Source organism: Ursus arctos, unplaced genomic scaffold, assembly GCF_023065955.2.
Source record: "Ursus arctos isolate Adak ecotype North America unplaced genomic scaffold, UrsArc2.0 scaffold_20, whole genome shotgun sequence".
In the NCBI taxonomy this organism is placed as follows: domain Eukaryota; kingdom Metazoa; phylum Chordata; class Mammalia; order Carnivora; family Ursidae; genus Ursus; species Ursus arctos.
The window spans coordinates 6,824,769-6,888,056 of record NW_026622875.1 but is presented as its reverse complement, the minus strand read 5'-3'; the positions used below and the strand labels follow the sequence as shown (position 1 = coordinate 6,888,056).

At 38.0% G+C, this 63,288-nt stretch overlaps 1 protein-coding gene and 1 long non-coding RNA gene across 5 annotated transcripts; one reads left to right on the top strand and one right to left on the bottom strand.

The window, feature by feature from the left end:
* Nucleotides 1-11,667: 11,667 nt before the first annotated feature.
* LOC130544385 (uncharacterized) lies at nt 11,668-27,679 on the bottom strand. Its single transcript, XR_008960624.1, has 2 exons — nt 27,582-27,679; nt 11,668-15,101 (listed from the first exon to the last, which is right to left on the bottom strand). It is a non-coding gene; the product is annotated as an uncharacterized LOC130544385 (long non-coding RNA).
* Nucleotides 27,667-57,643, top strand: MFSD1 (major facilitator superfamily domain containing 1). 4 transcript variants are annotated; one of them, XM_026497378.4, is made up of 16 exons: nt 27,667-27,929; nt 29,753-29,805; nt 30,731-30,843; nt 32,942-32,984; nt 33,290-33,357; nt 35,049-35,157; nt 39,206-39,308; nt 41,206-41,304; nt 41,760-41,871; nt 49,395-49,451; nt 49,805-49,961; nt 51,256-51,353; nt 51,950-52,062; nt 53,532-53,579; nt 54,478-54,535; nt 55,810-57,643. In XM_026497378.4, the coding sequence occupies exons 1-16, from the start codon at nt 27,758-27,760 to the stop codon at nt 55,811-55,813; spliced, it is 1,407 nt and encodes a 468-aa protein (XP_026353163.2). In that variant the 5' UTR covers nt 27,667-27,757; the 3' UTR covers nt 55,814-57,643. The 4 variants fall into 4 exon arrangements, with proteins under 4 accessions (XP_026353163.2, XP_026353164.2, XP_057171911.1 ...); XM_057315929.1 differs by lacking the exon at nt 27,667-27,929 and adding an exon at nt 30,287-30,351; XM_026497379.4 differs by lacking the exon at nt 55,810-57,643 and having other exon boundaries at nt 27,758-27,929; nt 54,478-54,539.
* The last annotated feature ends 5,645 nt before the right edge of the window (nt 57,644-63,288 follow it).

The window sequence follows — 63,288 nt, the reverse complement described above, 5'->3', positions numbered from 1 at the left end:
TTTAATTTTTCTTTTCACTTTTTGGATTAATACATTTTATATTATTCCACTTTGCCCCTTCACTAACTTGTCATAGACATCTTCACTGACTGTTGTCATTTCTTCAGTGCTGGTCTCTGACAACATACTAAGGCTGTACCTTTGCTTCTGGATTCCACAGATTGGAGAGGGAAAGTAGCAGACTTTCCAAGTTCTAAAAGGTGAGCAATAGATGGTTTAAGCTTAAAAATTAATGGCTGCATGGATAAATAAAGATGGAGGGCTGACTCAGGTAATTCTTTGAAGGGATCCATGAGATACATGGTTTTATAATGGAAGGGACTGCGTTTACAACAACAGAAAACACCATCAATGGTGTTTACTAGTTGATTCCTTTTAATTTGTGTTTTGGTCTTGATCCATATAGCCAATTGTTATTGGAAACTGTCACCAAATTACCTACGAGTATCTCAAATTCAATGTATCCTCCCCATCCTCACTGCCCAGGCTCCCTTCTCTGTACTCTTCTCTCAGGTAACAGCACCACCAGCACCCAGTGGCCAAGCCAAGAACACAGACATCATCTCTGACTTCTCTCTCTCACCCGCTTTCATCACCAAGTCTGACTGCCTCTATATTTTAAAGGTTCCTCATATCCATTCACATCTCTCCATCTTCACTTCCTCACTGACTCTACCTCTTCTCCATTGCTTAACCACAGAACAATGCATAAAGTAGAGGAATAATTCAATTTGCTGAATGAATGAGCATCCTCTACTGGCAGAAACAAACGTTTAAAGATAAATGATGAATACCTTCTTGCTACATCAGTTAGCCTCTCTTCAGATGCTAAAGAGATGCCCGCAAGGGGCTTGGGTGCAGGGGTGGAGGTGAGGCCAGAATCAGCAAGATGGAATAACAGAAGAACACCTTAAAGGATATAATGTTTTAAGTCTGTGGGTCCTACACTAGCCTATGCTTCTCTCCTCATATTAGGAAACAGAACATGCTGTCTCTGGAGGTCATAATAACCAAAGTGAGTAAGACTCTGAAAGCCAATTTGCAATTCCCAAGTGTATTGGCTATCTGGAATTTTCAGTGGACTTGATGGATCAGAGTAATGCAAAAAAGCGGGACCTCCAGCCTCAGGATTTTATAGCACCTATAAAACATGTTTTACAGTTTCGGCTCAATTTTATGCTGTTAAGCTAAACATTTGATATCATATGGCACTTTAAGCACATTGATTTATGGTAAGTCAGCAATTGCACCTGTAATAAAAAGTCCAAAGTATGGGTTTTAAAAGTAATCTACTGTATTTATTATTGACATAAACAGTTACCTGCAGTCCATTTGAACATCATCTTAGATTTAACTCATGTATTAAAGATATTACGTTTCCCACCCAGCAAGGTCATCACCAAGGTGAAAACTATATATGGTTGGAAATGAAAAAGATCAAATGTGTAATGATAAATATTTTAAAAATAAGTGACATATAGGATTTCATCTTTCTACATTCCTGATTAATAATCATATTCTGCTTATCTTTTACACCCACCTCCTTCCCCCAGGTCCCAACTCCAGCAAATACTAATCTTTCCTTCATCTCCGTAATTTTATTATTTCAAGAATGCTGTATAAATAGAATCATACAGTTTGTAACCTTTTGATATTGGCTTTTTAAAAAAAAATTCGACATAATTCCTGTGAGTTCTGTTTAATTTTATGTGGATTGTCTCATGCTTATTTCACCAGCAAGGTTACAACTAAGGTGGCATAATTCAATTAACTTAAGAACTACTTCAATATATACCAAACTAAGAGAGTCTAAATACAAAGTAATTTCATAAAAGGGAGCATTATTTATAAATGAGTCCATATTAATGAGTGAGAGATGCTTATTTTTAGACAGCATTAGAGCAAGTCTGGACAAAAATGCGCCGAATTCATCTAAAGGATGGCTGGCAGCATGATTAAAAAGCATCCTATTTCCCTAATGCTAATTTAAGAGCTGTTTTAATTACATATTTGGAAAAATTATGAAAAATTTGGAAAATATTCCATTTTCATTTTACATTTGTAGAATGTAAGTTATTTAGTTTGTAAGCATTTATTGAATTCATCCTGTGTGTACACAGTAAGCTCAAAAGTCATGGAAAAACAAAACTTGCATGGGTACTATAATAGCACAGATTTGTATTATCTTATTTGAATATTGTTCTTAAGATACAGTACGTATCTTAAGAATGTGGCCTTATTTTTGTTTTCACAAATTAGAGTTTGACAAAGTCTCTCTCTCTCTCTCTCTCTCTCTTTTTTTTTTTTCAAATAACCCAACAAAGGGAGGTCTACAGTTTGGGGTAAGTTTATGTCAAGAACTGTTTCCAGGCCATGTCATGAGGTCCCCAAGACCACCCCAGTTTCAATTACTCTCTAGGAGGATCCATAGGACTCAGTGTGTCAGAGTCACGGTTTTTGGTTTATTACAGAGAAAGGATATACAGCACAATCAGCAAAGGGAAGAGGTGCATTGGGTGAAGTCTGGACGAAACCAGGCATAGGCTTCTAAAACTCCTCTCCCAGTATAGTCGTACAGGACACTCTGAATTCCCCCAACATCGAGTTGTGACAATACACGTATAATGTGGCCAACCAGGGAAGTCCATTAGAGAGTCAATGCCCAGAATTTTTCTTGAGGGCTGATCACATAACACTCTTTATCTAGCATATACCCAAATTCCAGACTCCCAGAAGGAAAGCAGATGTTCAACTAAACTACATAATTTGCACAAACAATTTGGCACAGTGAGCCACATTTATCAGCTAATAGTGGGAACTCTCCTGAAATCTAAGTTCCCATGTACCAGTCTAGGACCAACCTTGCAAGTGAGTGTTCTCAAGGACAGCAGCTTAGGCCTGCCGCTATTTTTTTTTTTAAAGATTTCATTTATTTATTTGACAGAGATAGAGACAGCCAGCGAGAGAGGGAACACAAGCAGGGGGAGTGGGAGAGGAAGAAGCAGGTTCATAGCAGAGGAGCCTGATGTGGGACTCGATCCCAGAACGCCGGGATCACACCCTGAGCCGAAGGCAGGCGCTTAACCGCTGTGCCACCCAGGCGCCCCAGGCCTGCTGCTATGTTAACTCTTTTCTGTACATAGGCCTGTTTGGTGTACGACTTATTTTGATCTCTATCTCTCTGACTACTTGTCTTAGAACATATTGGCTAAGAGACAAAGGTTATTTGTTGACTCTCAGCTAAATAATATAGCGAGACAATGAACATGGAAATGGCCAGGCAGACATGCTTCTTTCTCCTAGCACGAGAAAAAAGAAAACCCAACAACAAAAACCAACACACCAATCTTTAAAATCAAGAATACCACTTGAAAAATGGATTCACATTCACTATCCTTATTGACAGTCTATATTGTGACTTGAGATACTGATAATGATACATGAAGTATCCAATTAATCAGACATTTAAACTATTATTTATCTCATTTTAAAATCTCATCCTTTAAATTTTTCATATGTGTGTTCATTACTATAAGATATTAGTACTGAAACACATGTACATTTTGAAACGAAATAAGTACGCATATATTAGGGATGGGTGTGCAAACTGCGTTACTAATAGGGACTTACCACTCCTGCCTTCAGTCATAAAATTTTAGAACTAGAAGGAATCATATAGACTTAGTTAAATTTTCTCTTTTATATTGTAGCACTGTTCACAGTAGCCAAGATACGGAAACAACCTGAGTATCTGCATAGGAAAATGCAGTAAATATATGTATACACACACACACACACACACACACACAACGGGATATTATTCACCCTTAAAAAAAGAAGAAAATTCTGCCATTTGCAGCTACATGGATAAGCCTGGAGGACATTATGCTAAGTGAAAGAAGCTAGATACGGGAAGATAACTATCACATGATCTTACCTATATGTGGAATTAAGAAAAAGTGTAACTCATAGTAACAGAGTAGAAAGTTGGTTATCAGAGGCTGGTGTGGGGGTGGGAGAAAACAGGAGCTATTGACCAAAGGGTACGAACTTTCAGTTATAAGATGAGTAAGTGCCGAAGACCTAAGATACAGCATGGTGACTACAGTTAATAATAATGTATTGTATACTTCAGATTTGCTAAAAGAGTAGATCTCAAGTGTTGTCACTACACGCACACAAAATGAAAACTATATGAAGTGACAGATATATTAATTATCTTGATATCGTCATAATTTCACAATATATACATAATATAAAATACCACATTATATTCCTTAAATATATATAATTTTTACTTGTAAGCCACAACACAATTAAGATTGGAAAAAAAATAAGGAAATTGAAGCCCAAAGAGGTGAAACTGACTGGTCCAAGGTGACCCAGAAGTTAGTGGTAAGGACAGGCTAGAACCTGGATCATCCCTGAGCCATGTAGGAGTATTTGACAAGATCTGGAAAGCTTGGGAACCACAGTTCTTTTGGGGGAAGGAATGAATGAGCTACATTTCCCCTTGTCTCTATTTCCCTTCTATCATCTTGCCTTGACATCTTCTTTTTCATATTCTTCTTCCCAAAGGGGACTGACCTGCCATGGTTTGCCTTATCTGGAGAGAGTGGAGGGACATTTATGCCTTTTTGTTTATCTGGTGAGTGATTTCACACCTTACAGTGTCCGTGGGATCTGGGCCAGTGTACATTGGGCAGGAATACAATAGCTCAGAACTGTGTCATGACTGGATTGTTAGACATTATTTTACTCCTTTCTAATAGGCTAGAATTAGAAAAAAATTAAATTAGCCTGGAACATCAGTAGTAATAATCTCTTATGTTTTCACAAGGCTTCCCCAGTTACAAAGTTATTTACCCCTGTAGTATAAATTGGTGATTGCTTAAACTATGAAATTTTGAGGTAGTTTATATAACCAGAAAGGAATGGATAAATTATTAATTCTGTCCAGGAGAAATAAAAACTCAGGGATTTTAAATGATAAATGTGGCAGACCTGAGTTCCAAACAAGGACTTCGGATTCCCCCCACCCCATTACACCACAATACTATGATCTGCAGTTTTACTTACATCTTTATACAGAACTTTACAGAAAGGGTGAAGGATTGATTCCAGGTTAATGATTTTATATCTCTCCCATCTATAATTTTGGTTTGAATGCAACGGTATTCTTACACCATAGCCTCCTTTGTATAATTAAATGAGCTGATTCTAAAACGTATGTGGACATTTGTGCTTTCTCCATAGTTTGGCTATTGTTGATAATGCTGTTATATCAACTTTTGAATGGATAAAGAAGACGTGGTACACACACACACACACACACACACACACACACACAAGAATATTATTCAGGCATCAAAAAGAAAGAAATCTTGCCATTGCAATGACATGGATGCAGCTAGAGTGTAATATGCTAAGTGAAATGAGTCAGAAAGAGACAGATGAACGTATGGGAAGGGAGAAGAGAAAAAAAGGAGAGAGGGAAACAAGCCGTAAGTGACTAATGATAGAGACCAAACTGAGGGTTGATGAGGATGTGGGCGTGGGGCATGGGCTAGATGGGTGACGGGTATTAAAGAGGGCACTGTTGTGATGAGCACTGGGTGTTGTATGGAAGTGATGAATCACTGAATTCTACTCCAGAAACCAATATTGCGCTGTATGTTAACGAACAAAATTTAAATCTAAAAAAAGTAAAAAGAAATTCTCTTAGAATCTAAAAAATAAAATAAAATAAAAAAATAAAATGTATATGGAATATCAAAGGATGCAGAATAGTCAAAATGGTTTCGAAAAAGTAGAATAAAGTTGTAGAATTTATATTCTTAATTTTAAGATTTATAACAAAGCTACATTAGTCAAGACAGAATGGTTTTAGCATAAGGATAGACATATAGATAACTGGAATACAACAGAGAGTCCAGATGTAGACCCATACACATATGTTTAATTAATTTTTTTACAAATGTACTAGGGTAATTCAATGGGGAAAGGGTTATATTTCTAATAAATAATACTGCAGCAACTGGATGTATAAAAAGAAAAAAATTAACTTGGACTCTTACCTCAAACCATATACAAAAGTTAACTAGAAATAATGCAGATCAGTCTAAATATAGAGGCTAAAATGGTAAAACTTACAAAACAAAGAAGAAGAGAAAATTTTTTGTGATCTTGAGAAAGGAAAAGATGTCTTAGATAAGATACAAAAAGCAGAAAGCATTAAAGAAAAAATAGGTTAAATGGTCTTTATCAAAATTAAAAGTATATACACTCTTCAAAAGACAGATGATGAGACTTCTGGAAAGGCCATGTGATAAGGGGAGAAATAAAAGTTCAATAATTATAGTTGGAGACTTTAATGCCCTACTTTCAATAATGGATAGAAAGACTAGGCAGGAAATCAAGAATGACATGAAAGACTTGAACAACATTATAAATCAACTAGATCTAACAGATATCTCTAAAACAGTCCACTCGAGAACAGCAGAACACACTTTCTTCTCAAGTGCATATGGAACATTCCCCAGGATAGACTATATAGTAGGCCATAAAGAAACTGTCAGTAAATTTAAAAAGATGTAAGTCAAACAAAGCATGTTTTCAACCACAATGGAATAAATTAGAAAGTAATAACAGAAGGGAATTCACAAATATGTGGAAATTAAAAACATACTCCTAAATAACTAGTAGGTCAAAGAAGAAATCACAAAGGAAATTAGAAAGTACTTTGAAATAAATGAAAACAAAATACAACATACTAAAACTTATATTAAATCAGTTAATGTGATACATCACATCAACAAGAAAAAGGACAAAAACCATATGATCATTTCAATAGATGCAGAAAAAGCAGCTGACAAAGTACAGCATCCATTCATTATAAAAACCCTCAAAAAAGTAGGTTTAGAGGAAACATACTCAACATAATAAAGGCCTTATATGAAAAACCCACAGGGAATATCATACTCAAACTGAGAGCTTTCACCCAAAGGTCAGGAACATGTCCACTTTTGCCACTTTTATTCAACATAGTACTGGAAATTCTAGCTACAGCAATCAGACAACAAAAAGAAATAACAGGCATCTAAATTGTTAAGAGAGAAGTAAAACTTCCACTATTTGCAGATGACATGATACTATATATAGAAAATCCTAAAGACTCCACCAAAAAACCGCTAGAATTGATAAATAAATTCAGTAAAGTTGCAGGATACAAAATCAACGTACAGAAATCTGTTGCATTCAGGGGCCCCTGGTTGGCTCAGTAGGAGAAGCATGTGACTCTTGATCTTGGGGTTATGAGTTCAAGCCCCACGTTGGGCATAGAGATTACTTAAGAATAAAAAAATCTTACCAAAAAAAAAAAAAAAGAAATCTGTTGCATTCTTATACACTAATAATAATGAAGCAGCAGAAAGTGAAATTAAGAAGACAATCCCATTTACAACTGCACCCCAAACAATAAAATACTTAGAAATAAACCTAACCAAAGAGGTGAAAGACTTGTACTCTGAAAACTATTAAACACTGATGAAAGAAATTCAAGACAATGTAAAGAAATGGAAAGACATCACATGCTCATGGATTGGAAGAACAAATATCGTTAAAATGTCTATACCGCCCAAAGCAATCTACACATTCAATGCAACTGCTATCAAAATACCAACAGCATTGTTCACAGAACTAGAACAGAGAATTCTAAAATTTGTATGGAACCACAAAAGACCCCAAATAGCCAAAGCAATCTTGAAATAGAAAAACAAAACTGGAGGTATCACATAATTCCAGACTTCAGGGTATATTACAAAGCTGTAGGAATCACTTCCATAAATAAAATACAGTTATTAAACTGTGTAAATTTAACATTGACAATTCTATTATCTTCCATAGAGCTCATATGCAAATTACATGCTGAAAGATACTGGTGTGTATTTAAATGCTAAAACAAAACAAAACAAACCCCCCTCCCCACTCCCCCAAAACACAAGACTCAACTACCTGCTGTCCAAAGAAACACAAATTCCAGGTGTGACTATTTTTTCAATACAGGCCCCTCAATTTCTTAGGTTTTGAGTGCTTTGACTCTATAGGTTTTCAGACTATTGTGGCACATATAGTTTTCTTTCCAATCAAAGAAAATACATTTTGTTGATAAGATAACATTATGTTCTCAATAATAACTCTATCTTGATTAAAAAAAGAAGGCAATGTGAACCAAAAAGATTAAAATGATCTTTTTCTAATAGAAAAAATGTATTTCATCATGTTCTGTAGCAAATTTTCAAGGGCATAATATCCCACCAAAGACATATATATGTTATTTAAAAATAATTTAATAACAATTTTTCTAAAATTTTTGGTGACTGAATTTCCAAATTAAGCATTACTGTTCTGCTCAAAAAGATTACTTAAAATTGGGCCTCTTGTACTGTATGCTTGAAACAAAATATTAAAATATTTAACTTTTCAGCATACATTAGATATTCTGTATTTGTTGAATAAATTTGGAATATTTAAATTTTATTCATGTCATTCTTTTTATTTTAAAGTTTACTTGAAAAGATTACAGGTTGCAAAACATGTTTTTTTAAATTTGATATCTATATGACATAATGATTGGTCACAAAGGATTGAATTTTGTAAATAATGTGATTTTAAATATGCACTTCTTTCTTTAACACTAATAATTTAAGAACCTGGTTTTTGGGAATGGTGGCATTTGCTGAAAGATTAAATGATTACAAACTTTCCAAGTTTTAAAAAAACACAAAGCTGTAGTAATCAAAACAGTATGGTACTGACACAAAAACAGACACATAGATTAATAGAGCAGAATAGAAAACTCAGAAATAAACCCACAAGTATACAGTCAATTAATCTTTGACAAAGGAGGAAAGAATATCTAATGGGAAAAAGATAGTCTCTTCAACAAATGGTGCTGGAAAGCTGGCCAGCTACATGCAAAAGAAGGAAAGGGGACCACTTTCTTACACCATACACAAAAATAAACTCAAAATGTATTAAAGACCTAAATGTGAGCCCCGAAACTGTAAAAATTCTAGAAGGGAGCACAGTCAGTAATTTCTCTGATATTGGCTGTAGCAACAGTTTTCTAGACATCTCCCCTGAGGCAACAGAAATAAAAACAAAAATAAACTATTTGGACTACATCAAAATAAAAAGCTCCTCCACAGTGAAGGAAACAATCAACAAAACTAAAAGACAACCTACTGAATGATAGAAGATCTTTGCAAATGACACATAAAATAAAGGCTTAGTATCCAAAATATATAAAGAAGTTACACAACTCAACACCAAAAATCAAATAATCTAATTAAAAATGGACAGAAGTCATGAACAGACATTTCTCCAAAGAAGACATCCAGATGGCTAATGGACACATGAAAAGATGCTCAACGTCACTCATCATCAGGGAAATGCAAATCAAAGCTACAATGAGATACCACCTCACACCTGTCAGAATGGCTAAAATAAAAAACACAAGAAACAAGTGTTGGCGAGGATGTAAAGAAACAGGAAACCTGTGCACTCTTGGTGGGAATGTAAACTGGTGCAGCTGCTGTGGAAAACAGTATGGAGGTTCCTCAAAAGTTAAAAATAGAACTACTCTACGATCCAGTAATCATACTACTGGTATTTACCCCCCAAAATACAAAAACACTAATTCAAAGGGACACATGCACCCCTGTGTTTATTGCAGCATTATCTACAATAGCCAAACTATGGAAGCAGCCCATGTGTCCACTGATTGATGACAGTATAAAGAAGAAGCATATATATATATACATATATATATATATAGAGAGAGAGAGAGAGAGCGAGCGAGAGAGTATAAATGGAATATTCAGTCATAAAAAGAATGAAATCTTGCCATTTGCAATAACATGGATGGAACTAGAGAGTATAATGCTAAGTGATATAAGTCAGTCAAAGACAAATACCAGATGATTTCACTCATACATGAAATTTAAGAAACAAATGAGCAAAGGGAAAAAAAAGGTAAGAAAGAAAGACAAACCAAGGAATAGACTCTTAGTTATAGAGAACAAACTGATGGTTACCAGAGGGAAGGTGGGTTAAATAGGTGAAGGGGAGTAAAGGGTATACTTATTGTGATGAGCACTGAGAAATGTACAGAATTGCTGAATCATTATATTGTACACCTGAAATTAATATAACACTGTATGTTAACTATACTGGAATTAAAATAAAACACTTAATAAAAAATAAACTGTGAAATGTTAAGCAAAAAGAAAACATATGACACAGCTAAAGTAATGCTTATAGGGAAATTTATAGCTTTAAAGGCCGATATGAAAAAGGAAGAAAGGTATCAAGTCAAAAACCTAATTTTACATCAAGGGAACTGGAAAAAAGAAGAAACTAAATCCAAAGCAAGTAGAACAAAGGAAATAGTACAGTTTAGAGTGGAAAGAGCTAGAATAGAATATTTATAAACAATAGAATTAACAAAACCAATACTTGGTCTTTTGAGGAAAAAAACTGAAATACTATTACCTAGACTTATTAAGGAAAGAGGAGGGAGGACTTATGTTACAAAAATTAAGAGTAATAGAGGGCACACAACTACCAACTTTACAGAAATAGGAAGAAATATGAAAGGATAATTTAAAAAACTGTATGCCAACAAATTTGAGAGATAAAATGGAAAAATTCCTGGAAAGACATAAACTACCAAAACTGACTCAATAAAACAGACAAAATCTGAATAGAGTTATAACAAGTAAAAATATCAGCTTAGTAATTTTAAAACTTTCCACAAAGGAAAGCCCAGGCCCAGATGGTTTCACTGGTGAATTATACATTTAAACATTAAATATTAAACATTTAGAGTTAATACCTATCCCTCGCAAACTTTCAAAAATAAAAAAAGGATGGAATATTTTCCAATTCATTCTATGAGGCCAGGATTACCCTGATATCAAAACCAGGCAAAGACATCACTGGAAAGGAAAATACAGACCAGTATCTTTTATGATTCAAAGGCAAAAATCCTCAAGGAAAAACTAGTAACCCGAATCCATAAACATATACAAATGGTTATATATCATATACACGTGGGATTTATTCCAGGAATTCAAGGTTAATTTAACTTCTGAAATTTGACTAATGTAATGTACATTAAAAGGATGAAGGATAAAAATCACATGACCTTCTCAATAGAACACAGAAAAATTTGACAAAATTAATATCCTTTCATGATAAAAACACTCAAGCAGCCAGGAAAGGAAGGAAATTTCTTACCATGATAAAGCACATATACCAAAAAAATCCTACAGCTAACATGATAACTAAAGGTAAAACAAGACAAGGATGTCTGCTCTTCCCACTTCTATTCACCATGTTACTGGAGGTTCTCGCTAGGGCAATTAGGCATGAAAAATAAAAGGTATTCAGATTAGGAAGGAAGAGGTAAAATGATAAAATGATCTCTATTTGCAGATGACATGACCTTGTGTATAGTAAATCCTAAGGAATCTAGTAAAACACACTAGAACTAGCAAATGAGTTCAGCAAGGCTACAGGATAAAGGATCATTTCTATATACAACTCAATTATACTTGTATACATTAGAAACAATCTGAAAATGAAATTAAGAAAACAGTTCCATTTACAATATCATCAAAAAATATATTAGTAAGAAATACATTTAACAAGAGTACAAGATTTGTATACTAAAAGGTGCAAAACATTGTTGAAAAAATTAAATACAACCTAAATAAATAGAAAGACATCTCATAATCATGGGTCAGAAGACTATATTGTATTGTAATACATGGCTGATTACTTTGGACCTTTCTGAGTTGCTTCCTTTGTTTCCATTTGGCATATGCTATGTAAATAAAATACAATTCATCCCCCCACCAAAGAAGACAATGTTGTTAAGATGGCAATATTTCCCAAATTGATCTACAGATTCAATGAAACCACTACTAAAAATCCCAGCTGGCTGTTTTTTCTTCCTTAGAGAAACTGACAAGTTGATATTATAATTCATACAGAAATGCAAGGGACCCAGAATAGCTAAAATAATTTTGGAAAAGAACCAAACTGGAGGACTCACACTTCTTGATTTCAAATTTTACTATAAAGACAGTATAGTATTAGCATAAGGATTAAAATGCATATCGTTGGGGCGCCTGGGTGGCACAGTCGTTAAGCGTCTGCCTTCGGCTCAGGGCGTGATCCCGGCATTATGGGATCGAGCCCCACATCAGGCTCCTCCGCTATGAGCCTGCTTCTTCCTCTCCCACTCCCCCTGCTTGTGTTCCCTCTCTCGCTGGCTGTCTCTATCTCTGTCAAATAAATAAATAAAATCTTTAAAAAAATAAAAAAATAAAATAAAATGCATATTGTTGGAGTCCAAATATAAACCTTTACATTTACGATCAACTGATCTTTGACAGGGGTGCCAAGACAATTCAACGGGAGAAAAATAGCCTTCAACAAGTGGTACTAGATAAACTACATATACACATGCAAAAAAATTATCCTCCTTTCTTATATCACACACAAAAGTTAACTCAAAATAGATGAAACACACAAACGTAAGGAATAAAATTATAACTCAGAAGAAAACAGGAGTAAATTTTTGTGACCTCGCGTTAGGTAATGGTTTCTTAGATAAGAACTTTATTGTATGAACAAAACTTTAAGGGAAAAAAGAAAAGTTTATAAATCGAATTTCATCAAAACTTAAAACTTGTGTTCTAACAATATGAGTAAAACCTACAGAATGGGAGAAAATATTTGCAGATTATATATCTGATAGGGGTATTATGTCCAGAATAGATAAAGAATTTTTATATGTGATTTTATATATATATTAAGACAATTCAATTAAAAATGGGAAAAGGAGGGGCACCTGGGTTGCTCAGTCAGTTAAGGGTCAGACTCTTGATTTTGGCTCAAGTCATGATCTCAGGGTTGTAAGACTGAGCTCCACGTCAGGCTCTGTGCTAGGCATGGAGCCTGCTTAAGTTTCTCTCTTTCTTCCTCTCCCTCTTCCCCCCTTCCACCTCTCCCCCGCTCTTAAAAAAATGGGAAAAGATCAGAAAAGACATTTCTCCAAAGGAGATTTACAAAGTCTAATCAGCACACGAAAAGACGCTTAATTTCACTTGCCACTAGAAAATGTAAAGCAAAGAACTATGACTTCACAACCACTAAGATGGCTAAAGTAAAAAGACAAGATAATAACAAGAATTGGCAAGGATTTACATCGAAAACCGGGGATGTACTGTATGGTGACTAACATAATATAATAAAAAATCATTATTAAAAAAAAAAAAAAGAATTGGCAAGGATGTGGAGAAATTAGCACCCTTATACATTATTAGTGATAAGTGAAAACATATGTCCACAAAAACTCATATAAGAATGTTCATAGCAGGCTTTATTCATAATAGCCGAAAAGTGGAAACAATAAAATATCCATTAACTGATCAATGGACAAAAAAAATGTAGTATGTTCACACAATGGACTATTATTTGGCAATTAAAAGGAATGAAGTACTGATACATACTATAATATGGATGAAATGTGAAAACACTCTACAAAAAGAAAGGAGCTAATTATAATATATCCATATTATATGATTCCATTTGTATGAAATGTTCCAAACAGGCAAATCCAGAGATACAGAAAATAGTTTAGTGGTTACAGAGGCCTGGGTGGGTAATGAGGGGTCAGTAAGGGGATATCAGAGTGAATGCTAAAGAATACAAGGGATATTTTTGGAGTGTTGAAATGTTGTAAAATTAGATTGCACTGATGGTTGCACAACTCTGTGAATATACTAAAATCCATTGACCTGTATACTTACAATGGTGAATGGTAGGATTTGTGAGTTATATTTCAATAAAGCTATTTTTAAAGGACTTCATTAAGAAAATAAGAATGCAAGGTACAGATTGGCACACATTATTTACAAAATATAATCTGATGAAAGACTTGTATCTTAAATGAATAAAGAACTCTTACAATATTGGGAACACAGCTCAATTTTTAACAATGGGGAAAAGATTTGAACAGACACTTCACCAAAGAAGTTATATTACATGCATGTCAAATAAACATGAAAAGTTCTTCAATCAACATGGATAGTCATCAGAGAAATATAACGTAAAACTACCATGAGCTATTAGTACACACCCATTGGAAAGGCTAAAACTAAAAGAAAAACATCTGACAGTATACAGTGTCCATGAGGATGTGGAACAACTGGATTTCTCACACATTTCAGTTGGGAATGCAAAAGGCACAGCTGGTTTGCATAGCAGTCCTGCTGTTCTTAAAAAATTAAACTTACCACACTCGAACTTACCACACAACTCAGCAATCTTACTCATTGGTATTTACTCAAGAAAAATAAAAGCAGGTTTTACAAGGTTTTTTCCATTAATGTTCTTAGCAATTTTGTTCATAATAGCCCAAACTAGAAAAAACTGAAATGTTCATGAACCGGTGAATGGATAAACAGACTATTCTACATTCATTCAATGGAATACTGTTCAGTAACAAAAAGGGATGAACTACGGGTGCTCACAACAATATGGATGAATTTCAAGTGACTTATGCCAAGTGAAAGAAGATAGAAAAAAAAAAAGACTACATAGTCTATAATTCCTCCCACACGAAAATCTAGAAAAGGCCAACTACAATGAAGGAAAAACCAGATCATTAATGTCTAGTATTTGGGCTGGGGGTAGAGGAAAAGATTGAATGTAATGGGCCATGAAGAAACTTTTTGGGGTGACATCTATTTTGTCTAGATTGGGGTGGTGATTATATACTGGTATAAATTCATCATGAATCATTGATTTGCACAATGACAAGGGATAAATTTTACTGAATGTAAATCATACCTCAATAAAGGTGATTAAAGGGGCACCTGGGTAGCTCAGTCGTTAAGCGTCTGCCTTCGGCTCAGGGCGTGATCCTGGCATTCTGGGATCGAGCCCCACATCAGGCTCCTCCGCTGGGAGCCTGCTTCTTCCTCTCCCTCTCCCCCTGCTTGTGTTCCCTCTCTCGCTGGCTGTCTCTGTCAAATAAATAAATAAATAAAATCTTTAAAAAAAATAAAAAATAAAGGTGATTAAAGTTTTTGGAAATAAAGTCAAAGAAATATGGGGTTTATGGTGGTCAGGAATTGCTATAGATTGAATATTTGCTTTCCCCCTAAAATTCATATGTTGAAATCTAATCCCTAATGTGATAATGGTAGGAGGTAGAGCCTTTTACAACTCAGGTCATGAGGGCAGAACTCCCATAAATGGGAACAGTACTTTTACAAAAGATAACCAAGAGGGCTCCCTTGCCCCTTCTGTCATGTTAAGGACATAGTGAAAAGAACTAGGAAGAGGACTCCCACCAAATACTGAATCTGCTGGTACCTTGATCTTAGACTTCCCAGCTTCCAAAATTTTAAGAAATAAATTTATGTTATTTCTAAGCTATTCTGTCTATGGCATTTTGTTATAATAGCCCAAATGAATGAAAACAGAAATTTATAAAGGATTATTGGTAGCAACAAACTGAAATTCACTGATGTTAGCCAATCCTTACATGAGGCATAAAAGAACTGAAGTCAAGATCTCTAACTTCCAGAACAGAGATCTAGTCAATATACCACATTCTCAGTTCTTCTGGTGTGTGTTATATTATTATATATGAATCCAAAGCATTTTGAAAAAGAGTGAAACATTAGTAAGTTTTAAAATCAAATATATTGAGTTTCTGATATGATTACTAGTCAGTATTCTCAGAGAAGGAACACACTCCAGGATTAGTCTGGGTTAAGTGAACCCTAACACAAAGATCTGAGGGCAAGAAATTTATTCGGTGATATTTTTTATGTGGATAAAAGCATTAACACACCAGGCCTAAGACTGCTACCCTGAGGCCTGCTTGCAAGGTTGGCCGTTGGCTGGTTTCAGGGAACTTGGATTTTGAGAGGATTCCCAAAACCCTGTATGAATGGCTCACCGCGCCTAAACCTCATGTAAACAATGTGGTTTGTGCTAAACACCTACTTTCCTTTTGGGAGTCTGGGATTTGGGCACATGCCAAGCAGAGGGTGTCTATATGACCAACTCTTGTTAAGGACTTTGGGCAGGGAGTCTCTAAGGAGCTTCCCTACTAGACAGCTTTTCAAACATGCTGTCACAACTTGTTGCTGTGGGAATAAACCACATCCTGTGTGATTTCCTGCAGGAGAAATTTTGGAAGCTTGTTCCTGGTTTCTTTTGGGCTTTATCCCACGCACTTTTTCTTTTTGCTTTTTGTCCTTTAGCTGTAAAAAATCATAACCATGAATATCACTAAATACTGAGTTGTGTGAATCCTTCTAGTGAATCTCTGAATCTGGGGGAGGGGAGTCTTGGAGACCCCCAATACAAGAGGTGACCCCAGAAGACACTAAGAAGGGAAGGAATGATGGCTTTTAAAAGGATATATTATTAAATAAGTTACCAGAGTGGGCAATCAGGGCAAAATTCTTCTGGGGAACATGCATTTCAGGGTTATCCACCCAAGTGGCAAGAGGAATGGGATATTTATCACCCAACTATAAAGCTGGTATTCACTGTCTGGAACTTTCAGTCTATACCCCGTGCGCAGGCCCAATGGGCTCTGGTGGCCATAGCCAGCCCTGAAGCAAAGAGCTGCAGTTGGAAGTTGGGCTTGCTTGTACGGAAATTACAAATACCCGTGGAGGCTACGGTGGGACACTTCTCCCACAGCCTCTAAAAGGCATAAAATCAAGCAGAAACATAGAGCTACTGTTCAGTCATTTCACATGCTACCCATTGCCTTCCTTAGGATGAATTACTTGCACCTTATTCCCACTAGGGAGCCCTTGCCTCCCAGAAGAGTCCTTTATAAGCTGCAGTCTGGCCCAGTGTAGCGAGAACATAAGGGAGAATTTGCCTTATCCATATAAGACGGAAATAAGGTCTTTATTCTCCCTCTGCTTTCAAGTCCTGGTCACAGGAAGCCCTGCTAGGGTTAACTGTTTTGTTTGTTTTACCTCTTTGCTAGCCCAGTCTAATTAGTAGGGTCAATAGTAGGTTTCCTCTCCCACAGAATGGGCACCCAGTCTGAGCCTCTGTCTCTCTCCCCTCAGGACATAGGCTTCCTCATCAGGCTACATTACTGAGGGATATTCTATGTGGGTATTGTGTAGGTCCTCTGGGGCTGACCTACCCTGCCCGCTCTTGGTAGAGTGCCTATATTCCCCAGACCCTCTGGCTTACTTAGAGTTTCCTCATTCTACCTTTTCCTACTTACATAGCTAGAAATCCACCATTTATTTAAAATTATTTTTTTAAATTCAAGTATAATACTGTTATATTGGTTTCAGTTCTACAGTATAATTTTTTAACAATTCTATACATTTCTCAGTGTTCATCAAGATAAGTGTACTCTCAATCTATTTCAAGGGTACCCCTATGTCTATTTCATTCATCCCTCCACCCACCTCTCCTCTGGCAACAACCAGCTGCTTTTCTGTATTTAAGAGTCTGTTTTTTTGTCTCTCTCTTTTTTAAACTTTGTTCATTTTTTTTGTTTCTTAAATTTCCACATATGAGTGAAATCATGTGGTATTTCTTTCTCGACTTATTTCACTTAGCACCATACTCTCTGGGTCTATCCATGTCATTGCAAATGGCAAGATTTCATTCTTTTTTATGGCTGAGTAATATCCTATTGTGAATGTATAAAACATATTCGTTATTTATTTATAGACGGACACTTGGGTTGCTTACATAATTTGGCTATTTAAATAATGCCGCAATAAACATAGGAGTGCATGTGTCTTGTTGAATTAGTGTTTTCATTTTTTTTCTTTTTTTTTTAAGATTTTATTTATTTATTTGACAGAGAGAGACAGCCAGCAAGAGAGGGAACACAAGCAGGGGGAGTGGGAGAGGAAGAAGCAGGCTCTTAGCGGAGGAGCCTGATGTGGGGCTCGATCCCAGAACGCTGGGATCACGCCCTGAGCAGAAGGCAGACGCTTAATGACTGCGCCACCCAGGCACCCCTCATTTTCTTTTTAAATTTACTTTTATTTAAATTCTAGTGTTTTCATATTCTTTGGGTAAATATCCAGTAGTGGAATTACTGGATCATATAATAATCCTATTTTTATTTTTTTGAGAAAACGCCGTGTGTTTTCCACGGTGGCTGCACAGTTTGCATTCCCACCAACAGTGCATGAGGGTTCCTTTTTTCCCACATCCTCACTAACATTTGTTATTTCTTGTGTTTTTTATTTCAGGCATTCTGACAGGTGTAAAATGTTATTTCATTGTTTTAATTTGCATTTCTCTGACGATTACTAGAAATTCATCATTTATAACATGGGGATATTCAAAGTACCTATCTCATAGGGTTGTTGCGAGGATTATGTCAAATAATACCAGGAAAGTGCTTAAAACTGCCTGGAACACAGTAAGCAGTCGGCATTATTACGTGTGTATAAATAGTTGGCAGATGCGTATTTATTAGAAAAACAATGGAATGCCCAGATTGCATCAACCTACTTATCGAAATTCATCAGCAGACTAGAAAGGCTTTAGGAACACTTAGCTGATTTTCAATTTCAGCTTCGAAAAATTTCAAAAGTTCTAGGTAAAATACTATTCCCCTCAAACAGTTGTGAGTGATTTACCAGTTCAACTCCTGAATTCAAGGTTGCTAGGTAGACTTAGTGAAACTCTTGTTCAAGAAATGAAAGGTAATAAAATGGGAACTCTCATAAGCTCACTATCATCTTCTACTACCCGTATAGTTTAATCTTCCCTTTAAAAGAAAAAAAAGATCAATATTTACAGAGCAGATTTGAAAACCCCTCCTTTTATACCTGCTTGTAAGGAGAACAGAGAGGCCATGGCCAGAAAACTTAGAATGCTCCAGTCAGAAACACACAGAAGCCACAGGGCCTCACAATGAGATGAGCCAGTCCTGTGGTCATACAGGATTAGCAAGCACGGTGGAAGGAAGAGGACACTGCTGGGAATGCCTTTGTGAAGTCCGCACTTCAGGTGACCTTGGAACAAGAGGTAAGCAAGAACCCAGGACTGTCTGGCAACTGAAACAAAGGCTGTAAGACCCAAGTGGAACTGAGCCAGCAGGTGACAATGTGTGGCAGCACTTCTACAGTGCGGAGAAAGAAATTCAGAGTGGAGATGATTTCTTAGCCACAGTTGGCTAAAGGTTGTCGTAAGGAGTGATTTAACTGTTGCTTAAATCAGAACTCAGTGTGTATCTATCATGTTGCCGGTTTTATTGATCATAGTTATGTTTACCGAATATTGTGCTTATTCTAGAATGGGAGTCTGGCTAGTCTCAACTAATCTTTGGGGTCCTTACTAAAACTCTTAGAACCTTTTTGGATATGTCCTATTTGATGCTCTCATTTTTCTGCTGGGACTCTGCTAATAAAATATTTAAGAATACAATTTATATGCCATTTAATTAATTTTGATAACGAAGATGCCTGATACTGAAGATAACACGGCTTTAACCTGTGAACTCAACCTTCTTTCTTTTTGATTTGACAATTACCTGCTTTTTTGAAGTAAGTAATGGATATTCAAGGTCTACAGTTTAATACTCTAGGCTTGCTAAGATTTCTGTCTGCCTTTAGTCAACAAAGCAACCAATATAAGGATTCTCTGGTCCTTCACATCATTCTCATCAATTTTTCTTAGTGTAAAAATGCTTTAGGAATTCATGTCAAGATCAAGTTTATGAAGGTAATGTTAGGAAAGGGACTGCAAGAGCTAAGCTAAGACATCTGCATTTCATGTTTGGAGACTGTAGTAAGGGAGAGGGCTATCTGTAGAGAGCAGGTAAGGCCGCCCTCTAGTTTTTCTGGACCTGTGTAGGTCATTTCATCAAAGACAAAAATGCAAATCTGTTAACATTTATATATATTAAAGAGCCACATGATCATGGTTTAGTTCTCATTGCCCATGAATTTTGTTCTTAATTTAGCTAATTTTCATTATCAGATCAAAACTACCACATGCGGTTTAAATCAGAACATGCTAAATTGTTTTCCTTTAGCCCTTCAGAAAGCTCTTTCCTGCTAAGCAAATCAGTCTTGGGTATTTTAAAAGAAGATTTATCCCTTGGAAACTCTTACCTAGTGAACACGGGCAGTGGATTTTTACAGTTATTGTCCTAAGATATGTGAACTGAAAAGGCTGTAGAGAATCTACCGTTTAAAGTAGCAATAGAGTGCCATCTACTGGCCAAACAGCATTAGTGGCTGTGTGAGAGAGAGCTTACCTCTGATGGTAACAAAGGAAGAGCATCTGGAGACAGACGCTCTCAATAGGTGAACACGCCAATCCAAAAGCAAATGATTTCTGCCTTTAACAATTTATATCTACTACTGTATACATTTCTTCAAGTTATTTTTATAAATCTATGCTGCATATGCCAACCCAAATAGGCAAAAATTCAAAAGCTTGACAATACAGTCTCTTGGTGAGGCTGTGGGAAAACAGGTATTTTCACAACACAAAATGTTACAATCTCTCTAAAGGGAAATTTGGAATATCTAACAAAACCATATATCCACTTATGCTTTGACTCAGCAATTGCACATTAGCCTGAATACAAAATTCCAGCAATATAAAAATACGTATGCAAAGATTATACATTGCAATATGATTTGTAATTGTAGAATATTGAAAGCTTAATAAATGCCCAAATATAGGAAAGTGGTTGAATAAAATACAGTATGTATATATGATATAATATTACGCAGATATAAAAAAGGAGTAAGTAAGATCTGTAGGAACTGATACGGAGGATTTTTCAGGATATATTGTTAGGTAGACAGAAACAACTTTTGGGGCGCCTGGGTGGCGCAGTCGTTAAGCGTCTGCCCTCGGCTCAGGGCATGATCCCAGCATTCTGGGATGGAGCCCCACATCAGGCTCCTCCACTGGGAGCCTGCTTCTTCCTCTCCCACTCCCCCTGCTTGTGTTCCCTCTCTCGCTGGCCGTCTCTGTCAAATAAATAAATTTAAAAAATCTTTTAAAAAAGAAGAAACAACTTTTAACAACTAACATCTGTATCAATGCTGTTTTTTGACCTAATCCAGGAAACAATTTAAATTTTTAGTACTAGAAATTTGTGATGAATCAGGAACGGTAGAGATGGATGAGGAAGGCATCTTAAGACAGGTACACCTGTCTTTGCCTTCCCTGGGCCAGCGCTCCTGACATATTCACTAATGCACTCTATGTGTGGCAGGTCACTTCTCTCAATACATAGATAGGCGGATAAAGACATATATACATAAGGATCTGAAACAGATGATAAATCCTGTTTAGGTTTAGATGTATGAATTGAATCACATGTTGACACGCCATTTTGCAGTATTCACAGACAAATCACGCTTGAATAGATGACAGCAGGCGGACCAGTCTAGCAAGTTTGTTCACTTCAAGATTTTACAATGATCTGTTTGACATAGGTGTGCGTTGATTTAAATTTCAAGCTTAGAGTAGAGAAGACCTTATTACTTCCCAAATTATAAAATCTACCCTGCTTCTGTAGTAGTATGGTCACATTTCCCTTTCTGTTGTTGCTCTCCCAACATGCTGGTTATTTTCATTTTTTGTCATTCTTTTCTTTTTCTTCTTACTTTAAATTTCAGAGGTGTCTTTGTTGTATAGCTTTGTTATAGTAATAACTTTATAGATTTATTTGTTCTATTAAGCTGCGGGTCCTTGATCTTTTTTTTTTTTTACCCGTGGTGCAGGAACTGGGCACTGGAGCGGCTGCTCGCGCCAAGCCCTGGAGTGAGCACCTGCCAAGTGCAGGCTAGATCCTTCCAGCCTGAGATGTCTCTCCTGCGCCATCTACTGACAAAGCTTCACATTGTGCCAGGGGCAAAGGAAACATTTAAATTATTACAGAGTAGGTGAAAAGAATGAGCTGAGACAGTAAACCCACAACCTGCGTAAGGTGTGTCCATATTTATTCCTATGCCTGTTCCTCCAATACCTTAATTTTTTCTTTTTCTCATTCTTTGTCTTTCTCTTCCTCAATATGTAACTCATAAGTATGTGCACAATTTTTGCTGCTTAACATGTATATATGTATGTATACATATATATTTTCCTTTTACCAAGCTTTAAGTTTCCTTTAAATTTTTCCAATTAGAAAATTCGACATTACATATTCTTTCCTGAGCCCCTTACCTGTTATGAGGGAGGAAAACTATGGTGAGTTTACTTTTGCAATTAGTCTATAAAACAGAATTCCACAACCATAGTATATAAACAGACAAACATAGGTAGAGGTAGGCATATGGATGAATGCATAGTTGGACACATAGAGAAAACAGAAATAGATTGAAAGAGGAATGCATATATATATTAAAAATTATCATAGTAAGAAAGACATCTCTTTAGTAAAAATTGAACTCTGTAGGGCATAAATGTAGTCATTGGCATTAGAAATTTAGGGAAATTTGGGATGGCATTTCCTCTTGGGCATGGTACCTATCTTTGTTCCCAATATACCAGCCTTCCTCTTCTTCATCCTGACTTACCAATTTCCTATCTTTGGGGACAGGTCCCTTCTCTTTAATTTTCAAAATAGATAATAAGGTCAACCTGGGGGTCTGTGTATGAATAGAAACATGCATATTTACTCCCACACTTTACACTCATGCACATTTCGGTTCTAAGTGTCTCACTGGGATCTGAGGGTCAGTAGCTCTGAGAGAGAACTCTTTCCCAGTTTCTACTTTTCCCAGTAAGAAATCTCTTGGGCTTCTTTAGGGGGCATGCTTATATTTACTTTCTCATGCTGTTTTCCCAAGGGGCTGGTTTTAGTGTTGTTAATTTTTTCTTATCTTTTCCTCCTCATCTTGTAATTCTTCATTGTGTATCTCTTTATTATTGTTTTGTCATATTGCCTCATAAATTTCTGATAGGTCTATAATTTTTGTATTTTAATAAATTTTTTCATTCAGTGGAATAGTCATATATATTAACACAATATTTTTTGCAATCTCTTTCCTACTTTTAACCAGTTCTTCCAAGTAGGTCATACAGCAATTTATGGTGTATTTTTTGTTTACTCACTAATTTGTATTGAAACCCCAGTGAATTATTTGTTCTGCTCCTTCAGGACTCAAATTTGCCACAAACAAATGAGGAAAATAATAGAATTATTCCATTGGAGGTGAATAAAATAAATCTAAATGCTTCTTAGGTATTTTTTGATACAATAAAAAGCATTATTTATTGAGTATGCAAACATTCTTTTAGATCTTTATAAAAAAGTTTGGCCATGGAGGGTCAGATCCATAAAGACTGCTCTTTGGCTTTAATTATTTTAGATGCAAAACTTTGTATCTAAAAAACATTAAGACTAGTATTTATTGCTCACTGTCATTCATATTTTTTTCCTTATGAACATTAACATGCTTAAAAATCCCACGATCACTTTGGCAAACCAATAAAGTATGCAGGTCACAAATTTGATTTTTACTGATGGAAAAATTAAGAAACAACAAATGTTGGAGAGGATGTGGAGAAAGGGGAGCCCTCTTACACTGTTGGTGGGAATGCAAGTTGGTGCAGCAACTTTGGAAAACAGTGTGGAGGTTCCTCAAAAAGTTAAAAATAGAACTAACTTATGATCCAGCAATTACACTACTGGGCATTTACCCCAAAGATACAGATGTAGTGAAAAGAAGGGTCATATGCACCTCAATGTTCATAGCAGCAATGTCCACAATAGCCAAACTGTGGAAGGAGCTGAGATGCCCTTCAACAGATGAATGAATAAAGAAGACGTGGTTCCTATATACAATGGAATATTACTCAGCCATCAGAAATGATGATTACCCAAGATTTGCAGCAACATGGATGGAAGTGGAGGAGATTATGCTAAGTGAAATAAATCAAGCAGAAAAAGACAATTATCATATGGTTTTACTTATTTGTGGAACATAAGGAATAGCAGGGAGGACATTAGGAGAAGGAAGGGAAAAATGAAGAGGGGGAAACAGAGGGAGATGAACCATGAAAGACTATGGACTCTGGAAAACAAACAGGGTTTTAGAGGGAAGGGGGGTGTAGGGATGGGCTAGCCCGGTGATGGGTATTAAGGAGGGCACATATTGCATGGAGCACTGGGTGCTATGCGCAAAAAATGAATCATGGAACATTACATCAAGAACTAATGATGTACTGTATGGTGACTAACACAACATTAAAAAAAAAAAGAAATGTGCAATCAGTCCAAGTCATATACTAAGTAACTTTTCTTATTGAAAATTCACTTCTATTTCAATCAACTTTTAAATCATGCTTAATAAAGATGTCATTTCAACTTTATGTCATGCTATAGTTCTTTATAAAAGAGTGAATTTTATATTCTGGGCAGAGGAAGCAGATACTCGAAGTGGACTTTCTTGGAAACATATTGCTGACAGAAATGTTAAGGAATAAAAATAGCATTACCTGATTCACAGAGTTGAGAGGTGAGGGAAGAGCTTTCTCTACACTGAAGACAGCAAAGGCAAGGTACCAGGCAAAATGTGTGGGAGACACAGATTCTCAGGTCATGACAGTAATGCCAAAAAATACTCCAAAAAACAAACAAATGAAAAAATAAAGGAGGCAGTTAAAGAATGATAGTAGATGAATTAGCCAAGGCTCCCCAGACCTCCTGGTGAATGCCTTCTTCCCATTATCTGGGCCACCAGTTTTGCCAATTCAATTCTAAAATATAAGGGCAATCTTATCTTACACCACTTAGTCCCATGATTTAAATCAATCTAGTTATTTTTACCAGACTTCCAAAGCTTTCCTTTGCATATCTTCCACATAGACTTGGATGAAGCTTATATGGCAGTTGATGTGATTTTGTACCCCTTTCTAAGCTTTTGTATACGGTGGTTTGTAGGTTTTTTTTGTTTTTGTGGGTTTTTTTTTTTTTTTGGCCTTTTGCCTTAAATACCTTAACCCCTCGCCCCCACCACCCTGTTTCCCCTTAATCTCCATTCTTGGAGATCAAGCTCACTTATTACTGCTTCTGGGATCCCAAGCAGAACCAGACACTCCTCACTCTTGTCCCACGTTAGAAACTCGCACTGCTGGTGGGGAGAGGTGGGGTGGATGTGGACCAGAGAGGGAAAGGAGGCAATGAAAACAACTATGAGGTTTTCAGCTTGGCCTCTGCAGATAAGGGGAATGTTCTGACCCACACAGCCCTCTGTAGGAGGGGTAGGAAGTAAAGGCATGTGAAGGCTGAATCTAGATCTTAAGGTTTTCGAGAGAACCCTACCCTATTTTCTGTCTGTGGGGCTAACTTGCCTCAGAGGCTGCAGCCATCCCCACACCAATGAAAATGGCTGGTCAATCCAATGGTCTTGTATCCCAGATGATAAAGTCTATACCCGTGCCCTCATTCTTATTTTTCCATCACTTGGTAATTATAAAGTAAGTCAATTTGCTTGACTAGCAATAGGTCATACAGTAGTAGGACTCACAGAAAAGTTGAAAGACTAGTACAAAGATTTTCCATATACCTGGAACCCAGATCCCCTAAATGTTAACATTTTACTACATTTTTTCCCTCTCTCTCTGTAGACGTTTATACGTGGATGTATGTATGTAAGCCACACGCACAACTTAAAATTTTCTAGCAGCCACATTAAAAAAGCAGGTAAAATTAATTGTAATATCTTGTTTGATATGTATGTTATAATAATTTTAACATGTAAGCAGTATAAACATTCACATGATATTTTCTTTTTTTCATAGCAAGTTTTTGAAATCTGGTATTTTACACATACAGTACATCTCAATTGGTAGCCACACTTCAAGTGCTCAATAGCACAGTGATGGCTAGTGGACAGCACAGAGAGTGTGATGATCTTTCAAGCTATGGGACTGGATGAGTGAAAGAGAGCCCAGGACTGGGTCTTGGAGCACTTAAATATTTAGAATTCAAATCAAAGAAGAGGAACTGACAAATGAGATAGTGAGTGACAGCCTAGTAGACAAGGAGGAAAACAAGGCAAACGTAGTGTCAAGGGGGCCATAAAGGAGGAGACTGTCAACCTCATCAACTAATGCTGAGAAGTTAAGTAAGATGAGGACAGAGAAGTGATCACTGTAATTGGGAAGATGGAGTTGTTAGTCATCTTGGCAAAACAGTTTTATTAGACTGGCGGCTACTCTTTTGGAACTGAAGAGAGAATGGGAGGTGGAAAGTGGAGACCTCTTGTGCAGACATCTCAAAGGCAACAAGTTCCAAACTAATTGATCTCTTCTGACCTCTCCCCCACTCTCTTCTCTTCCTATATCCTGACCTCTATTTGGGGCCTATGCTAGACATCTGGAAGACATTCTTGAGTCCTTTTTTTCAGAACTTACACGCTATTATTCACAAAGTCATCCCCATTTCACCTCCTAAATACCTAATGTCTCCTTTGCTCTATCCCTATTTCCTCATTGTAGGCTCTTGCCACTTCTGATCTTCCTAATACCTAGTAATCCTCACTGTAATTAGACCTCTAGGATTGTCACCCTCAAAATTCTTTTTGTAAAGCCTGGAGACATGCAGAAAGGCGGGGGATCGAGTGGTGTTGCCAGATTGAATTTTTAAAAACAAGAATCTTGTATTTTTGCTATTCTGCTAGAAATTCTTGCATGGTTCTTCATGGACCAGTTTTAGTGTTCCTACTTCTGAGTTCCTTCTTTCGCCATCCCAAATCCACACACACACACACACACACACACACACACACACACACACACACATCCAGTTCTGTTTCATGCTTGCATCTTTATTATCCTTCCTACCCACCCCTCCCCTTCTCCCAGTAACTCATCCCCTGAAACAGGCAGCATGACCGGCTCACTTTCACTAATTCTTGCCTTGATACCAACTTCAAGTAGCTTCAGCATTTCCCACCCCCTCTATGGCTACTTTCTCCAAAGTTAGTTAGTTAAACTATGCACCCGTTCTCCCTTTCCCAAATGCCTTGCCCTGGCATTTCAATAAAATTCAGTGCTTATTTAAGTCACTGTTCTCACCACATTAATCCATTCATCATAGTTTTTTAAAGTACAAGTTTTTGTCAATTCTCCAACTAAACCGTAAACTCTTTGAGGTCCGAGAGCTCGTCTCATTACATTTGTATTCCCAGTACCGGGCATGTCACTTGACACATTATTAGGTGTTCAAGCAAATGTATTAATATTAAGAGCGGTCAAAGAGGCCGAAGAGAGCAATGCTGCGAGAAGGGTGGCCCGTCTTTCCGTGTCTCCAGCCGACGTCGGATTGCGCAGGAGACTGGCGTCGACCCGGCCCGAGGCCCGCACTTTCCCCTGGTGGAGCTGCGCAGGGTCTGCAATGAGGACAAGGTAGGGCACAAAAGGACAGTGCTCTCCACGGTGGAAGGCCGATGGTGGGAACCTTAACAGGCCCCCAAAGAAAACGAATGGCGAAACTCCGCCTCCTACTTACTTACCAGGCCGGTTCTGCTCGCCACGTGATCAGGGCCACTCACGTGAGCGTGGCTCTGCGTGATCTGCCGTGGCGTCACGTGAGCGAGAGAGGACACGTGACCACACTCTTCATTGAGCTCCGGCAGTGTAGCTTTTTCTCGGAGTTAACATTCCCGCATCCCGGTCTTCCACCGTCGCAATGGAAGAGGACGATGAGGAAGCGCGGGCGCTGCTGGAAGGCGGCCCCAGTGAAGCTGGCAGAGGAGCGCCTGCGGTCCCAGCTGTCCCCGGAGCGCTGCCGGCCCTTTGCGACCCTAGTCGCCTGGCGCACCGGCTTTTGGTGCTGTTGCTGATGTGCTTCCTAGGCTTCGGTGAGCCGTCTGGCCGGGTGGGGTGGGGCTGCTAATCCAGAAATTTCCGATTTTCTCTGGGAGCCCGGAGATCCTCGCTGAGCTCAGAGCTGCCACGGGGCCTCAGTGCAGCTTCTTGCTTAAGCTCCTGAGCTTCCCCCCCCCCCCCCGCCCTTCGCGACTCCATTCAAGCCTGTGGACGTTGTTAGCTAGCTCTCCGGCGTCTCGGAGGTGGAGGTCAGGGGACTGAGCTGGGCGAGTTTTGTCCCACTCTTTCGCCCTCCAAGAAGTCCCAGAGGCTAGCAGCTCGCCCTTTGGGGCCATAGATGTGAAGGAATCCCTATTTCGTCAAAGCTCCTGTCGATATACTGTTAAGAAAGAATTTAGAAAGATTGAACCACCCACCCCTAAGCACTCCCCCTTTTAAATGACTAACACGTTAGCAGTCTACTATTTGCTTCTCATCGTCTTTGGGTAAATATATGAATGTGTCTTGCTGATAGCTTCAGTGAGTAGATGTGTTCTCTTACTCTTCTGCTCTGCCACTAGTGACGTAACCATACGGGACTCGACTTGTGGTAGTCTTGGCGGTATTTGGTTTCAGTTACGAAATCTGACTCTGAAAACAGTTTCTTGAGTTATTGCTAAAGCATGCGTGTATTCCTGCAACTGATGTATTCAGCAGCATTCTGATGTCAGTGTGGTATGGTATGGAGGTAATGTGTTTTTCAGGGCGCTCGCTAGAACCTGTGTCGTCAACAGGTATAGAAACATGATGGTGCATAACTTTATGCTGCTGCTGGAATATGTAGAGGCATGAAGGATGCTTTGGGCTTAGTTTCTTTGCAACTCCTTGTTCACCCCTTCCCTCACACTTTGTGGAAAGATGATGCCTATCCTATAGCTTTAAAGCATGGCATTGGTATCCTTTACAGCAAGTAAAGCAGGAATCACAACTTGCTGGGTTTAGAAGCCAAAAACCAGAACACACAAAACAGTTAAAATTGCCCCTACTCAAGCAGACTGATTATTTTGGGTAAATTATGGTTAACTGCCTGGTTTTAGAAACCAAATTCATATCTTTATGATGATAATCTGCTCTCTTTTGAACTGGTAGCTTCTAATATGTACTTCTAGAGAGAATGAGGAAATGGTGCAGTATTGTCTTGTAGCCCACTAAAAATCTGTTATATTACTTTAAATCCGAGTGCATGAATGTCAGACCTCTCTACATTTCTTTATTACCCCCAACAGACATTATCATCATGTTTTAGTTTAATCTTTTAGAACTCTGTTTTTTCTTCAATCCTGGAGCTGTATTCACTGCAGTATTTGATCTTGGGTATTTTGTTTGTTGACCTAGATTATTGTTTCAAATATTGATTCAGTCAGAGTAGTTAAACTCCATTCCTGTGCTCTAATGGTAAGTGGTGACCTCAGGTTACGTTATTAGGAAACTGCTGGGGATGTTTGTGAAATCCTTAGTGTGTGTGTTTTGGTAGCTTTAAATAAGGAATATATAGCTGCTTCATGAAGATGCTAAAAATAATAGACATATGAAGCGTGATGAAAGTGAAATGACAGTTGTTGATTAACTTCTTAATCTAGATTCCCAATATTTGCTGTATATGCACAAAAATAATTTGTAAATGATTTGGCATGTTTTCTCTGCATTATCTGGCTACAACTTAGAAAATATTAGTGGAAGGGAAGTGGTCCACGGTGTCAGTCTTTGAGCCCCTCATATAAACATTGAAAATCACCAGTTGAATAATATTTGCAACTTGAAACTTTTATATGGGCAGTATTATTACTTATAAAATGTTTGCGCTTCCTTACTCTAGGCAGCTATTTTTGCTATGATAATCCTGCTGCCCTTCAGACTCAGGTTAAACGGGTAAGTTGATTTTTCACTTTGTTTCTTTTGTTGGCTCTGGAGAAGGGATAGCTGTTGAGGCATCATCGGGTCTCAGATTGCCTAGTCTGAAACATGGTCCGTTGAATCCATTTTAACATCTGTAGTCTATCTGTAGTGTTCTTGAGTTGGAATGAGTGGCCATGAAGAATTCATTTATACCACTTGTGACTAGATACTGTTTTACGCTTTAAATAATTACGTGCTATTTTCACAGAATTGCCAAAAAGTATTAGCAGATTTTTTTTGCAGTTCACTTTCCAATTGCATAATCATCTGAATGACAAATGATTCGGTAGGATAGCTTTTTGCTTTCTTAAATATGTCTTTTTTATTGTTCTTTGATTTTTTAAATGTGGATGTGACTGCAGAGGATTCTCCATGTCAGCATTTTTAGTTGGTTTTGTAAAAATACATTTGATATTCAGTTTCTTGTGTATTCAGATAGTTTTTTCTTTTTAAGGTTTTTACCTTTGGACAGGAAGAAATAGATTGGCCCTTCACATTCTAGAATGAAAGGGAAAGAAGGTAGGATTTAGTGGGTGGGGGTAGGGATGGGCTAAGATTATCTTTTTCCGTGTGGGGGGATCACCAGTGCATATAGTGTAATGGGAATAAGAATGTGGAAGATACAGGCAGATGCAGATGGGGATGGTTCCAGTAATGGAGGATCTAATTGATCCTGGACTCCATGAAGCCTCTGAGAGGCATGTGGACCCAGGAAGTTCTCAGGGATCCCAGGTGTGACCATTTTTCTGGGGCAGGGGCCATAGCTGTCGTGAGATTCTCAAAGCTCTTAGTGACTACAAATGATTAAGAAATTCCTGTTCTACACAAAAAGAATGTTTTGATTTGTTGCTAAACTTAACTGTTTGGAAAAAAATAGTTTTATTTTCTTCCCATATAGGATATGCAGGTGAATACAACGAAATTCATGCTGCTGTATGCCTGGTATTCTTGGCCCAATGTAGTTTTGTGTTTTTTTGGTGGCTTTTTGATAGACCGAGTATTTGGAATACGGTAAGCTTGAAAAACATCTCACCTATGGGTAAAATATTATTAGGAAAGCACGGAATTAGATTGAGATATTTCTGTAAAGAACTGAATAAAATTCTGTATTGACTGTGATAATCTGCATTAGTTTTTTTTTTTAATGGTTTTTATATTTTCCTGGAGTTGGATTTTGAAACTTGGTTGGTATTTCAGTTAAGGTTGGGGCTTGTAAATGGTACTCAGGGAATATGGTAACTCAGTTATCTAAAAGTGTAAATTATGTCCTCACTTAGGATCAGGCAAACCAGGGTATGAATCTCATTGCTGCCACTTGTTCGGGTTCCTATTCTGAGCTGTTCTTAGCTTCCTGAGCTTTAGTTTCTTTATCGGTAAAATATGGTAATAATTCCTGCCTTACAAGGTAGTTACAGGGACTGAAAGAGATAAATGTATAGTATTTGGCACATTAATATTTGTGACTCCCAGCCCCAGTGAGATTTTCTCTTTCCACCTTGGGCATTGAATTTTTTGTGGCCACTTCTGTTAGATGCTGAGGAAGGAATAACATTTTAAGCTTTGTCACTTTTCATCCTTATGGTTGTGTATGTATTGTTAGTGGAGACTTAAAGAGGGATGCAGTCTGGGAATATTTTCAGAAGGCAGAGGGAAAAATGACGAAGGATCTTCCAGCCATGTCTGTTGGAAAAGGATTGAAGAAACAAAGTGTTTAGACTTGGGGACTTAAAAATTTTGAAGGGTTAAGGATAAAGGAGGAATTAAATTTATTTTGCTTGATCTGAAGGGATAGAATTAGCTTGAACCTTCAGGGGCACAGATTCTACTTAGGATGATGAAGACTTTGCTTGGTTATTTTGATGAGGGGCCCTGAATTGCCTTGGAACCACAGCAAGTTTTCTAGTGCTAGAGAACATTCAGTTGAATGTGGGATGGCCATTTCACAAGGATCTTGAGAGGGATTTGAGTTTCAGAAGTATGGTTTACTCATAGAATCTTTAAGGACTCTTCTAATACTGGCATTTTATTACTCTGGGGAAACAATCAGATATTCGAAGCATAGAATGTGTGAGTAGGCAGATTTGTAATTGTATTGACTTGGTTGATGTTTGTCCTTTTAAAAATAGTTATTATGCTAAGGGAAATAAGTCCGACAGAGAAAGACAAATACCATATGATTTCACTAAAAAAACAAAACAAACAAACAACAAATGAATAAACAACAACAAAAAAAGAATCATACCTATACAGAGAACAAAGTGATTGTTGCCAGAGGGGAGGGCATGGAGGGTTGGCCAAAATGGGTTAAGGGGAGTGGGAGATACAGGCTTCTAGTTATGCTATGAATAAGTCACAGGAATAAAAGGCACAGCTTAAGGAATATAGGTAATGATATTGTAATAGTGTTGTATGATGACAGATGGTAGCTGTACTTGTGGTGAACGTAGTATAATGTATAAACTTGTCAAATCACTATGTTGTATACTTGAAAGTATTATAACACTGTATCAACTATACTCAAAGAAAAACAAAAAAATCAATAAAGTAAAAAGTTTCTAGTTATCAGGAATTATAACCACTTAAAATTACTTAATCTTGAAATAAATTCTAAACCCTTAATGGTAATTTTATAAAGAATGTCCATGCGCATGTAGGGGAGGGGCAGAGGGGGAGAGAGAATCTCAGGCAGACTCCCCACTGAGCGTGGAGCCTGATGCCGGGCTCCATCTCACCACACTGAGATCATGATGAGCTGAAACCAAGAGTTGGATGCTTAACTGACTGAGCCACCCAGGCACCCCAAGAACGTCGATTTTTAAGAGGGAACCCTGGGAACTTCTTGAAGATTATTTAACAAGTTTTGTTTGTTTAAGAGATGATAATGGTTTAAGTTAACAATCGCCATTACTGAAGCCTCTGGAATCCCCTTGGAAGTCAAGACTTCTATAGATTAACGTTTAGCCTGGGAAAGCTGCTGACTTTAGAGGCAGACCAGCACTTCATTTTTCTTTCCTTGGAGGGAATATATAGAGGTGAAAGAAGACTGAAGAATTATCACTGAAGGACTTGGTGACATACTCTTAATTCATTCTCTTTCTCTCTCTAACAGATGGGGCACCATTATTTTTAGCTGCTTTGTTTGCATTGGACAGGTAAGAAAGTTCAAAACATTCATTGATTATGTAACAGTGACTTTTGAATTCTTGTCTGATTCCACCAGCAAAAATGTGTTTATTGAATGCCTGACTTAATTAAGCAGGGTCCATAAATGCCCGTGTACCATAATGTATGGTCCATTTTAAACCTTGAGATAGATGAACATTAATATTTAAATTTCACAGATTTACCAAGAAGGAATGTTAAAACCATTATAGAAGTTGTAATTCATTATAAGTTACTTATTTCTCTTGAGTACTTTACTTTTTCATTGATTCTACATTTATATTCTATGTTGTAGGTGATTTTTGCTCTGGGTGGAATATTTAATGCTTTTTGGCTGATGGAATTTGGAAGGTTTATATTTGGGTAAGTTATGAATAATTTCATTCATCCTAATATATTACTGTTTTAATGTTTACCTATCAATTTACTAAAGATTCACAAAAATATATTTCTGTCTTTTCTGGAGAATTACTTCAAATCCTTGAAATCTAGCTATATATACACAAGACTGTTTATTGTCTTACTTTTCCTTTAAAGTAAGCAACAATGTTTACCTATCAATTTACTAAAGATTCACAAAAATATATTTCTGTCTTTTCTGGAGAATTACTTCAAATCCTTGAAATCTAGCTATATATACACAAGACTGTTTATTGTCTTACTTTTCCTTTAAAGTAAGCAACAATTTTGAGTGGTCGTAGTTAACTCTGTTTGGGGTTTGAATATTAAATAGTTCTCCAGAAATGATATTTTTCCTGGGTGTTTTGTTTTTTGTTGTATTAAAGACTTACTTAAATCTCATTTAGAAAAGTATAGACTGATCATTGCTTGGTTGGTGACTTATGGACATTTTGCTGTTTCTTAGTGGATAAATGTGCAGGTCCTTTTGAACCCTGTTAAAGAGGCTTGAATGAGCAAAATACCAATAGACTGATTATTCTTCATAAATTTCAGTGTCTGTTCAATAAATCCATTCTGAGTCCAGCCTTGGGCTTCTTGCCCTGAGACATGCAGATGACATAACTTATTTAAGCTTTTTTGTAAGTACTGGGGACATGTAGACATATGTAATGTACCCCAGAAAGTGCTCTTGGTGAAATAGAAGGAAACAAAAAGTATATACAAATATGAAAGGGATCCAGAGATGGAGGTGTGGTCAGAAATGGCCTCTCGGATGAAGTATGTCTTGACATCAGTATAGGGTTTGGATTAGTAGAAGAGAAGGGGAATATTTTTGGATTAGGACAGAGTGAGGAGGGCTCAGTGTTAGGATATGACGGAGAATCGCCTAACTAAAGGCCTAGAGGGGAGTGGTCAATATGTAGAACTTACAGAACAAAAGTTAAAACCCGGGAAGTAGGAAAATTTGGAATATGGATGGTATTGGCCTGAAAAATGTGAAGTTTTATGTTTCCACAAAGTATGAACCACTCTTCCCATATGAACATTTTATATAGCATAGGTGGTGATGTAACCCAGGCTCCTTTTATTACAGGTCATGGTTATTATTGTGGCATACCACAGTCCCCCAAATTAGCAGTGTCATACAGCTGTTACAATGTGCTTGTGGACTTTGTGGGTCAGGAATTTGAACAGGGTATAGCATGGATGGCTTGTCTGTGCACCAGATGTCTGGAGCCTTAGTGCAAAAGATTCATAGAAGGTTGGGTGCTGAAATCCTCTGAAAGCTTGTTGACTCACATGTCTCATTCTGGGGTTGGGACAACTTGAAGACTAGCACTGCTGGATGGAGTGTCTAAATGTGGCCTCTCCGTGTGGCTTGGCTTTTTCATAGCATGATATACTGAGGGTAGTTGGACTTCTTACAAGATGGCTCAAGGCTTCAAGTGTGAATGTTTGAGTGAAAAGGCAGATGTCAGATTTGATTACACAGTACCACTTCCACCATATTATACTGATGCAAGCAGTCTACCCACCTAGATTCAGGGGTGGGGACACCTTTTGATAGGAGAAGTGTCAAAATTTTAAACTTGCATTGCTAACTGTGGCATTTCTGTAAAAGCGGTAATTTTTCTTCCTTTTCTCATTTTTAGGATTGGCGGGGAGTCCTTAGCAGTTGCCCAGAATACATACGCTGTGAGTTGGTTTAAAGGCAAAGAATTAAACTTGGTGTTTGGACTGCAACTTAGTATGGCTAGAATTGTAAGTATGACAAATCTAATGAAGCCAAACAGGAAGTTGGAGATTTAATCTTATAATTATCTCTTAAAAATAATGGGATGAAGTGTGTTTTTGCTCGCTATATTAGATATTGATTTTTTATATATATCTGTAGATCATAGTAAAGCATTTACCTTATTTTAAGGCATTTTTAACCTTACTTCACTTAGGAAACAGTCTAAAAGGACTAATTGTGCATTCATTAGTTTGAAGAATCTAAGCATTGGGAGGGATCTTACAGGTTTTGTCATCTATTTTCTTTGCCCATTTTTGGCATCCCTGGTATGGAAGTCTTCCAGACTCTCCTTGGACATTTCTAGTGATTGGAAGCTCAGTCACTGTGTGATCGGGCAGCTCCTCTACTTCAGTTGGCTTTATGAAGCTCAACCTCACATAGAGATGAAATTGCCTCCACAAGTAGCTTTTTCTCATTGTTCCCACTTTTCCCCTCCAGTTAATATTTCTTTCCTCTTTTGTGCACTAGCACTTTGCTTATAAAGATAGCTTTTAAGTTCTTCGTCGGACATGCTCATTTCCTGTGGTTGTCTAGGCCACATGACATGGGTCTCAGTTCCTTGGCCATGGTGCTTCCACCTGCCTGGGCTTACTGCAGGTGTTCGGTACTTTTCCCAGCATTTGGAACCTGGAAATGTTCATGGTGTTTCAGGTTTGGGCTGATAGAGCACACTCGGAAACAACGTTTTACTTTTATTAATACAGCCTGTAAGGTGTTTGGCCATCCCAAACCCTGTTAGGTTTTTTCCCCTCCTAAACTCCTATGGATAGAGGTTTTTTAAAAAAAAAATCCTTGCCATTGAAGATCAAGGTCCCAAAGACTAGTTATGGCCTGAAAATGCTTGCAACATATTCTTAGGGAAGAAGAAATCAAGTACAAAAAGTTTTTAAAGTACTATTTCATTATATGAAATGTATAAGATACACATGTAATCTATATAACATTTTCGTGATTTTTGTACATGTAAGTTCGTTCTAATTTTTCGGCCATTATAGATAGCGCTGCTGTGTAACACTATACAACTTGTCTGCATCTCTGATTGTATGCTGAAGCTAGGTTGCTAGGAATGGAATTGAGTCAAGAGGATTTGTTAGGGTTTCTTAGAACAATAGTCTCATCGCTTTGTGGGATATGAAAGGATCATTTTTATTATAGCTTTGATAGTAGAGACTATTATTACTTAAAAAATCATTTTTGATTAGAAACACCTAAATAGGACTTTAATTTGTAATTCTTAGCTATTGTGGTTTCTCATACTGTCTAAATTTTATCCACAAGGATATTCTGAGTACCTCATTATGTATCTTGTGCAAGTCAAGGTATATCTGTGGCAGTTTGTGGGTCTTGTTGTCTAATAACTTACCGAAGAAGGAAGTAAGATACAATCTTGGTGACATCATTGTGGCTACTGGTGGTCTTCAGATTCTTTTCTGTGTCGTCACAAATTAGCTCTAATCCATTGAGCTGCATTCTGAAAGCCCTAGTTTTTAGAAAGGACTCTCAGGGGCTTCGAGGATGCAGGCTGGAGGTTACTGGGGTGATGGAAGGACCTGAGGAGGAGGTAGAGTGAACCAGACCTCAAGTAGCCATCTCCTCTTAAGCCAGGGTGGCTCAGCTTTGACCTGATTTCTGTGCTTAGGGTCTTTGTGAGACCCATGAGACCAAAGGATTCCATAACAGAGCTGCTGGGGTAGATGGGGTTTCAGTATTTTTGCGCTTCCCTTGTCCCTGTGCATATTCAGAATGGTCATAGAGATTCTGGCTTTAGCTCTCCATGATTTTTCTGTAGCCTGAGCTGTGAGTTCGTCCATTTTGACACTTGATCTGTTACCGTTACACCTTTAGGCAGTGGACTCCTCACGTATTATTTATATCTTACTGGGGGTTGGAAGTTCAGCACCCTTTTGATTCTCATTTGTAATTTGTTACTTTTAATCTCATTATTTCAGCGAATATTTATAGAGTACTTGCTAAGCCATGTCATGTTAGGCATTTTAGAATTAAAAGATTTTTAAGGCAACATCCCTGTCTTTGAGAAGCTTTTATTTTCAATGGTATTGAGGAAAGTTTCCAGTAGGCCTCCTTTTACACCTTATTGCTCATTTGAGTAATGCTGTAAGTTAACATCTTGTAAGAAATAGCTGCGTGGAATTTGCTACTGTGTTTGCTGTGAGAACATGTTCATTTCTCAGTCTTTAGTGTCTGACCTGTCAGTAATAGAATTTAGCACAGTTGACATTCCCCCTACCTTGATTTCTTCTCTTGCGTTCCAGGACACTACAGTCTCTTAGTTTCCCTCTTGCCTTCTGTTTCTCCTTCAGCCCGTTTTGCTAGTTCCATCTCAGTCTTCTGAACTTGTAAATGTTGGGGTGCCCTAGGACATGGTTATTGGATATCTTCTCTTTTCTTTTCACACTTATCTCCTTGGTGATCTTATGTAGTTTTGAAGTTTTAAAGAGCATGTCTTTGCTCCTGAATTTGTATCACTTGTCCAGGCCTTTGCCCTGAATTCCACACCCCTGTAATGCAGCTTCCTACTTGACATTTCCACTTGGATGTCTAGTAGGCACATTAGACCTGATTTGGCCAAAGCCAGCTCTTGATTTTCTACCTATGACCCCCCAAACCAGCTCATGCTGTAGTTTTCTCATCCTCAGTTATGGGCAACTCTTTTCTTCCAGTTGCTCACGCAAAACCTAAGGTGTCATCTTAAATTACTCCTCCCCCCACAGCGTGTATTTTCCATTGGCAAGTCCTATTAGCTTTACCATCAAAATATATCCATATTGTGACCACTTCTCACCATGTCCACTGCTAGCCACCCTAGTCCAAGACCCATCATCTCTGTTCTGGATTATTGCCGTAGCCCCCCCAATGCATGTCTTCGCTTCCACCTTCATCCCCACTTGTAGTCTCTTGGATATCGCAGCCAGAGCAAATCTGTTAAAATGTATGGAATCCTGCCACTTCTCTACTCAAAACCCCAGTGGCTTCCCATCTCACACAGAATAAAATCCAGAAGTCTGTATTATTACCTATAACCTGCTCCCCCACCATTTTCTCTCCAGGGGTCTCTCGTGTTCTTCTTCCTTCACAGTGTTTCAGTCTCTGCCCTCCGACTGTTCCTTGAGCATGCCGCCGTGTGCACTCTCAGGGCCTGTGCACCGGCTGTTCCTTCTGCCTGGATGCTCTGTCCTTCTCCCAGATCACCTTGTGGCTAGCTTCCTTCACATTTTTACTCAAAGGCACAATCTCAGTGAAGCCTCCGCCCCTTTACGTTCTCCTCTCCTTCCCTGCTTCCCCCCCCCCTTATTTTTAATAGTACTTACCACAATTTAATCTATGTGTTTTACCTCTTCTGCTCCACTGAGATGTAAGCTTTATGAAAGCTGGAGATTTTTCTGTTTTGTTCTTTGTTATAGTCCCAGTAGCTAGAGCAGTGACTGCTTCGATCAGGGCTCAGTAATTGCTGAATGAATAAGTGAATGAGAATATTATCTTCTGTAACTTTTATTGTCTTCGTAGGGATAGGATGAATTTTTTTTTTAAGATGTCAGTATACAAGTAATGAATCATGGAACTTTACATCAAAAACTAGGGATGTACTGTATGGTGACTAACATAATATAATAAAAAAGTATTATAAAAAAAAGATGTCAGTATAAGCAAAGGATGTGCTTTTTCTGAGTGAAAGTTTATTTTATTCTTAGGTACCCTGTGAATTTTGTCACTCATTGTTTCATTTTTGCTTTTGCTGCTAGAAAATTCTAAATGTACTGTGCTGTTTTCAATTAATTAGCATTTTCTATAAATTAGCAATTTTTTTTTGCGTGTGCAGTAATCTTATCTGTGGCTTTATCTTAGTTTGTTAGTTTTTTCCTAGTAGTGTTTTTTTTTAAAATTTAGCTCTTGTTTAATCTGGATCCTGTTATACCTGTTTCTCCTAGCCTCTCACATCCTTTATTGAACAAGGCAGAGTATATATAAGTGAAATGTTTTTTCCTTCTCTTTCAGGGAAGTACAGTAAACATGAATCTCATGGGATGGCTGTATTCTAAGGTTGAAGCTTCGTTGGGTTCTGCTGGTCACACAACCCTTGGGATCACACTTATGATTGGTTAGTGGTTCCTGATATCCCTTGTTTTGTCTCTTCTGAAAGCATGTCATAGGAAGTATGGTGGCAGAGAGGAAAGAACACTGGAATTGGGGTTAGATCACTTTGGTTATAGTTTTGCCTGAACAGTTCATGAGTTCTTGGACCTAACTAGGAGTAGTAAATCATTCACCCAGTTGTGTTACTATTTCCATTTTCTTTCTTTCTTTTTTTTAATAATAATATTTCTTTATTATATTATGTTAGTCACCATACAGTACATTCCTGGTTTTTGATGTAAAGTTCCATGATTCATTAGTTGCGCATAACACCCAGTATTTCCATTTTCTTAAAATGGAGGATTTTGTCCCACGTTGTTTACTTCAGCTTTGTCATGATGAGCAAATAAGAGGGTGTATTTGAAAACTCTGAAAACAGAGATTTTGTACATGTAAAGTGTTACTAGTCTATAGCAGAGGGATAATTATTTCCTTTTGAGCAAATTCAATTAGTATGCTATGGAGCTAAGATTTTATAGGCATTAGAGGTGATGTGATGTGGTGGGAAATCTAGTCAGGAGTCTGGGTTCTAGTCTTGGCTTTAACTAGTTCTGTCATCTTGGACAAGGAAGTTAACCTCTGTGTCTCAGTTTTCTTTTCTGTAAATTTTCAGGTGTTTGACTAAAAGCGTATAGGTCCCTTCTGGCCTAAGTTCTGTTAGGTAAGAGTTGGTTATGCTGGTTGCTGGGTGGATCAGTGAGAACCGTGTAAGGTCTTCTGGAGTTCCCACCTGTGCTTTTCTCTGAGCAGTGGATTTTTGTAACTGAGCTCCATAGTGGGTAAGAGGGCCATTTGCAGAGCCCTACAAAGATCTGTGGGATGGTGAGGTGAACATTCTGTGCCATCTTTTATTCCTTATAGTTCCTTGGTAGGGCTTGGTAGGAGGGCAGTGGAGAGGAAATCTTGAATAGGCAGCCTGTGTCTAGAGGCTTCTCCTTTCCTCCCTGCCCTCTCAAATCCCTTACCTTACTTAAAACCTCTTTTTCTTACTCTTAGATGCTCTTCAGTATTCCTTCCAGTCCTCTCCACAATGGAAAATTTAAGAATTATAAAGAATTTTAGCGCCAGAAAAGATCTGTGCCATCAAGTCAAAGCCTCTGATTTTACAGATGGAGAGGTTGAAGCCCTGAGAGGTTAAGTTCTGTGTTCGACATCATTCAGCTTGTGGAAGAAGTAGAACCCACATCTACTGACTTTTATTTAACAATTTTCAGCTAGACCACATTATTTTATTGAGCTTCTTTTAAAAATCTTGAGAAGCGTAGACTTTATTTACTCTCTATCCTGATTTGCTTTAATGTTACGAGATCAGCATTAGTGAGTAATGCTGATTACACAAAGGAAGGAGAGCCTGGCTGAGCGGTGCTGTGGAAGGGTGGGGCCCTTTGGGCTGCCAAAGGGTAGGAGCAAGGGTTACAGACTTTGGGAAGGAATCAAGAGGAAGATGTGATGATCGCAGAATCACTTTGCTTTTATAATTTTTTCCCTCTGGCATCTGTCAATAATCATGCTTAGACTTAGTTAAGAAATTAGTATAGATTTGCTAGCTGTCATCCACTTTCTTAAAGTCTGTATTCTGCATTACAAGACTAGACTAGTACGTTCTAGTCTTTGCCCTCTAGTCTCCAACCTTCTACTGGAAAATAATATAGTAAGAGTCACTGTTGTTTGTTGAGTACTTATCACATGCTGTTTTTTCCCTTCTGTCCTGTTTAGTAATTGTAGGATTTTCTTAAGTGTGTCTAGATGCCATCTGTTTCATTTGCTAAGTTTTCTGCTGTTACTATAAGGTACTGCCTCTTGGGAACCTTCAGTTGTTATCTTTTAAAAATCTCTCTCTCTCTCTCTTTTGTTTATTATAGGGGGTATAACATGTATACTTTCACTAATCTGTGCCTTGGTTCTTGCTTACTTGGATCAGAGAGCAGAGAGAATCCTTCATAAAGCACAAGGAAAAACAGGTAAGTCTAAACGCAAGAAAAATGAGTCTTTGGGGAATTGTAGACCTTTGAAGGTCATTTATAATGAGATAAGTTCCTAATGTAGTATTATGAGCCCAGTGAGGCTTAATGCATGTTTTTTATTTTTTATTTTCCAATCTGTTTCTACTTGTCTAAATTTTGGGGTACATTTTTTTCCCTTAAGTGCTTTTGGCAGAATTTACATTCTTGATTGCACTTTGTGTATTTGCAAAATGATGAATGTTCCTGGAAGACAGCAGGGAAGTAGACGCTAATCTTAGATTTTGTTTTTTTCTAATGTCTTTTTAAGTTTTCCCAGAAGCTATGTTCCAGTAATTTACTAAGAAAAGTATTTTGTAAACTGAATGGCAAAGGTTAATCACATGATAAAAGAAAAATAATCCTGACCTAAGTATGCAAAATTATGCTGATAACTTCTTCCTTTTCTTTTCAAGGTGAAGTTATTAAGTTAACTGATGTGAAGGACTTCTCCTTACCCCTGTGGCTGATATTTATCATCTGCGTCTGCTATTATGTGGCAGTGTTCCCTTTTATCGGACTTGGGAAGTGAGTATTCTCCAGCATTCCATTTTTGTTGGTGAAGCTATAATGAGAATTTAATCATCCAAATGTAGTTTTTTAGCTATAAATCTTGCTTTTCTGGTTATAGTTTATATTTACATGGGAATTATTTTACATCCTGGGATATAACATTTTCTTAGCTTAAGATTTAGTATTTGGCTTAATACTGCCATTATTTTTTTGATGAAATACCTAATAGTTTTTGATTGATAATATAGATTTATTTTAATGCTTTGTATTGGATAGTATTCTTTTTTATTTCCTCTTTAGTCTTTTGTTTCAAAGCCTATTTTTTTTTTAATTTATTTATTTGTCAGAGACAGAGAAAGCATGAGCAGAGGGGAGAGACAGAGGATAGAAGGAGAAGCAGACTCCCTGCTGAGCAGGAAGCGGGGCTTGATCCCAAGACCCCGGGATCATGACCTGAGCCGAAGGCAGACACTTAACCGACTGACCCTGCCAGGTGCCTCTATTTTTTTTTTTTAATTTTTATTTATTTATTTATTTATTTATTTTTGAGAGAGAGAGAGCACAAGCTGGGGAAAGGGCAGAGGGAGAAGCAGACTCCCTGCTGAGCAGAGAGCCTGATATGGGACTTTATCCCAGACGCTGGAACCATGACCTGAGCCGAAGGCAGACTTAACTGACTGAGCCACCCGGCTACCCCAAAGATAGCATTTTATTATTATTATTTTTTTAATGTTTTTTTATTATATTATGTTAGTCACCATACAGTACATCCCTGGTTTCTGATGTAAAGTTCGATGATTCATTAGTTGCGTATAACACCCAGTGCACCATGCAATACGTGCCCTCCTTACTACCCATCACCAGCCTATCCCATTCCCCCACCCCCCTCCCCTCTGAAGCCCTCAGTTTGTTTCTCAGAGTCCATAGTCTCTCATGCTTCATTCCCCCTTCTGATTAACCCCCCTTTCTTTATCCCTTTCTTCCCTACCGATCTTCCTAGTTCTTAAGTTGCATAGATGAGAGAAATCATATGATAATTGTCTTTTTCTGCTTGACTTATTTCACTTAGCATTATCTCCTCCAGTGCCGTCCATGTTGCTGCAAATGTTGAGAAATCGTTCTTTCTGATAGCTGAGTAATATTCCATTGTATATATGGACCATAACTTCTTAACCCAGTCATCTGTTGAAGGGCATCTCAGCTCCTTCCACGATTTAGCTATTGTGGACAATGCTGCTATGAACATTGGGGTACATATGGCCCTTCTCTTCACTACGTCTGTATCTTTGGTGTAAACACCCAGTAGTGCAATGGCTGGATCATAGGGTAGCTCAATTTTTAACTTTTTAAGGGATCTCCACACTGTTTTCCAGAGTGGCTGTACCAACTTGCATTCCCACCAACAATGTAGGAGGGATCCCCTTTCTCCACATCCTCTCCAGCAATTGTTGCTTCTTGCCTTGTCAATTTTTGCCATTCTAACTGGCGTAAGGTGGTATCTTAGTGTGGTTTTGATTTGAATTTCCCTGATGGCTAATGATTTTGAACATTTTTTCATGTGTCTGTTAGCCATTTGTATGTCATCATTGGAAAAGTGTCTGTTCATATCTTCTGCCCATTTTATGATTTGTTTATTTGTTTCTCATGTATTGAGTTTGAGAAGTTCTTTGTAGATCTTGGATACCAGTCTTTTATCTGTAGTATCATTTGCAAATATATTCTCCCATTCCGTGGGCTGCCTCTTAGTTTTTTTGACTGTTTCCTTGGCTGTGCAGAAGCTTTTTATCTTGATGAAGTCCCACAAGTTCATTTTATCTTTTGTTTCTCTTGCCTTTGGTGATGTGTCATAGGAAAGGCTGCTTTGGCCAATGTCGTAGAGGTTGCTGCCTATGTTCTCCTCTAGGGTTTTGATGGATTCCTGTCTCACATCGAGGTCTTTCATCCATTTGGAGTTTATTTTTGTGTATGGTGTGAGAGAGTGGTCAAGTTTCATTCTTTTGCATGTGGCTGTCCAATTTTCCCAGCACCATTTATTGAAGAGACTGTCTTTTTTCCCTGGGTGTTTTTTCCTGCTTTATCAAAGATTAGTTGCCCAAAGAGCCGAGGGTCTATTTCTGGGTTCTCTGTACTGTTCCATTGGTCTATGTGTCTGTTTTTGTGCCAGTACCATGCTGTCTTTGTGATCACAGCTTTGTAGTACAGCTCGAAATCCGGCATTGTGATGCCCCCAGCTTTGTTTTTCCTTTTCAACAGTTCCTTGGCGATTCGGGGCCTTTTTTGGTTCCATACAAATTTAAGGACTATTTGTTCCAGTTCTTTGAAAAATGTCATCGGTATTTTGATCGGGATAGCATTGAAAGTGGTAGATTGCTCTGGGTAGCATGGACATTTTAACTATGTTAATTCTTCCGATCCATGAGCATGGAATATTTTTCCATCTTTTTGTGTCGTCTTCAATGTCTTTCAGGAATGATTTATAGTTTCTAGAATATAGGTCCTTTACGTCTCTGGTTAAGTTAATTCCAGTAATGTATGGTTTTTGGTGCTATTGTAAATGGGATGGATTCCCTAATTTCTCTTTGTTCAGTCTCATTATTTGTGTATAGAAATGCAACTGATTTCTGAGCATTGATTTTGTATCCCGCCACATTACTGAATTGCTCTATAACTTCTAATAGTTTGGAAGTGGATTCTTTTGGGTTTTCCATATAGAGTATCATGTCATCTGCGAAGAGAGACAGTTTGACTTCTTCCTTGCCGATTTGGATACCTTTTATCCCTTTTCGTTGTCTGATTGCTGTTGCAAGGACTTCTAGTACTATGTTGAATAATAATGGCGAGAGTGGACATCCTTGTCGTGTTCCTGATCTTAAGGGAAAGGCTTCCAGCTTTTCCCCATTGAGAATGATATTTGCTGTAGGCTTTTCATAGGTGGTTTTTATGAGATTGAGGAATATACCGTCTATCCCTACACTCTGAAGGGTTTTAATCAGGAAAGGATGCTGTATTTTGTCAAATGCTTTTTCTGCATCTTTTGAGAGAATCATATGATTTTTGAATTTTTTCTTCTGGGTAAAATCTAAGACACTGATAGATTTGCGAATGTTGAACCACCCCTGCATCCCAGGGATGAATCCCACTTGGTCATGATGGATAATCCTTTTAATCTACTTTTGGATTCTATTAGCAAGGATCTTGTTGAGGATTTTGGCATCCATATTCATTAGGGAAATCGGTCTGTAATTCTCTTTTTTGATGGGGTCTTTGCCTGGTTTGGGGATCAAGGTAACACTGGCCTCATAGAATGAGTTTGGTAGTTTTCCTTCTGTTTCTATTTTTTGAAACAGCTTCAGGAGAATAGGTATTATTTCTTCTTTGAATGTTTGGTAGAATTCCCCGGGGAATCCGTCAGGCCCTGGACTCTTGTTTTTGGGGAGGTTTTTGATCACTGCTTCAATCTCTTCATAATTAATTGGTTTAAATAATCAATTTCTTCCTGTTTCAGTCTTGGTAGTTTATAGGTTTCCAGGAAGGCATCCATTTCTTCCAGGTTGTTTAATTTATTGGCATAAAGCTGTTGATAAAAGTTTCTAATGATCCTTCCAATTTCATTGGTGTTGGTTGTGACCTCTCCTTTTTCATTCATAATTTTATTAATTTGGGTCCTTTCTCTATTCTTTTGGATAAGTCTTGCCAGTGGTCTGTCAATTTTATTAATTCTCTCAAAGAACCAGCTTCTAGTTCTGTTGATCTGCTGTACTGTACTCCTGGTTTCTAATTCATTGATTTCTGCTCTAATCTTGGTCAACTGCTTCCTTGTGCGTGGATTAGGCCTGTCCCTCTGTTGTTCCAGCTTCTTGAGGTGAGAATATAAAAACTGCATTTTAGATTTTTCTATTCTTTTGAGTGAGGCTTGGATGGCTATGTATTTTCCCCCTTAGGACTGCCTTTGCAGTATCCCATAGGTTTTGGACCGTTGTGTTTTCATTCTTGTTGGTCTCCATAAATTGTTTAAATTAATTTTTGATTTCCTGGTTTATCGAATCATTCCTGAGCAGGATGGTTCTTAGTCTCCAAGTGTTTGAGTTTCTTCCAAAATTTTCCTTGTGGTTGAGTTCCAATTTCAAAGTGTTGTGGTCTGAGAATATGCAGGGAATAACTTCAGTCTTTTGGTATTGGTTGAGACCTGTTTTGTGACCCAGAACATGGTCTGTTCTTGAGAATGTTCCATGAGCATTAGAATAGAATGAGTATTCTTTGGTTCTGGGGTGTAGTGTTCTATATATATCTATGAGGTCCAACTCGTCGAGTATGGCATTCAAAGCCCTTGTTTCTTTGTCGATTTTCTGCTCTATTTCTAATAGTGGAATGTTGAGGTCCCTTACTATTAATGTATTTTTATCTATATGTCTCTTTATTCTGGTTAAGAGTTGGCTTGTGTATCTTGCTGCTCCCCTGTTGGGGGCATATATATTTATAATTGTCATATCCACTTGTTGGATACATCCTTTAAGAATAATATAGTGCCCTTCTGTGTCTCTAACTATAGTCTTTAGTTTAAAATCCAATCTGTCTGATATGAGAATTGCTACCCCAGCTTCTTTTGACGTCCATTGGCATGAAAGATGGTGTTCCATCCCTTTACTTTCAGTCTGAATGTATCTTTAGGTTCAAAATGAGTCTCTTGTAGACAGCAAATGGATGGGTCATTTCTTTTTATCCAATCTGCAACCCTGTGGTGTTTATGGGAGCATTTAGGCCATTTACATTGAGACTGATTATTGAGAGATATGATTTTAATGATGCCATGTTGCCAGTAAAGTCTTTGTTTCTATAGATTGTGACTTTCTGTTCTGTATCACTCTTGGGGCCTTTTTACTTTTATAGAACCCCCCCCTTAATATCTTCTGTAGGGCTGGTTTCTTGGTTATGAAATTGGTCAATGACTGGCGATTCTGGAAGGTCTTTATTTCTCCATCAATTCTGAATGACAGCCTGGGTGGATAAAGGATCCTTGGCTGCATGTTTTTCTCTGAAAGAGCTTTAAAAATGCACCCCCCCCAACCCTTTCTCTCATTCCAGGTCTGTGTAGACAGGTCTGACGTAATTCTGATACCTTTGCCTTGGTACGTGAGAAATTTCTTTTCCCTGGCCGCTTTCAATACTGTATCCTTGGAGTTAATATTTGCAGATTGCACTATGACGTGACGTGGCATAGGTTTGTCGTGGTTGAGTTTGGGAGGGGTCCTCTCTGCCTCTTGGACACGAATGCTTGTTTCCCTTGCTAGATTAGGGAAGTTTTCAGTTACAATTTGTTCAAATATCTCTTCTAGACCTCTGTTTTTCTCCACCCCCTCAGGGATGCCAATGATTCTGATATTGGAACGTTTCATTGAGTCAGTGATCTCCCGTAACCTACATTCCTGTGCGTGGATTTTTTTGAGTCCAGATTCTATTTTCGCTTTCTCTTCTACTAACCCATCCTCCAATTCGCTAATATGTTGCTCTGCCTCAGTGACCCTTGCTGTTAGAGCCTCTAGTTTTGACTGCATTTGACTCATAGAATTTTTAATTTCTGCCAGATTCGCTCTCATTTCCGCCCTTAGAGATTCTATATTCTCATTAACATTTTCGTTAATACTTTTTTCAAGTCTACACATCATCTTGACCATTGTTACTCTGAATTCCATTTCTGATAATTTGGTTATATCCATATCCATTAGTTCTGTGGCAGAGGCCACAGACTCATTGTCTTTTCTTGTTGGGGGGGATTTCTCCTTCTCGTCATTCTGATGAGGAGATGTTGCGGGGTTGTCCAGAGCCCAAATTATTGACCAGAACCCAGGCCGTGTGCCCTTGTTTTATAGGGATCTTAGGGATGTGGCTTCTTGATTTTTCAGCCTGCCTTCTGGGGGAAGGGCCTGCCGGCCGATACTCAGGCAACCCTGTTTGGGTAGAGTCTCCGTGTCCCCTGCAAGGGGGGGATGGGGATGGGCACCCTGTGAGCCGGTATTTCCAGTGTTTTGTTCTCTGGTGGCTTTCCCTGGCGGTCTGCTGTGCCTCTTCTGAGAGTAAGAGCAACAGCGGCTGAATCTCAGCCTCTGTCACAGAACAGAGGGATCGCGGACTCTTCACTGATGTTCTGGCCACTCTAACTCTGTTTCTGCTGGTGCTGCTCAACCCTGCAGCATCCCGGGATGTGCGCCCCACACCCGGCGTCCCAGCCCTCACTTCCAGGGCCGGCGCGTCTCTGTCCTTTGTGTTTCTAACACCGCCAGCCGTCAGCCGCCCCGCGCGCTCCCGGAGCTCCCGGTCTCAGCCTGGATCCGGTGAGCACACCGGAGCTCCGTTTCAGTCTGGTGGTGCATGCTCCCCGCTCACGGTCATGGTCACAGTCTGTTTTCTCCCGGGTGCCGGTCCGCGAGCCCCGCCCGCTCCCCCATGCAGGTGGCTACCGCTTCCCGGCGCCCGAACGCGGTGGCTCCCTCCCCCTTCCGTTTATCTTCCGATATCTGTGCGCGGATTCACGGCTCCCCGCTTCGTACCTCAATACTCAGCGCTGGAGATGTTCGTTTGTGGAGATCGAGATGTATCTTCCTGCGTCTCAGGCTGATTCCGTGGATGTTCAGGCTGGTCTGGTACCTATCCAGCTCGACTCGGGGGACCGGCTGAAAAAGGGGTCCCCTACTCCTCCGCCATCTTAACTCCCTCTCCTCGATGCCTATTCTTGAGAATGGAAACAGTGCTTTGGCTTATTATGCCTGGACACATTTCCATTTGCTAGGACTATAATTATGCCAGGGTTCAAAATTAAATTCTTTTTTGTGTTGGCACTTACATCTCCCTTTCCACTGGCAGCTGCTTACACAGAGCAGTGTGTGAGAGTGTTTATAGGAGGTGTGTCTTTGTAATGGGAACCTTTAAATTCAGACTGTTTTCAATAATTCGAAACGAACTCTAGGCATTGTTTTGCAAAGAACCTATCCAGTCCCACTTTAAGGAAAAGAAGCGCTCTTAATTTCATGTAGTAATTCATTTGGTTTTCTGAAACATTATGTGTACTGTTTGCTGTTTATTTAAAATGAAAAAAAATGGGGGTGCCTGGGTGGCTCAGTCAGTTAAGCATCTGCCTTCAGCTCAGGTCATGATCCCAGGGTCCTGGGATTGAGTTCCACATTGGGCTCCTTGCTTAGCGGGAGCCTGCTTTTCCCTCTCCCTCTGTCCTTCCCCTGTGCTTGTGCTCTCTGTCCCTCTCTCTCAAATAAATAAATTAAATAAATAAATAAAATCTTTTAATAATGATAAAATGAAAAAATCAACATCAGTGTATTTTATTTAGTTAGTGAAATATTTACATAAACCCTAAAGCTTTAGTGCCAGTTGCTTATAGCTGAATGTTAAATAAGGTGGGAAAACAGTATCAAGAAGGAAAAGTTGACTAAACTTTGAGTTATTTTTATTTAGTTTTATTTTTGCCTTTATTAAAAACAGAGTAGTTCTCTCTCAAATGCTTATTTCTTTCTCTCTCTCTATTTTAGAGTTTTCTTTACAGAAAAATTTGGATTTTCTTCCCAGGAAGCAAGTGCTATTAACAGGTATTTCGCTCGTTCTGTGAGTGCTCACTATGTGCATAGTGTGGGTCTGTAATTATAACCAAATGTTCTACGACACAAAAAAGACCTGTGACTTCACGAGCATAGTGTGAAACCAAGATTATATTGGTGCTTGATCCTGAGAGACCATCTTTGCATTAATGGAAAACTGAAGAAATCTTGGACCACCCTTTAATCTTTAAATTTCTGTTTACTAATGACCATTTTAGAAGAATGCTAAATTAAATGAGCTAGGATTTGCTTTGCCTAATGGTTTTAGGGACTTTTTTATTTATTTATTTATTTTTGGTAGCTGTGATATATTTCATGAAATATCTTTTATATTCTCTGGGCAGTATTGTATATGTCATATCAGCTCCCATGTCCCCAATATTTGGGCTCCTGGTGGATAAAACAGGAAGGAACATCATCTGGGTTCTGTGTGCCGTGGTCACCACTCTTGCTGCCCACATCATGCTGGCCTTCACGCTGTGGAACCCTTGGATTGCTATGGTAATGTCACTCTAGATGCTTGCGGGGTGCAGGGCTCAGGGCTTCGGGGAGACTCTGTAAAGTGCACGTCAAGAATCACACTCTGCTCCTCTGATAGCAGAGCTCGTGCCACTGGGAAAAGCAAGGCCTTGATTTCAGTTTCTACAAAATAACTATTTTTAAAGTAAATGCTAATTATTAATGAATAAGGTATTTTTAATTTTATTGGTTTATTTAACACAGTAATCGCGATGCCGAAATAGAATTTGAAATAAAGTAGTCTTATAAAAGCCAAAATGCTTATTAGTTCCATTTATTTTCCTGTTCTTCTTTAAAAAATTCTTCCGTCATAGGTAGCAAAAAAAAAAAAAAAAGTCTATCAGCCCAGGATTCATGATTTTGCATTCTTTTGTCTTTGACCCTTAGGAGGTTAAAAAGTGATAATGAATTCATCTGGTTTCTGTTACTGTTCTTTAGAATGTCATTTTAAAGACCACAGGCTTAAATGCTGCATTTCTTACCTATTAATAAAAGAGTATTTTGGGCATGTATGTTTGTTGTACACTTAGTGAGATTTCCGTAGGACAGATTCCTGGAAGTATAAATGCTATAGCAGAGGCTTTGCACATTTAACATCTTAATAGACATTGTGAAACTTCTCTAAGACGTTCTTATCCATTTATAGTTTTACCAATAATTATCAAATCTGTGTGCGTTTTTAGTATCCTAGCCATGTTGGGCATTGACCCTATTTCAGTCTTTGCCAATATGATAGGGTGTAGATGATCTTATTTACACTTAAATCATAAGGTTTCTTTTTTAACTAAAGAAAAAGTCAGCATTAGATGATAGTTTTCTGCCCTGCCCTCCAGTTAGGGGTTGATGACCCGAGGTAAGAAAATGGACTGTCAAGTCCAAGGCATGATGTTGCCTTGATTGCTTAATTTGTAGTTAATAAATATTGGAAAATTAGCTTGCCTGAAACATTGGTAGTAACTTTTTGCAAATTAATTTTATTTTCTTGCTTAGTCCTTGATTGTACCCTGGGGCCCAGTTATATGTGCATATAATATACAATGGTGAAGACATTGTATATTATGACATGTATATTACGTGTGTGTATTTTGTCACCAGAGGGATACTGTTAGGGTCAGGACTTTTTTTTATCAAATGTGAGTTTTAGCATAATTGCAATAAAATTTGCATGAATGTTCATATATTTGCTGTTACGTCACTCTGGCTAATATGTATCAAAGGAAAATCACCTTTTGGTTAATGTTAAGATCTTTACCCTTTTCTGTATCATTTTCTACAGTGTCTCCTGGGACTGTCCTATTCGTTGCTTGCCTGTGCACTGTGGCCAATGGTGGCATTCGTAGTTCCTGAACATCAGCTGGGAACTGCATATGGCTTGTAAGTGTTTACACCATAATGTCTCTCTCTGCTATATCAATTTAATTATCATATAAAACGCGAGGTCTCCTGAATCTAGTCATCTTCAGGCTTCTGGGACAGCCCTGAACCTGGAAACCATTAGAAAGTCAGTGAACCTCTTTGTGATTATTATTGTGGTGACAGAAATGCTCAAAGCCTCCAGCAAGAGACCTGGTGTTAAGCTAACCCAGAAGTGATTTCTGACATTGCCATTGACTGCCCGCTTATCTAAGGGCTTCTTAGTGAGAAGTAGAGTTCTGGTCTCTGGCCCAAAGGGCAAAAGGGGGAAACTGCACCCATGGTTGGTAATCACTTAGCTCTTTCTTTTATTCAGCAGGAAAGTGTGAGCTCATATTGCACATGGTAATACAGGTTCCCTTACCTTTGAGCAGAACATCTAGTAGCAGAAACAGTCATGGGATGAAAATACCTAATCAGGTCGTCACTAGTTAAAAACACCTCTTAACACTAATAGTAGTATGTCGTTTGTAGATACTAGTATTTAAAGTGATCTGTTACTCTGTGTGTGAAGACTTTCGAAATTGAAATATGTGTTTATATTTCTTGAATTGTAGCATGCAGTCCATTCAGAATCTTGGGTTGGCGATCGTTTCCATCATTGCTGGCATGATACTGGATACTCGGGGATATTTGTTTTTAGAAGTTTTCTTCATTGCCTGGGTTTCTTGTAAGTATGTGATGTGGCAACGTTTAGTTTCTTTTAATGTGTAACAGAATGTTTTCATTTATACTTTTAGATTTTTGTTGTTATTGTTCTCTTTTTCCCTTTTTTAAACCAAAGCCCTAAGACGTATCTCTCAGATTTGCCTATTTCTTAGTCTGTGCGTCATCGTTTTCCCAGCTGGTGGCTTTCTGGTTCTCTGAGGATTCACAGGCATTTTTTTAGGAGATTCCAATTTTTACAAGTAGTAGTAGAATCTGCTTCATATTCTATTTTAAATATTTATGGTTTTTAGAAAACATTATCCTCTTTAAAGTGAAACCATTTTAAAGGATGGTGAGTATGTCCCTGGTGTGAATGTGTGGACATTGGTATGATTCGGGTGGGAGTGCTCATGGTTTATTCATTAGGCAACTTTAAATTGCTTTTATTCTTGGTCCTGTTATTTAATGTTTACCTGTAATGGTTTATTGGTAAAAATAGGAAGTATTAGGAAACTGTTGAAAACAACAAAAATAAATTAGCATTTTTCCTGTGGTGGGCTTCACTATACAGATAGTTGTGTTCATCTGGAAAGAAATCTTATATAACATATCAAGTTGTTTTTTTTGCTTTAACTTGTGTTTAAAATGGCAAACCCAGTGATGATTTTATCATTTACATTTACAGGGGTAAAAGACAATTTATACTCGAAATGTGGTATTTGTAGATAATTGTTATGAGATACCTGAATGCATTTTATTATCTCATAATTTTAGAAGCAAGTGCATCAAATTTTAAAACATGTATTATTTGTTTTTAAAAAGTGGGTCATGTAGAATTCAAAATACTAGGTCATGAAAGTCTTTTTGTCTGTTTTTGATGCTGCAACACGTGATTTAATTTCAATCCACAATTCCATATATATTTGGTTCTTAAATCAAACACCATGCCAATTAAAAATGTTTTTGTTGCCATATTAACTTAAGGTAAATTTAGTGTGCCTTACTCGTTAAGGTAAAAAGACAAGCCATGACTTTCTGATGTTTTCACTGGCTCTGGCCTTCTGGGAGTCAGATGACCACATTCTAATGTTTGGTTAATTTGTAAAATGGACATGGTGTTTTCAGACTTAAAATCCTCAAAGGATTATTTCTATTTGGTTCTGTGTAAAAAGATAAGCAAGCAGGGGGCTGGCAGGAGTTTTTGGAAGTACCGGGAGGACTAACACTTAAACAGGGATGATCTCTGGGTGGATCAGCCCCTTCTTCTGTCTCAGCAGCTTTTTTCTGGTCCTCCTATCCCTAGGCTCATGTAGCCCATGGGGAAAAAATGGTGTGTAAATAATTTTTAGTGCTTAATGTGAATAGTGTTTTTATTTTTAAATGCCAATCAATAAAGATTTATCTAAGTTTTACTTTGTAATTATGATTACATAGGAATCATTGGGAAGAAGTACATGTTTTGTAAGGACCCTGTGTTTTTTTCACTTCCAGTATCACTTTTAGCTGTTGTCTTACTCTATGTGGTGAATCGTGCCCGAGGTAAGTAGAATTCAGACATTTTCTTCTTAAACCACTGTGGATCATCTTGTGAGGTCCCTGGATTGTCTGCATGCCTCTTTAGAGGCCAGTGCTTTAGTTCATGTGATAATGACATTCTGTTCATAGTGATGGAAACACATTTCATTATGTAACATATAATTATGTATTTTGGAACTTCAGATTTATTAAAATTGTTGTCATGTTCTTTCTGGCCAGTTCAACTTAAGTTTTGTAATATAAAATTTTAGATGTTCTTTTTATGTTAGCATAAAGAAGTATGGCATTTTTAAAATAACCTAAAGCCATTACTGTGATATTGTCTCATATTTAAAAAAAAAGGAAACATAGTTTGCATTTTAAGGTTGAAAGTGTTCGAGATAGAATGAGGCGTTAACAGATTTTTTTCTTTTGCTAGTATATTTTAAATGCATTTGTATTTTTTCTTTCTTCTATGTAAGATTTTGATGTTACCCTTATTAATTTTTCTAACTAGCTTGTCCCTGAAGGTTGTTATGCACTTAGTAAAATGTGTATACCTGCTGTTTAAATGATTTTAGGTCATTTCCTTTAATTTCTCTTAATTTTCACTATTACTGAACATTAATACAGTGTCCCAGTTAATGAGATGTAAAGCAGTTTGTAGGTCCAAACTTAAAAAAAAAATGCTCAAATTAAGGAGTGATTATTTGTATTTGTATCATATAAAGATTCTTAAAAAACATTTTTTTCTCTTGGGAAGTTTCCAGGAGATAAACTATTTCTTTCTTATCTTCCATAGCCTTTTCTGTTACTTTAAGGTATACCAATGCACGTGTGTGTGTGTGTGTGTGTGTGTGTGTGTGTGAATTTTACTTTTAATACTTGTGTAGAAAAGGTTCTATGCTTATTTGTGTTTTAGGGGGGAACCTAAATTATTCTGCAAGACAAAGGGAAGAAATAAAACTTTCTCATGCTGAGTAAGTATTAAAAGAGAAAAGTTACCTTCTTTTGCAAATCTCAAACATTAACATTTTATTTCAAAGTATTAGGTTTGGACTTTTAAGAAATTAGTCTTCTTGAGGTTCGAGAGCTAGTGATTATCTTGGAACTACTATAACAAAATTCTTATTTAGAAAGTTTAAATAGAATGGATATTAAGGGCTAAAGTGAAGGGGGGAAAATAATTGGATTTTAAATTGCTTTCTGAAAGAAAGTGAGACCTGTAGTATTTGTAATTTATTAGAGGAAAGGTCTTTGTCCTAAGCTTCTGTGCTGGGCTTACCCTTCCGCTCTCTGATCTTTTCTTTTTCTTAACTATTTGAGATAATTTTTCATCCTTTCCTGGTACTAACATTCTGTATTCTCTGACTCACTTGGAACAAATTAAGTATATAGTGTGGCATTAAGTTAAACTTATATTTTCCTTGAGTGTATGCTAAAATGTAATAGTGATTCTATTTCCTGTTATTATGATTTCTGATTTTTTAGATATTCAATCTTTTATGATTTAAAAATTTTATTTGTAAACATATACCATGTAACTGTAAGTTTTGTGAATTTTGTATAAGTTAAAATCTTGTAAAACAACGCATTTTTTGGGAGGCGATTTTTGTCCATTTCAAATTCCCTTTTAACGTAGTAATTCTAGAAATACATCTTGAGAAGATAAACAGAAGTGTTACAAGTTTTAAATATCTTTATGACAGTCTTGTTTGTTACGTTTAAAAATTGGAAACAACATGAATGTCCCAAAGTAGGGAAATGGTTGAATAGATTATGACACATCCATATAATATGTTGTTAAAATCATTTCTGAGAAGGCAAAACTCAGAAATAATTCCCTCCCTACACCAAGTCAGAGATACTTAACCATGCCACATGTTAAGTAGACAAAAGATTAAAATGCAAATGTAATATCCTAATTTTGTTCAAGAAATATGCAGGTGCATGTATTTCTACTTACTTACTTGTATATAATAGAAGAAATACTGAAAGGAAAAATCCCAAATACTAACAATTCCATTTGAATAGTAAGGTTACAGGCATACGCTTTCCTTTGTTTTTCTATATTTTCTATGTTGATCTTATGTTACTTTTGCAATCAAGAGGATTTAAGAGATTATTCAGCAAAGTGTGCAACTTTTAATATTTGGTGGTACATGTTTTGTAATGCTTATGGTTTTTATTTTGAAAACCAGATGAGGCTTCCCATTCCCCCCTTTTTGATAATTTATTGCATTGTGTTTTACAGATGAGAAGCTTAAATGACTGTGTCATGAGAATGGGCCGCACGTCCTTGGTTTGAAAACCTCACTTTTTTTTTAATCTAGCGTTTAGTCAGGAAAAATAATGGTCTGGAAACTTATATTTGTATTTCAAAAGCACCTATTTCAGAGTATATTTGTGAGGACTATTTTAGCTTGTGTCTTATGTACTGTGTATTGCTAAAGAATTCTACTTTGGAATAGGCTAATCAACAGTGAAGTTTAGAAAGTTTCTCTGGAAAATGCAGGTGAACTTCAGTAAGGACAGTAAATAATGGAAAATTTAGATCTTGTATTAAGATAATTTTCAGAAGATGTTTCTTAAGGATATGGCTTTTTTTTTATCTTAAAGCAAAAAAAAAAGCTTTTGAGGGGGTAGAAGGGATATTTTATACAGAATGAACAATGGCATTTTAATAGGCATTCCCTGTTTTTATAGGGAATATTTGAAAGATATTTTTTATGCAGTCTCTTCATTTTCACAAATAGCAGATTGTATTCTGCCATCTTTAGTTATGAGAGGTTGCCGAGCAGTGACCCTTTTGAGCTTCCTTATCTCTCCATAACTGAGGACTCTGATCACTTAGGGATGTAATTTTATGGTACAAACTTTCTGTAGTTTTTTTCTTATAGTCTAATTAATTATTAAAAAGTATCCTTTAAATTATGAGAGTTGCATATCTACATGGATAAAAACACTGCAAAAGGAATACTTGATGTCTTCTAAAACTTTTTATTTTTTTAAAAGAAGTTAAAATACTGATTTTAACTCTTATTTATTTGGAAAACTATTTCTATAAGAAAATTGAGTTGGAATAAAGAAATTTTGCCTTTGAAAGTCAGTGGAGTACCTTTTTCCCCAGAGTAGAACCTGAGTAACATTTGTGTTTTCCAAATTAAATAAAATATGATTATAAAATTTGTTTGACAAACTTAAAAACTTTTTAATTGACTTAGTCTTAGTGTATTGTATATTAAAGTCAAGGAATTTTTCATGTGTTTTGCTCTCCAGGAGTATGCAGATATTTTAGACAACCATTAAACTCATATTTAGCTAATTGTATTGTTCAAAATACAGGACATAACACTGTATGCTTAAAAGTTCTGGAACAGATTAAAAGTACATTCCTTATTCAGGTCAAGTTTATTTACATCCATTTTTCTGATTTACAGTTTATTGTGTCATTATTCAGTTGTAGTTCTTTTGGCTTTGACTGCCATGTGACTGTTGTAGCCCAGATTATTGAATATTGGCTTTACCAGTTGGTGAGAGTGGAGGAAGCCAGTTGCTACTGCTGCTGGAGGGCTTGTGTGGTCCGGCCCCTGCCTTACTCTTTCCACTACCTCTGTGCCTCAGCCACAGTGAGCTGCTTCATTACATTTTTCAAATGGGTCCTGTTCCTTGCCTTTTCAGGGGCTTTGTCCCTGCTGCTCCCTCTGCCTAGAATATTTTATCCAGGATTCTCTGTAACCTGGTTTCACGTGATTTACTACAGAAAACCTTAGCCCCAGCTCAGAAGCATTCTTCCTATGGAAACTCTTCCAGACCTTCAGGCTGTATCAAATTCTTCTGAAATTTTTATGATCTTTGAAAAGCCCTGTATTTTTCCTTCTTTGCTTACTTCAGCTTATAATGAAGAATTTGTGATAGTGTGAGTGTGGGTGTCTCTCTCTTCCTTTAGATTGTAAGCTCCACGAGGGCAGGGACTGTGTCTGTTATGTTAATTACGATTGTGTTGATAGTGCCTCGCACAAAGTAGACACAAAATAAGTATTTTTTTGAATGATGCATAAATAAAAAGGAGAGTAAAATGGAATAAACTTTTTGGAGGATAAATTGACAATATGAATAAAAAGACCTAAAAAGGGGATGATGGTGGGCCACATGCCTTTTGGCTTAGCAATTTCATTTCTAATAATTTATCCCAAGGAAACCATCAGACAAATATACACATAAATGCATTTTAAGAAAGTATTTTTGTTGCAAGATTGCTTTATAATAGCCTAAAATAGGAAACCACCCATGTTTATAAGAGTAGGAGATTTGTTAAGTACATCATATCATATGTTTAAAATGAAATAGTAAAACGGACATTAAATGGTTTCATTAGAGAGCATTGACATGGAATGATGGCATTATTATATGAAGATTCAGAGTGCTGCTTTGTTTTTCTTTTTTAAGATTTATTTATGAGAGGGAGGGAGAGAGAGTGCATGGGAGAAAAACCCAAGCAGACTCTGCACTGAGTGTGGAGCTCAGTGTGGGGCTCGATCCCATAACTCCGAGATCATGACCTGACTCAAAATCGTCAGATGATCAACTGACTGAGCCACCAGGCGCCCCCAGAATGCTGCTATTTTTATAAAAACAAATATGTCTGAAGGATGTGTATGTAAATACCTCTGGGTGATGACTTTCTTTTGGCATACTTATATTTTCTAATTTTTCAACAATAAATACTGTAGTAGAAGCTTTTAAAAACCCAAAAGAACAAAATTCAACACAAGTTTGAGTGCTATTTTTGAGGAAAGTGGTAGTTGGTTTTGAGAAAGGAGGAAGGTAACAGGTAGTATTTCCCAAAGAACTTTGGGAATGTAGGTGGGACTTAACAGGCCCCTGAGTTAGAAATAGAATTTGTATTGACAGGAAAAACATTGCATGTGAAGGGAAATTTGAGAGACAAAACAGAATAGAGAGTGGGGTAAGGACTAATGAAATAACACACTTTCTGGTCCCATTGGTGGCACAGAAGAGCTTCAAGTTGTCTGCAAGCTCTCCATGATTTCTGAAATGCCTCAGCCTCAGCCTCATACTCCTTGGCTTCTTCCATTTGCACGTTCTTAGAGTGTACTAGGGGGAGATTGAGTTTAGGGCCTGAACAGAGGTATGCTATCTAGAGGTTAATGAGGAAAACTTTCATGTTTTATAAGGAATACTGAAAAGTCCTTGACATCATTCAGGTAGGCCAGACAACCAAACTGTTTACAAACTTACACTCAACTTCCTAAAATTATTTTCCCCCATACGTTCGACTGCAAATTGTGTAATGAAAATCAGTGGACCTTCCATTTGGGATTAGTGTGTACTTTGTAGGAGTTTATCTTTTTTTTTTTTTTTCTTAGATTTTGTGTATTTATTTGTCAGAGAGAGCGCACACAAGCAGGGGGAGCAGCAGACTCCCCGCTGAGGAAGGAACCTGACGTGGGACTCGATCCTAGGACCCCTGGATCATGACCTGAGCCAAAGGCAGATGCTTAACTGACTGAGCCACCCAGGCATCCCAGGAGTTCGTCTTTTTTGTCTCTTTGAAGATTACCTTCCATGCTTGTCTCCTAAGTTTCACTAGGTTGTAGCTTTCTGTGCTTCCATTTCCTGATTAGCAAAATGGAGTATCACTAGAGTTTCTTCTAGCACTCACGTACTTAATTTATGAAACATACAGATATGGTTGGTCACCACATTGTAGATATATATTCATTGATGGATGACCTAAAACACTGTCTAGAGAAATGTCTATTCATTCCTTACAATTTAGTTGATGGGTTGGAGAAAATGGCTCTCCTAGGATTGTGCTCAGATTCCTTTGGGCACTCTGGCAAATAAATGGAGCGTGCTCAGAAATTTCTAGGATACAGTGGGTTGTTCACAAACAGCTGAAAGTGTGGGCTGATGACACTTTCAAGCTTCTTGTGAAGTTTATCCAACTCTTTCCCTCCTCCCCCAATATTGAGGCTTGTTCAGTTTTCTTTTTTCTTTTTTCTTTTTTTTTTTTTTTTTAAGATTTTATTTATTTATCTGACAGAGCGACAGCCAGCGAGAGAGGGAACACAAGCAGGGGAGTGGGAGAGGAAGAAGCAGGCTCCCAGCGGAGCAGGGAACCCGATGCAGGGCTTGATCCCAGGATACCGGGATCACGCCCGGAGCCGAAGGCAGACGCTTAATGACTGAGCCACCCAGGCGCCCTGGGGCTTGTTCAGTTTTCTAAGGGAAATCTGATTATTTCAGGATTCTGTGTCTTGGCATGTTCACTTAATTTTTAACCTTTCAAAGCAGACCTTGTCTGCCCTGGGGAAGAGGTAAATAAAAGTGTCAGGAAACAAGGTGAACTCCTCTTCTCTTTCCCCCTCCCCCACCCAGTGAAGCCCAGATTTCACAGGGTGCAGTGACAAGAGATGGATAGTTGATGGAGTGAGGCGGGAGGAGGATGAGAGAGGGGAGAAGCTGGGCTTAAGCAGCAACTGGGCTGGGAGAGAAATGGCTGGAAGAACAGGCCCTATATTAGCAACAGGAAGCCTGGGCTGAGACATAGGGGGGAGTGGGGAGATGGGCCTGGAGACAGGTTTTCACAGACTTTAGGGTCTCTGATCATGAGATGGAGTGAAAGTGTCAGAAAAGAAGTAAGTGTCCTCTTTGGGTTCTGGTGGGGGTCTATGGAGGTGGAGTCCAGGCTCGGTGGATGGAAAGTAAGAGAATGGGCGTAAGAGGGCAGGCATATTTAGTGGATGTTTAGAAATACTTTCCCTGGCTTTAACTTTATTTTACAGTTCTGTGAATTTTAATAGAGATTTGTGTTCAGACTACCACAATTAGGATACAGAACAAACAGTTCCTTAATGATCATTTCGTTGGAAAAATACAGTATTTTAAGGTAATGTACGTGTGGTCCCTTCATATAAGAGTTGTTTGGTTTATTTTCTAACACTTGAACTTATAAAATGCTTTTCTAGTCCAATGACTAAGTACATAAAGTTTTTATGATCATGTTACTTGATGTGCCATATTTCATGGACTACAATATTTCACCTTAAACATCTCTGAAATTGGGATGTATATTTGACATCATCTTATAATTCAAAGAAAGCCAGTTGTGGGCAAAACCAAACGTGATGCTATAATAATGTGATGATGCTTGATGATGTAAGATATGCACAGACTTCTGTCGTCCTTTGTTTCTGGCATCACTGAACCTAAGTTTCCTTACTAGAGGTGGCGATTCGGAGATTGGAAACTGTAGACCATCTTCTGCAAGGGTTGCACGGATGCATGGGGGAAACAGACAAAGGATCAGTGATTCTGGGATTGTGATACAGTGTGATGAGCACTGTCCTAGAGCAATGGCTAATGGGGTTCAGAGGACCCAGAATACTTAAAAGATTCTCAGAGGAGATGGTCTTTGAGCTGTATCATTAAGAGTAAGCAGGGAAGGAGTGGGGAGAGAGTGGGGAGGGCAAGAGGTCCCGGAGCTAATCCCGAGTGAGCCTGCTGGTTAATGAAAATGGAGTGAAGGGGATGCAGGGGGAGTTTAGCTTGAAAGTTCTGATACGAGGCAGATTGGTGAAGCCTTTTGATTCCATGTTCAGCACGATTTTTTTTTAAAGATCTATCTATTTTAGAGTGTGTGCGTGAGTGGGGGGAGGGGCAGAGGGAGACAGAGAGACAGAGAAGTAAACTTCCCACTGAGTGCAGAGCCTGACCTGGGGCTCGATTTCAGGACCCTGAGATCATGACCTGTGTAAAAACCAAGAGTCAGAGGCTTAACTGACTGAGCCACCCGGGCGCCCCTGTGTTCAGCATGAGCTTAATCCTGAAGGCAAACGGGAGTTTTTGGGAGATTTTTCTGTTGGGAATTAAGAGAGGGTTTACATTTCAGAAAGGTGACCCGAGGAGCAGAAGGAAGGAAATGAAGGTGACCCGAGGAGCAGAAGGAAGGAAATGAAGGTGACCCGAGGAGCAGAAGGAAGGAAATGAAGGTGACCCGAGGAGCAGAAGGGAGGAAATGAAGGTGACCCGAGGAGCAGAAGGAAGGAAAGGAAATAGAGGTTGAGGGAACAAATCTGGAGTCAGGAGGATGTTTGATGGGTTGGAGCAGTGAAGCTCACGAGAGGGGATGGGAATTGGAACTAGAGCAGTGGCAGGGAGATGGAAAAGGCAAGTTCTAGTGATGCTTGGGAGGTTGACCTGACAATGTGATTGCGACGTGAGGTGGGGGAGAGGCTGGAATTGAGCATGGCTCCCAGATTTCCGACTTGAATGGGTGGTGGTGCCATTTAACCAGAAAGAGCAGCCAGCTTGTAATGATTTGGAGTATGAATCCAAGATAGAAATTACACTAAAAAAGTGTACCCTACACTTGCAAGAAACTAGGCTATAAAGGAAGAGCGAACATACGGAGTCTTCAGTGGCTGTTTTTTTGATTGTGAGGTTAATGCTTTATAAAGGTCTTGTCGTTAATGTGTTTCTCTACTTGTGGAGTGGAACATTCTCAGACTCTGCGATTCTTTAATTTTCTTGAAGTGGCTCTTTTTCCCTTTTGTTCATGGTTTAACCACTGTAAACATTCCCAGCTACAGCTTGCTGCAAGAACGTAAGTTCTGCTTCTCATCATGGATTTCTTCTTAAGGCCATTACCTTTGAAGTTGTTTGATACATTAAAAAAAAAAATCTCAACGAAACAAGTTGAGAAACTGAAATACTAAAGAAATTTGGCTGGTTTACAAGAAAGTAAAAGATAACGAGAATACCTAACTTTGTAAGGTTAGGTTAAGTTATGCTTAATTGCAAACAACTTTGTGAAACATTTCCCTTCTTTACTGTTTTTAAAATATAGGCTAAAAAGCGAGCATGTTTGCAGGTATTGTGGATTCTGGAACTGCTTTGACTTGGAGTTGGTGAGTGTTGGAACAAATAAATCCCAGACAACTTGTGATTTAATTTTATAGGCACACATTCATAAATTGGATTTAGGCAGTAATTCCAGAAAAGCATACACAGGAGAATCATTTGCTGTGTGTTCATTTATTCTACAAAGATTTAGTGAGTACCCATATGTCGAAGTCTCTGCTAGATCCTGTAGGAGAGGAAGTAAGAGGATTTAAATATTGCTGCTTGTACTTGGTAGAACGGGAGATGTTCCTTAGGTGTGGATAATGGGCTAGAGAAGGGAAAGGGCATTCTGATGCATGGTCAGGGAACGCTTCTTGGAAGAGGTGCCATTTGAGTTGTCTTCTGTGAGACAGCTATTCATGCTCTTTGACTAGTCTGTTTCACGTGACACCTTTGATTAATTACCCTCTTTCTTGAAACTGTTCCCTCATTTGATTTTCTAGCACTCTATTATCCAGCACCACCTCCTATCCCTGTGTTACCTGTCCAGACTTTTATGGTTCCCATATCTCCTAGGTCCTCTACTCTTTCTCTCTCCTTCTTTCTCAGAGGTACCATTTACATCTGCAGCTTTGAATATTTCCCTGGACAGATACCTCTAAACTCAGAGTTTGAGCCTAGGCTGTCTCTGAGCCTCCATCCTGCATTTCCAGCTGAGGTCTCCCTAGCTGCTCACATTTAACTTGTCTGAATCTGTACTCTCCCCTGCAATGCGCAGCCTCCCTCCCTCCCTCTCTTCCTCTTTCTTTCCCCATTGACTGTTGAGTGTCTACCATGTGCTAGGTGCTAGTTTATCATTCTT

Excerpts from the sequence above, each read along its gene's own strand:
- MFSD1 (XM_026497378.4), top strand. The coding sequence starts at position 27,758 with ATGGAAGAGGACGATGAGGAAGCGCGGGCGCTGCTGGAAGGCGGCCCC. Across the intron at positions 29,806-30,730 it reads TTCAGACTCAGGTTAAACGG|GATATGCAGGTGAATACAAC; the intron begins GTAAGTTGATTT and ends CTTCCCATATAG. Across the intron at positions 33,358-35,048 it reads TTTGGAAGGTTTATATTTGG|GATTGGCGGGGAGTCCTTAG; the intron begins GTAAGTTATGAA and ends TCTCATTTTTAG.